The 72,089-nt window shown below is 37.3% G+C and overlaps 1 protein-coding gene and 1 long non-coding RNA gene across 2 annotated transcripts; both read left to right on the top strand.

The window, feature by feature from the left end:
• Positions 1 to 17,631: 17,631 nt before the first annotated feature.
• On the top strand, positions 17,632 to 36,962 carry LOC125278385. Its single transcript, XR_007187132.1, has 3 exons — positions 17,632 to 17,752; positions 26,711 to 26,792; positions 33,967 to 36,962. It is a non-coding gene; the product is annotated as an uncharacterized LOC125278385 (long non-coding RNA).
• A 7,478-nt stretch (positions 36,963 to 44,440) lies between these two features.
• Positions 44,441 to 70,675, top strand: rnf217 (ring finger protein 217). The gene is made up of 6 exons (XM_048207510.1): positions 44,441 to 45,424; positions 62,921 to 63,151; positions 63,295 to 63,459; positions 66,713 to 66,914; positions 67,944 to 68,015; positions 69,771 to 70,675. Exons 1-6 carry the CDS (start codon positions 44,561 to 44,563, stop codon positions 69,848 to 69,850), a joined length of 1,614 nt encoding a protein of 537 aa, XP_048063467.1. The 5' UTR covers positions 44,441 to 44,560; the 3' UTR covers positions 69,851 to 70,675.
• The last annotated feature ends 1,414 nt before the right edge of the window (positions 70,676 to 72,089 follow it).

The raw sequence follows: 72,089 nt of genomic DNA, 5'->3' as shown, positions 1-72,089 counted from the left end.
AAAAAATTCATCTACCGACAGCCCTAATAGACTTAAGTGTTAGTTCACCCAAAAATGTAAATTGCAGCTCAGTATTGGCCAAGGCTTTGTTCACAGGAGCACCACGATGCATGCCTGTGATACTGACGCAGGAACCGGCCAATAATGAGTTGGTGTTAGGACATAAACACGGAAGCTCTGCAATGCGTTCACTGCACCAACTACGTAACAGACTGACCGGGAAGTGGGAAAATTGTTGAATAAAGTCATTATTTTTGTTTTGTTTTTGTCACATCGACTGTTTTAACAATGTACCTTTCTGGACCGTTGTTATATTGTTGTCTATTGAGTCATATACCTCTCGGATTTCATAAAAAATATCTTAATTTGTGTTCTGAAGATAAACGAATGTCTTACAGGTGTGGAACAAGTGAGTAATTAATGACAGAATTTTCATTTTTTGGGTGAACTAACCCTTTATTACACAACAAGGGTCGGGTTTACCTTTTTGTGGGCCCTAAGCAAAGTCAAAACCTTGTGGCCCCATTTACTTGGGGGTGGGGATGGAGGGGGCGGGTCCTCCCTCGGTTGAAATTGCATTCCGCAATGGTCTTGTGTGACCATTTAACAAAATTACAGCCTTCTTTTAAGGTTAGTATATTGCTTCAGAAGGTAGACAGTAAGTCAGCTCACTAGGAGCTGCAATGAGAATCTCACGCGATTGCTTTTTATTCATCTTGCATGCTGTTTTAAATATTAAATGCCATCTCTATTACAGAGACTTTACAGTAATGATAGTGAGCAGCTAGTTTCAGGCACCTAAAGCGTGTGGACTATGAAAATTTCGCATCATGATAATCTCTTCTATGTGGGCACTGGGTGCATTCTCATCCCTGGTGGTTACCTCCACATCAGCTGTCATGACTGTGAGGCGTGACATATGCTAACAGAAATCTCAGCTAGCCCTGTTTGTGTCAAACCCCAGTCTTTGTTCCCATGCAGAGGACTATAACAGGCCTATACTAAGATGACTGGGTCATGCCGGGTTTATAGGACTTATGCTGCCGTCTGACAGCTGGTGATTTTGAGTCACATCCTTTTCGTTATTATACTTGTCCCAAACCTGCGCCGTTCTCAACAGGCAGCCAGTGAATCCAGTCAGATAAGTTAATGAAAGCCTCTATTAGCAGCTATACTGATGAGCTTCTGAGAACATGTTCAATGACACTCATAATCAATCAAGCCTTGTTTAATTACAGTGCATCATCTTATTGGTGCTAGGGTTATCATTATGCTCTGCAAGACTCTAAGATGCAAGACTAAAATCTCTTTATTATTTAGCCTTTTAACAATATATTCAATATATCTTGATGTCAGTTTGCTGAAGAATGGTTTTTGTTTTATTTATTTTTCATTTAATTGTTTATGTTTTTTAACTAATTAATTTATTTAAATTAAAAATATGTATTTTTAAAATATTTATTTGACCAAACTTCTGGCATCTGCATTTATTTTATTTAATTTTTAATTTGAACCAAATAGTTACCAAGTAGATTCAAGAAGTGTTTAATGCAAGAAATATTCATTATATTTTATTATATTCATCAAACTGCAACATTACTTGTGTTTGTTTTTACTAAAACATTTCAGTACGTGAGAAATGCCACACAGACCCTGCTGTAAATATAAGTGATGCAACTGAATCAGACATTAAATAGTCCGTTTGAACTCATTTGAAAATGATTCAATGTTGTTTTTGCAACTTCTAAAGTTTAAATTACACATAAGCAAGGATGGCAAAACTAATATAAGTAACTTAATGGCTAAATAAAAAGCAAATAATGTTGCTTAATTTTGCAAAAAGATCTTCACAAATATATAGTGAATATATAGCTCTAATAATTGTTTCCCAGGGTCCATTAGTGGCAACATTAAATGAATGAGCTTACTTGATATGAGATTTCTTTAGATTCTTATATTCCTCTTAAAGCTGTTTGCATCATATTTGCCTTATTAATAGTCACACTTTTCTGGGTTTTATGTACCTTTTTTTGAATTAAGCCTGTTGATTGAGCGGTATAATTTGCATAACCCCCTGTGTGCTAACAATTCTCCCTGTGCGCCGTCTCTTAAGATGCATGGAGGCAGATGCTTGCTCAATTTCCTCAGTGTAGCTGGTTTAAAACTGCTTGCTTTCTGCATTCTCAGGATGATCCCAGGCTCACACATTAATTTTAACAGCTGAACCTAGACGTGTCTCTCCTTCCACTGTTTATTTTGATGCCTATTGTTCTGAGCTATTTTTGATAATGATAAGAAAATGAAAGAAAGGTATGTGCCATGTTTGTGATGAAAATATGTGTCCCATCAAATGGGAAAAGACAAACATTGAATTAAAATTGGATGCAATCATTGCAGAAAGGCTAAAAGGATTATCTGCTCAAAGGCAATTTTTAAAACATGGCTGGATGTTAACCATGGTATTTTGTCCTGAAATAAAGCGAGTTGGGTCCAGTGTGAGGATGTGCAAAGTACATATTTTCAAAATCAACTACTCTGGGTTAAGACACCGATCAGACATATTTTGTTAGTGATGTTCTTGTGTTTAAAAACAGCTGGATGAATGGAAGTTGTCTTGAGATGTGTTTTTTAACTTAAAAATGCAACACTCATGGAGCATGATGATAGACCAAAAATTAAAAAAATATTTGGAGCCCTACAGTAATTGACCTGAAATTTGTTGAGGGTTTATTTATCTGCTTTGAGTGCAGCAGAGGTGCTTTAAAGAGGATGAAAGGTGCTGCTTCAAAGCGGACGCAAAGAGGGTTGTGTGTAGCATGCCGACAGTAAAAGCCTTTCGGAGAAGTTTTTCCTCTAAATTCACCCACTTCAAAGCACAGCAGCCACATAATAATAGCTAAAAAATCGACATAAACTAGTCAAACTCACTAATTGAGTACTCAGTTATTGGGTGACTACTAAACCATCCTGATCTATTCATTCCAAGTCCTGTGGTAGAATGTTTTGCTTGATTGATTGATTGATTGATTGATTGATTGATTGATTTGAAATACATGTACTTATTTTCATATTTATATTTAATTATATTTATTTATTTATTTATAATGTACTTTATAATGGGGACTTTTTTCAACATGGAAAAAGGTTCAACTAATCTCACTATAGTGAGCCGGATAACTCATTTTGACCCTTCTTTCAAGTTAAAACTCCTTAAAAAGGCATTTAAAAACGGATGAATCCATCTCCCATTAGCCATTATGCAGATGTGACCATTCCTTTGCATTTATATTGAAACAACAACAATAACCTTTCTTAAGCTGTCAGTCCATGAACGATTTATGGAGCGCCTAAAGAAGAATAGGTAACTGTTTTGACAAAACATAACACCCAAAGGAAAAGAAAATCAATCGACCTCATTACATGCCAATCCCTCAAGACCTCTGTGGAAACCTATTGCCATAGCCAATTTCGATTCAAGACTTAATTTGGTGGCGAGGATGAGTTGCGCTCGGCAAATCATCAGCTTGGCAGATGCCAGTGCAGCAGGCGATTGCCATCAGCTCTCGTAAATGTCAACACTAGGCCGAACTCCCTGGTGATCTTATTCAAAGTCTATTTTGGTTTCTTTTTATCCATTTGTTGACCCCTTTCATTCTCTTTCTTGTCTTGCTATTTTCTCCGTCACTCTGCCGGAGTGAGTAACGATGCAGGCTGCGGTTGAGTGACAGGAGGTCTGATATCGCTGGCGCGGCTGACGTGGCCGAGCATCTCATCTGATAAGTCAGAGAAATCGGCAACCAATGCTGAATGGCGGAGCCCTATTACTCAAACACCACACACCACATGAGTAAGAGGTTGACAAGAATCAGCTGAGCAGAGCTAGTTGTATACAGTCCTGGTCAGAATTATTGGCACCCTTGGTAAATATAATCAAAGAAGGCCGTGAAAATAAGTGGATGGGGAGGATCACATTATGAAATAAATGTTTTTTTCTAATACACGTTGGCCACAATTATTGTTAAAGTATCTCTGTAGTATTCTCATTCATATTTACAATTTTCATCACACCAGGGTGACTAGGTGCATGAAATTGTCCAGCCATGACTGGAGAATAAATATGGAGAAACACAAAGGCAAATTCCTGTAATCATCCATCACAATGGGTAAAACCAAAGAATATAGTTCTGGTGTGCAGCAAAAGATTGAAAATGCCCATTTCCACCATCAGGGAAATAATTAAGAAGTTCCAATCAACAGGAAACATTACAAATCTGCCTGGACGAGAATGTGTATATGTAAGCAATAAGGTACGAGAGGCTGTGCTGAATCGTGAATAAGTCACGGCTGAAGGGCGTTGTTAGGCACGATACAGCACATTCACGATACAGCACATTATGTATTATAGATAATACATTGGACTTTTTTTTTTAAGTTATATTTATGGGCTTTTTGTGCCTTTATTCAGATAGGACAGTAGAGAGCAGACAGGAAAGCATTGGGCAGAGAGAGGGGGCAGGATCAGCAAAGGACCTCGAGACGGGAAGCGAACTAGGGTTGCCGTGAACGCATTTGTGCCATGTGTCACACACTAATCACTAGGCTATCGCCGCCGACATACATCGGACATTTAAACAGATTTTAATTATAAACATAGGACTGACCTGAAGCAAAATGCTAAATCTGAATGCAGGTAATACACTCGCTCATTCAAAGTCTTTCTCATAATACTCTTCTACATAATACAATAAGCTTCAATAAACAATATCAATTGAGAACAAACAGTTTACGCTGCTAAGAGTGGTTGCTAAGGGTGTTGTGTAGTGATACACAGAACCGTTGGGTGAAGCGGTCATAGCCGTGTTTTATCGTGAATAAAACACAGCTATTGACCAATCAGAATCAAGGACAGGAACTAACCGTTTTATAAATTATCTTAATGCACTGCGAGGAGGAGAGTTTGAGTGGCCAAAGACTCTCCAAGGATCACAGCTGGAGAATTGCAGAAATTAGTTGAGACATGGGGTCAGAAAGCCTAAAAAAAAAAAAAAAGATCAAACAGCGCCTACATCACCACAAGTTGTTTGGGAGGGTTTTAAGAAAAATCCTCTGCTCTCATCCTAAAACAAACTCCAGCATGTCAGACACAGCTGGAACTTCAAACGGAACGGGTTCTATGGTCAGAAACTGAAAAATTAGCTTTTTGGCTGCAAACAGTCAAGATGGGTTTGGTGCACACAGGGATATAAAACGTTCCACATGTGTACGATTAAATAGACTGCTGGATCTTTAATGTTGTGGGCCTATTTTAGCTGGAGGTCCTGGACATCTTGTTCAGATACATGACATCATGGTTTCTATCAAATATGAACAGATAAAAAATCAAAACCTGACAGCCTGTGCTAAAAATCTCTTAATGGGCTTTGTTTGGATCTTCCAAAAAATGAAGGTTCTGTCATGGCCATCCCAGTCCCCTGATCTGAACCCTATAGAAACATGGACTTGGGAAACTGAAGGATCTGGAGAGATATGGCGGAATGGTCTCTTATCTCTTGTCAGGTGTTCTCCAAACTCATCAAGCATTATAGGAAAAGAATCAGAGCTTGGCAAAAGGACATTGTAAAAAGTATGGAATAAAAGGGAAACATTTATTTCATAATGAGATCCCCATCCCCATCCATCCATTTTTAATTATTTTACTTCAATGAAAGGTTAGATTTTTTTAGATTTTACAAAAGGAATGCAAAATGCATATTTATTTTCACAGGCTTCATATTTACCAAGGGTGCCAATAATTCTGACCAGGACTGTATATATTCACACAGAATGACTGCGAGCATTACGTTGTCTTTATATAACAGTACATATTGATTAATATTGAGTAGCTTATTCAGCAAGTTAACATAGAGTAACTTATATTTTAGATATTTTAGTTTTTCAACATTGATAAGAAATATTTCTTAAGCACCAAATCAGCATATTAGAATGAATTCTGAAGGATCATGTGACACTGAAAACTGTAAATGAAGCTGAAAATTCAGCAGATATATATATACTGTATATACACATATATGATTTGTTTTAAGCTGATCTTTTGAGCACTGAGAGAGAAAGCCAGCAAGAAAGAGAATTGGTAAAATACTTGGAAGCTTATCTCATCCGAATATTCTGACAGATTAATGACTTGTATGATGAAGAACCATAAGATCCCTGCCTATCATTCACACCTCAGCGCCTGGACGAGATCAACACGTATAATGTATGGTATTAGCAGCTGGACTCAGACCAAGCCAGAGTGAAACCAAATAACTGTCTGTCATTGTTATTGTAGGCAGAGATGTTTTTCTATATTATGTCTGTTATGACATAGAGAGATTATTCCAAAGCTCTGTCAAAACAAACATGCATTTTATTTACTGGAATCAATTGCAAGTTGTCTGTTGTTGTTGTTGTTGTTTTTGATGTGTTGGAGGCCATCTGACTATTTGATCCAAGCAATCACATCTCTGTACCTTCTAGTAGCCTCGCCATCCAATATCAACCAACCCACCACCTGCGGGCCTCAGCTTTAAATCCTTTTGTCTGTTTCTCTGTTTGTCAGGATAGAACCTTTCACTTACCCAGTTATACTCAGCAGGAAAGGAAATATCTCTGGTGTGTTATAAAATTGCCATTACTGATGGAGGGCTTCAGGAGGTCACTGAAGCAATTATCCAAGAGTCGTTGTGGCTTTGCTCCAAGCGAAGCCTGACCTCTCGATCTCCGCTGGACACCTGCCCACCACCCATCTTTTCCTTCTAAAATATGAGCGCTAACACATCCGGAGGCCGTGAGGTCTGCCAAGCGTTATGTCATGTGTCTTATTCAGTGTGCAAATTCTTCCTCCTGCTTCCTTCAGCTGTCTGAACAAGCTCATAAGGCTGCCTTTATGATTTGTGTGTTTTATGCCATTCTGTATTGAGTCACAACTCAATAGCATCACTCCTGGCGACGCTTTTGTCACTTTGCAGAGTGTAAGACCGGAAATGCGAAGCAAGCGTGCGCTATCGCGCTCCAGGCCTTTGGCACTCTCTGCAGCCGGTATGCAGAGCAGGTATTCAAACATTATTTTGTCAAGATCAATGAGATGTCTGAATTCATTACTGTAAACAAAGAGCAATTATGCTCTTTACTTGGAGAGTAGGCTTTTACAGCAGACAATCAATCCAGGCACAATGGAGCTGGGAGCTCAGGGCCACGATATGAATTAGCATCAAGTGAAGGAAAAGCAGCTCTGCAGAAGCCAGTAAAAATGAAAGAAACCAGAGCTGAAATGCATAAATCCCTCATAGAAGGAATGAAGCATGTTACCTACTTGTAAAGGTTAGATATTATTTTATATTATATTTTATAATTTTTTTTTAATGTGTCAATTTCATGAATCATATTTCACCCCAAATTCAATGAAAAGAAATCATTTTAATTAAAAATGAGGCCTATGTCTGGACCAAAGGTTGTTGTTTTTTGTTTTGCTTTGCTTTGTTGCTTTTCGTTTCATTTTTGCATTGTGACCATTTACATTATAAATATTTTACCACCAAATTCTCATCCTGATTTTTTTGCTTGTGTTGTTTTTCTTCTTTTTCATTTGTTTCGAATTCTAATTTTTCTCACTGATGATTCTCATTACTGTAATATAAAGCATTAAAAGTGAAGTGTGTAATTTTCTTTAATCACATTTCTACATTATTTTCTTTTAATAACATTTAATTAAACATGCCCTTCTCCAGTTATTGTAATGTAAAAAATCCTGATATATATTTTACATTTTGAATTATTTATATAGCATTGTTACTGTTTGTTTGTACTGCCATTTAAAGCTAAAGTATGTAATTTTTTTAATTGTTGAAAAATTATTTCTTTTTCCAGCTTAATGTGAATGGACAGTTATATAAAACAGGTTTATTGACATATTATATGTATTAATTATTATTTAATTTGTTTGGTCCTCTTGGTTTTTATCTTTAATTTAATTAATGATTCTTTTGTTAATTAAAAAAAAAATTACAAATAAGTTTTTTTTTTTAAATGCAGAATTTATCATTTCTTTCTCATAAAATAGACTTTTATGATTCATCATAAAAGAAACCCATGGCTATTGTGAATCATATTTATTAGAAAGAAAATTCAGTAGCACTTTATTTGAGGGTCTTTTAACTAGTTGCTTATTGGCATGCATATTACTAGAATATTGGTTATTTATTAGTACTTATTAAGCACATATTAATGCCTTATTCTGCGTGACCTTATTCTACATTCTTAATCCTACCCAATACCTGAACTTAACAACTACCTTACTAACTATTAATTAGCAGTAAATTAGGAGTTTATTAAGGGAAAAGTCATAGTTAATAGTTTATATGTGTTCCTTATACTAATGTGTGTCTGAAAATTCTATATAGTAAAGAGTAAAATGGAGAAAGCTGCTCTGTATCCTGCTGTCAGACTCTTTACATACAGTATAATATCCATCTCAAGAAAGAGGCCTTTACAGTGGATGGAATGAAATTGCTTTCTTTCCAGTCTCCATTCTTTACATTGGAGAGTTCATAGGCAACACAGAGGTGTGATTTCTTCATTCGCTCCTCTCCTGCCATGGCAGGTTCGGTGCGGCAGATCACCAATATGCTTTCTGGAGCACTGTAGTCTGTGGAGGACTGTGTTGTGTGTTTCTTCTCGAGAAGCACAGCAAAAGAGCTTCCTCTATGAGCATTGGGTGCAACTGTGTCATAGAGAAGCTTATCCCCTCTGGCTAAGTGCCTGCTCAATTGTGAAAGTGGAAAATTGGGTGTGATGTGTTGTTTGGGAATCAAAGCAGTTGTGATGAAAGTGTCGGCTTTACTCACTTTTTTGTGTTCCTTCCCCACTAACACTGCCAAATTCTGCCAATTGTCAACAAAGCGAAAACTCTTGGCGTAGAGCACTGACTCACGGACTGTTGCCCTTTAGAAAAACATTGGCAGCTATAGATACAGAGTGAAAGTCTATTATCTGTGATTTTTGAAGAAGAAATTACTAAAACATTTGGAAGAGGGTCGAATGCATTTTTGATTTTGATATTGCTAAAGCGGTGTCAGGTGCTCATTTCAGGTGCTCTTTGTCCAGTAAAGACTTTGTCTATAAGTTTAGCTTTTATTTGAAGTGGCAATATAAAAAAGGTACTGTGGTGTTTAATGCACCTTGGAGTACCATATAAATACCATGAATATGATACTCATGAATATGATTTTTTTGGAGAAGCATTCTGCTATTGTAGACAATTTTACTAACATCATTTGATTTACAATAGTAGCACAGCAAATCATGTCATATTTTTTCTCCATTGTTTTACAAACCTCAGTTGCCTCTTTGCATGCCTTGTTCTTATAAAATGGCACTTTAGGAGCTGAGAACTCAAGGCAGTGAATGAAGGGAGTTCTTAGCCGTGATTAAAAAGCTAAAAAGGTTCATTTAGCACCACTAACAAGACTTCCTTTTGCTAGCTCTGAGCTATAGCGTGGCCTTAGCTGCACTAATGTACTGCGTCTAATTCAGATTAACAGCCAGGTGGACGAGGCCCAAGGAGGTCAACACTGAAATTGGTTTCTTCCAAGGACTAAAAGGCAGCGAGGGGATATTCCATATAGGTCAAAAAGTGTCTTTCTGAAACCACAAGGACTAAATAATTTGTAATGTTTTAACAAAGTATTAGTGTTTGTGCCTCAGATTGAAAATACTCTGACATTTATTGTAGATGATCTGAACTGTAAATGAGGCTTGAAATGTTTCATTCTTTTAGTCCTTTGGCACTTTTTGTTCTAAGACTGGTGGAGGTACAGTAAGAAGGTCAAAGATTGCATGTCTGGTATTGCTGTAGCCTACAGCAAAAGACCCAATTAAAACATACTTACAAGTGAAATGCACTATAAACTGTGATAAAATAGTGTATTTTCTAATGGATTATCTATAGATAAATACTACATTTTTATATTTGCTATTTAAAATTTTCTAGTGTTTGCCCATGCAAAACTCAAAGCTAGGGCATTCTGGGTGGTTGCTAGGTGGTTGTTAAAGTGATCTGAGTGGTTGTTAGGGTGTTCTGAGTGGTTCGCAGTGTGTTTTGGGTAGTTGTTAGGTGGTTGCTAGGGTCTTCTTGGTAGTTGCTAGGCTGTTGTTAGGGTGATTGCAAGGTGGCTGTTAGGATGGACCGTAGATGGTTTTTTAGAGTGTCTTAGTGGTTGATAGGATGTTCTAGGTGGTTTCTAGGGAGTTCTGGGTGGTTGCTAGGGTGTTTTGGGGTATTTCCTAGGGTGTTCCGGGTAGTTGCAAGTTGTAGTTAAGGTGGTCTGAGTGGTTGCTTGGGACCTCTTGGTGGTTGCTAGGTGGTTGTTAAGGTGTTCTGAGTGGTTCGCAGTGTGTTTTGGGTAGTTGTTAGGTGGTTGCTAGGGTCTTCTTGGTAGTTGCTAGGCTGTTGTTAGGGTGATTGCAAGGTGGCTGTTAGGATGGACCGTAGATGGTTTTTTAGAGTGTCTTAGTGGTTGATAGGATGTTCTAGGTGGTTTCTAGGGAGTTCTGGGTGGTTGCTAGGGTGTTTGGGGGTATTTCCTAGGGTGTTCCGGGTAGTTGCAAGTTGTAGTTAAGGTGGTCTGAGTGGTTGTTTGGGACCTCTTGGTGGTTGCTAGGTGGTTGTTAAGGTGTTCTGAGTGGTTCGCAGTGTGTTTTGGATAGTTGTTAGGTGGTTGTTAGGGTCTTCTTGGTAGTTGCTGGCTATTGTTAGGGTGGTTGCAAGGTGGCTGTTAGGATGGACTGTAGATGGTTTTTAGGGTGCTTTGTGGTTGCTAGGGTATTTTGGGGTATTTTCTAGGGTGTTCTGGGTAGTTGCTATGTGTAGTTAAGGTGGTCTTAATGGTTCGTGGTGTGTTTTGCATAGTTTCTAGGTGGCTGCTAGGTTATTCTTTGAAGTTGCTAGGCTGTTGTTAGGGTAGTTGCAAGGTGGCTGTTAGAATGGTCCATAGATGGTTTTTAGGGTGTCTTAGTGGTTGCTAGTGTGTTCTAGGTGGTTTCTAGGGATTTCTGGTGGTTCCTAGGGTGTTCTGGGTAGTTGCTAGGTATAGTTATGGTGGTCTGAGTGGTTGCTGGGGAGTTCTGGTTGCTAGGGTGTTTTGGGTATTTTCGGATGGGATGTTTCGGGTGGTTGCTTACTGGCCCAAGTAAGAGTCTCTTTTTTTGTCTCTGTTAGATGATTTATGCAGGGAAGTTTAATACTTGGGGATTTGAACAAACCCTTAACCCTAATTTTGAGCAGCAGTAATTATTATGTGTTTGTTGATTGTTGTCATTATAATTTCAGTGAACTCATTGTATTTCATTCTAACAGTCTTTTTTATTTTGTCAGTTTAGGCAGACTAGCTTCTGAAAAGTCATTTTTAGCATCTGTGTCCTTGAGCTTGCAACAAATAAAAGGCATTAGCCGTATTTGTGATGTTCTGTCTGCTTTGTGCCAAGCAACAATCAGTCCATTTTAAAACAGGACCGTTTTACTGAAAAAACAGTTTGACTTTACCACGATGAGTCATAAAAAAACACATCACTTCTCCTCTCACCCTATAAACGACCCCAACGCCAATATAATCAGCATTTCTTCATGTCAGCTGTCCACATTTTACAAGAACACAGCCGTTCTAACCGGTTGTCTATTTAAATCATTTCATAAAGAGTGTATAAACCATTCACCCTTGATTTGTGCTGAGAGTGCGGTGTTTAAAAAAAAAAAAAAAACACAATGCCGACTGCCCCCGAATAAGTGTTTGCACTTGGAAGATTGCAGAAGACGTTTGGTGTGTCAGAACATGGGTGGCTGTTGGCATGTTAAGTAGCTCACTAGCGCAGTCTATAAAAGCCAGGAGTGAGCAGCCCACCTGGAGAGAGGCCCAGTGGCCGAGGAGGAAGTCAAGGACATGTGAATTAGTCCAAGCCAGCAAGAGCGAGAGCGCTGTTTGAAGCAGGCATCCACATTGGCACAGAAACGGGTTGACTGATGCTGTGTCAACATACCTAATTGATTAAGTCAGGTGATTCTGCACAGAAAAAAAACAAGAAAGTGAAAGAGAAAGTAGGTTATGTAAGAACAGATCTTAGTGAAAGTGAAGAAACACATGAGAACAGCAGTCATACAAAGTTTTTTGTTTTTTTGTTAGGTAAGATTTTAAGTTATGTTTATGCTCAAAAATACAGTAATATTGTAAAAAGTTATTACAGTGTAAATTAACTTTTCTATTTGAATAGATAGTAAAATGTAATTTATTTCTGTGATGGCAAAGCTAAATTTTCAGAATCATTACTCCAGTCTTCAGTGTCACATGATCTTTCAGAAATCATTCTAATATACTGATATGGTTGTTTTGATGAACATACCCTAGTGGAAAAAAATATATACTATAATAAATGTATACTTTAATATACTAAAAATGTATTTGAAATACATTTATTTTGTGCTAAGCATACTACATATACATTTACATATTTATGTGCTAAATAAAAATAACCTGCAATTGTAATTTTGTTATACTAAACTGGTATACTTAAAGTCTGCCATATAACAACTAATTTTGTACTAAATGCACTTGAATTGTGCTTAAGTGCTGAGGTCCAACTAAAGATATATTTGTAATATTTAATTGCACTAAAGTGGAACTATTGCATATACTTTAAGTACACTTCAAATTAAAAAAAAAAAGTATCTTGCATTTAAAGACTGATATTATACAAAGATTGTACAATAGGGATATTAAACACTTTTTAGGCAGCTTTTTAGAAATTTGCTTTCTGCAGTAAAGAAATACTCCAAATAAAGTTTAATTATATTACTGATATATAATACTGATATATAATTTTATTTTAGTAAGTCTTAAATGATATGTCAATAAATATGTAGTAATAAATGTATTTTAAATAGATTTTGGTATAGTTTTTTTTACTAGAGGAAAGTTCAAAATTTATTTATTTGCAGATTTTTGTAACAATGCAAAAGTTTTGACTTTTACTTTTGATCAGTTTTAGGATTAATTTAATTTAAAAAATTCTTACTCACTCCAAACCTTTGAACTGTAGTGTATAATATTGTATCTATAGGGAATAGGGAGCAATTTTGGATAGTTTACATTTAGGCACAGCAGCAAAAAAAAAAAATAAATAACAGACCTTTTCATTGTCAGGGTCAGAGAGGATTGAAGAATAACTTCTTCATAAAATTGCTGAAATTTAATAATAGTGACAATGGCTTGTTGAAGTGCACTGCACTTCTTTTATTATTACAGATATCCTTCAGGAGAAACTAGTTCAATGTTAGTGGTTAAATTGTAGCTTTGTAAAACTACTACCCAAAATATTTCAAGCTTGAGTTGTTGTACAAGGCTGATCAAAGATGACCTTGTGCAGGAAGTGACAATCAATTTCCTGTCAAGTCAGAATTCACTCCTATGTTTTATTTCAAATAATGCCGTTCATTTTACTTGCTATTTGCTTTTATATTGTTTTCATAAATGATTTATGTTTTATTCAGAGGTACTTATATTGGAGTTAAATTCTTTATTCTGACTGTTATAGGATGTAAATCAGTACTAAAAAGGGCACACAAGTTTGCTGTTCTGTGTCATGTAAGACATATAGCCTGTCTCTGTGTAAGTCTTTGTAGCGGATGTAGCTTCAATAACATTTGCATTCTTAACGTGCTAAAACCTTTTTGCATTGTGAAGTGAATCGAGTTGCCCCGTGCTTTGAAGATAAACATATTAAACATTAAAACTCATTCATCAAAACTGCAGGCGATGAAGAATGAGCAAGCTTGTGCGTGAGGTTCAACTTTAAGACACTTGCATCGAGATCAATCCTTGCTCCCAGACGCATCCTCAATTATTTAGCACCTCTTTAGAAACCCTGCATGCATTATTCACATGTATAGAATCTAAATTTAGTCTTGTCTATTGGGAATGACATGGCAGAGGAAGAGGGTACACAATACAACAACATATGTGTGTGTGTGTGTGTGTGTGTGTGTGTGTGTGTGTGTGTGTGTGTGTGTGTGTGTGTGCCATTCTGAGCTGTTCAGAGTAGCGCACTACAATTCCACTCTTATTCTCATTTCTTATTATTACATTCCCACAGTCCTTAAATTTTCTGCATGCATTGAATAACCAGATGACAGTTGAGCACACGGTGTGGAATATGTATCCCACAATGCAGTGTGCTTTACTTGACCTTCCATTTACACTGTATTTTTGTGTAGTATTTTGTGTGTGTGTTGTAATGTGTACATTGTATAGTATTTTTCTTGACTGTTTTTAATCAGACAAGAGTTAAAGTTGAAATGTATCATTTTTAATCTACAATACCTATATACATTTAGCAGCATGTTTTGCCATTTTGAGGTTCTACATTATTTGTTCTACATTACATTTTATTTGTGTATTTCATTTAGCCATGCTTTTTTTTTTAGCATGTATGATTAGTATTACTATATTAATATAATATGTTTTTTTTTTTTTTTTTTTTTTTTTGCCATATTGTGGTAAACAATTTTCTCCATTCCATTGCAAGTCTTTTTCACTGCTCTTTATCACACAGCTAGTACAGACTATATTTACTGCCCACTAGTTTGGTTTACATCTTTTGCAAACACAATGGGCAGATGATAGCATCAGGTAATCAAAAGAGCGGTCTGTTTTGTTTATGTTGAATCCGCCCCTTTTTCCCCACACAAACACACAGATGCTGGCTGCTATCCATCTCCATTGTCTAATTATCCATGCTGGTAGTGTTATCCAAGGAACTGGGAACCAGAATACTGTCTGGCCCAATACATGCTGAGCCGAGGTGACACCACATTGGGCCCTTGTCCTTCACATAGCTGTGCGGTATTATGTAAATGACCCTGTCTGGATACAGATTGCATGTGTGTGAGCGCGGCCCCATGCTCTCCACCACCGCTGGGAAGGAGGAGGGAGTGGTACATTATTCCGTGTAAATGAGAGCAAGACCTTGAGGTATTCTCGGAATCCTAAATCCTCCCATTTACCGGCGCACTGTGATTATCCGGAGGGATTGGACCGGGAATGCAGTCCTGGACAGTTTGTTCTGTGAGTTTAGTTAAATGAACTGCTCAAATGATAAGAAATGGCGATACATAAACACTCTTGTAAACACGGCTGCATTCTAGAGCATCCCCTGAGGGGACACGAGTTTGTATCTCATAGAAAAGCAAATGGCGCCCAGACTCTTAATTATAATCTCAAGTCTGGGTGGCCTTTTTTGGAGTATGTGAAAGTACATTTGCTCTCAGCACAACTGTGGCACAGTGTTGAGGAACATTGCTTTTAAAAATAACATGTTATAGTATTGGGTTACTCATAAAAGGTTATTTTGTGTTTTTTTATTTTCAAAACTTTTTTTTTATTTTTTTGCTAGTAGAAGTGTTAATCCACACAGCATACATTACCGTTCAAACGTTTGGGGTCAGTAAGATTTAATACTTAAGAAATTAATCCTTTTATTCAGCAAGGGTGCATTACATGTATAAAAAGTGAGAGTAAAGACTTCTGCATTGTTACCAAAAAAAAAAAACATTTCAAATAAATGGTGTTCTTTTGAACTTTCTATTCATCAAAGAATCCTGTAAAACGGTATCACAGTTTCCACAAAAATATTAAGCAGCACAACTATTTTCAAAACTATTTTCAAATATTATAAAGAATGATTTCTGAAGGATCATGTGACTGAAGACTGGAGTAATGATGCTGAAAATTCAGCTTTGTCATCACAGGAATAAATAATTTTTTACGATATATTAAAATAGAAAACAGTTATTTTAAACTGTAATAATATTTCACAGTATTAATGTTTTACTGTATTTTTGATCAAATAAATGCAGCCTTGGTGAGCATAAGAGAATTAATCTAAAAAGGAACAAAATTATAAATTATATAATTATATTTTAATATAATTGCATTTTTTTATTTTAATATAAACTTAAAATTAATTATAATACTTATAAAATAGTTATATATGACATCAATTAATTGTATTATATAAAAGGTTTATTATATAATATTAATTAATATAACATATTTGAAATCATCACTATAAATAATGAATTCAAATGGATTTTACTGAAGCATAAGATTTATTTATTTGTTAGTGTATTTAAATGTTTTTAAAACATAATTCTGAGGTCAGCTGAATGAAAGACTATATGGTAAAAATATATCTTTTTAGAACTACACTAGCACAAAATAACTCCTACAACTTTTTTACACCTTTATTTATACCTTTTTCTTCCCACATTTTGTGTGTATTTGTTATTATATAATTTGAAAAGTAACATATAAGTGTAGGTAAAATTTAACAAGCAACTGTGGTCCCCTTGTTATATGAAATAAACTCAAGTAAAGTGAAGTAAACTTTGTGTTTGTGCAGCCCTCGTAGACCTTATTTTTGCAGTGCAGACGTATGGACTTCAAGCTGTCCCACTCTATCATTTCTCTTGATTTGATCAGAGACTTCCAATCAGTCCAGTTCTATAAAATCACGGGTTTAACACACAACAACAGGGCTCTCTGATGAAGAGGGTTTATAAAAAGCACAGCTGTGCTCCCTGAGCTTTTTAAAGAGTCTGCTCCGAGAGATCCAAGTCTTTTGTTTGTCCAGTAAATGTGTTTACAGTACTCAATATTCTTGTATGATCTTTTCATCATCGTTGTACATTTATCCCTCTTAATCACTGTTGAAGTCCCAAGACCGTCTTTTTCAATAAACGCGGTTGCTGATGAGTGATTCAGAGCCAGGAAAATAGGAGCTTTGTGCATCCGTGTGCTTGTAGGATTCAGAAGTGCTGTGTTTTGGAGAGACAGAGAGGATGAGGCTCCAACATTTCTGCTTCGCTCCGTCCTCATTGCTCTAAAGACCCATTTCCTGTGGCGGTGTCTCAGTTTGATGTAAAGCTCTCGTCGCTACAACACCTGTTTCCTCAATGAAAACGAGCCTACCTCCCTCTATTTTTGATCTCTTTATTCTCTCCTGTTTTTATTACAGATTCTCTCTCATTTGACCAAAACACATGAGCGTGATTTCTTTTATCTAATTAACCGAATGAACCACTAATGGTCTTCCATGATGGTTTGTTTTCTTATTCTGGTATAATTACCACATGAAATGGTTTGACAAACAGTTTTCCTTGCTTTTATCAACTTGCTTTTATTTTCTGTTGAAAGAGTTTCAGGGACACTGTCATTCTAAAGAGCATTTTATTGGATTCCTCAATAATTTTGGTTAGTTTCTTGAGAGAATTTTTTTTTACATTTTAAATGTGTGTATATGATAAAAGTTTATTTTTGGCATAGGGAAATATTTTCTTGAGGCACTTACACTTGAAAAAAGCCACTGTGCCCCATAGTTTCTTCCATTTTTAGTTTTATTTTTTGATTTTTTTTCAACTTCTGGTTCAACCAAACCAGACAGTCTGTCTGAACAATGTAAAAGGAGTGCTGGGAATGTTTTTGAAACCTGTTTGTGAAACATTATTATTCCAGTTCCATTTGGTGTACTACTCTTAACCTTAATATAGGCAAATTGATCAGTACAGTTGATTATTCTAATCAGTGTTGTTTTCTGTTCTCTTCACAGCTTGCTGGGTTCATCTATGCCTGTTATGTTGTGAAGCTCATTTCTGAAGAGGAGGACAGCTGTGAGTATATCTTCATAACTGAGTCATGAATGTGTTATTGTTCATCTTTTAATAAGGGATTGCCTATACTCAAATAGATAATGCATGCTTCTAATAGAAGTATGAGATCTAAAATTACATTAAATTACATACAGAATTACATTCTGGCATGTTATATGTTTGGGAACAGTTCTTCTAACCCTAATTGATGGAGTGTGTAGCTTCTCATTTCTTAAACAACCATGTAGGAAGACACATCATGGCCATATTCCAGGATGACAATGTCAAGATTCATCAGGCTCACATTGTGAAAGAATGGTTTTTCACTCATGAATTGGCATCTCTGAGTCCAGATGAAAGACTTTGAGATGTGCTTGAGGAGATTTTACTAAGTGCTTGACTCTTGCAGTCAATACAAGATCTTGACCAAAATTTGATGCACCTCTTAAGGAAAATAAATGTTGTGATGTAATTTACAGCAATTTTGGTCAAGATCTTGTATTGACTGCAAGAGTCAAGCACTCTGTAAAGTCTCCTCCAGCACATCCCAATGAATTTAAGGTCTGGACTCAGAGGCGCCAGTTCATGTCATCAATTATGGTTAGAAGAACCATTGCCAAACATATAACATGCCAGAAACATAATAATCACTGCAATAGTGATCTTATCATAGACTCTTCAGCATTTGCCTATTTAAATCCAAACAGAGACGTTTTTTTTTGGCTGGGTAGTGTATATTAAATGCAAAAATAAATATACTAAATAATTTAAATAAAAATATAAGTAAAACAACTTTATATCAAGAGAAAGAAAAAATAAACAAAATATGTAAATACATTTTATATATTTTAAAAAAAAATAGTAATTTGCTTTTGTATAATTGACACTTGAAAAAAGCAGTCTTAGTTTTAGTTTAAAACCTAAACTGCTGTAAAGATGCATGATTTTATTTAATATATATATTAACCAAACAGATCACACTATCAGATTTTTATGTTCACAGACATGGAGCGTGCTTTAGCATTGTGAGGGAATATTCGTTTCCTGCAGTAAATGAACTGACATAGACATAGCTCTTGGTGGCAGATCTTTAGCCTAGTTTGAATGCCCCAGTAAACACTGGAATTTAGATGTTGCCAAATCTAAAAGATTGCTTTTATTGATCCCAAACGACCAGCCTGTGGCCTAGTGTTTTAAAGCAAGGAGAAAATTCTTCCAGTTGTAATGCTCAAACGGCTACGCTGAGACACATGGATCATTCTCTTTAGTCGCCTTTCTGTCCTGACAAAAGATTAGAAAGCATAATAATCATGATGCACTGATTGATAATACTCATTATATAAGGCACAGTTCACCCAAAATGAAAAATCTGCTCATTTACTCACTCGCATGTATCTAAACATGTATGACTTTCTTTCTTCTGTGGAACGCAAAAAAGAGAATGCAAATCATGTACATTCATAAGACTTGGAATATGCACTGCTTTTTTTTCTTTTCACTTTTATTATTGAAAACAGTGGGCTCTGCGTTGTTCAGCATTTCCCCATTTGTGTTCCACAGAAGAAAGAAACTCATGCAGATCATGACAGGCTATTCATTTAATGTGTTTTGCCTTCAGATGCTTGTAACTTTTTCTTGGGAGAGCCTTTTGAGGAATATAGCTACAATAACAAAGGCTATGCAGCCTAACACTGGCATACAAGATCAATACTGTTGTTCTCTTGCAGAGTCAATCCTTATTTTCCCTGTTCTCATCATTCTCTCATCACCAAGCAACTAAAACAGAGAGAGATGCATGTAAAAGTGTGTGTGCGGCTGTTTATTTGTTAAGCATCCCCCTTCTTTGTCCTGTATTTTCAATGCATTTTATCATTTCATAATCAGAGTAATCAGAATCATTAAACTTCACTCTGTATGTAATTAAGCATGGCTGTATTTGGAGGGCCAGCCTCTCATTAAAGGAGTGCCTTCACTACACGTTAAGATCACGAAGAGGGAGCCCTGTGGCAGAATACATCCAGTGTAGCATGATGGTCTATTAGTGCAGGATGTTTGTGTGTATATGAGTTTTATGCATGAGTTCATTGGGATGTTGGTCCAAGCCAGAGCGTGATCCAATATATATACATTTTAATGCTTTTAAAAAAAAAAAAGTCTCATATGCTCACTAAGGCTGCAGTCATTTGATATATATATATATATATATATTTATTTATTTTTTTATTTATTTTTTTTTTCAAACCAAAATTTATTCAGACACCTTGAACATTACAGTTTAAAAAAATGGTCATAAAATATGACAAGATCTTAGAGTTAAACTGTGTCAGAAAAAATCATCTTAATTATGTCAGATAACACTTAAGCAAAACATGGTCAGGTCAAAAAATCTGAATAATTTTATCAATTTTACTGGTAGTCCACTGTATGAAGAATTTTTGGGTATAATATGTCATAGTTGTGACATATTATGACACATGAACATGAACAAACGTGAACTACGCTCTGTACAGTTGACGGGTCGGTGCTTCATCATCATGAAAGTTTCAGCCTTTCCAATGTAAATATTCAAGCGCTGGAACACGCGAAAGGGAATTTGTAACTCACGCGCAGATTAACATCTGAAGCACGCAACCTGAAAGCCGCGTCTCTCAGACAGCGCGTGAAGTTGAGCTCTCTTTCATGCCTTGGACAAATGGACCAATTCACTCAAAATTACGTCAAAAAACGCCTGTCTCAACGAGTATCCTAGTAAACATAGTCGGTTATGTCGTAAGTGAACGCAAACACAAAACACATGATCTGTGTGCGCATTCGGTCTTAAAGTGACGGCATCCTAATAATACTACTATTGTCTGTGTTTTTGATGTTAACCAAACAACAAGGCAATGTAAAATGTTGGTGTCATAATTGCCTGTTTTTGTGTCATGGCTGGTAAAAAATATTTTTGGCCGGTAAATTAGTTTTAGGCCCTGTATGTATATATGCAGGGCTGGGTAGGTTACTTTTAAAATGTATTTCACTACAGATTACAAAATACATGCTTTAAAAAGTAATTTGTAACGTATTTCGTCAGATCACCCAAGTTTTGTAACTTAATCTAAATACTTTAGAATACTAATAAATATGTAACATAAAAACAAGGCAATTGCAAGTTTTTATCTCACAATTCTGACTTTTTTCTCAGAATTGTGTGATATAAATTTGCAATCGCGAGTTGTAAAGTGAGAATTATGAGATATAAACTCGCAATATTGAGAAAATTTGTCAGAATTCTGATATATAAACTCAATTTTGAGGGGGAAAAAAGTCTGAATTGCAAGAAAAGTCATAATTGTGAGATATAGACGCAATTGTGAGAAAAAAGCAATTGTGAGTTTATTATTTCACAATTTTGACTTTATAAAGCGCAATTGTGAATTTAAATCTCACAATTTTGAGGGGAAAAAAAGTCAGAATTGTGAGATAAAAAGTCACAATTACCTTTTTTACAAATACAAGGGGCTCACAAACAACTATCGCAAAACATGAAATCAGTTGTGGATCATCCAGGTAATGACAGATCAGTTAAGATTCAAGGGTATGTAAATTTTTGAATGGGGCAATTTTTATGAATTCAGTTATTTCTTCTTGTGGAGTGTATGTAAACATCTGTTATGTGAAATAGCTTATTTAGGACAGTACTAAATAAAAAAATAACATGCCATTTTTATTATACCTCTTATTTTGTTAAAATTATTAAATGTTGCATATTCTACAAGGGGTATGAAACTTTTAAGCAGAACTGTAGCTTAGGATGCTTTTGCAGACAGAGAATCACCAGTTGCTGTTTACATTAATTGCCTGCCACAGTTTACATTAAAATAATCACTTTGGTAATCTAACACACCTGTCAGTCACATGTTCCAGTACTTTTGGCCTTTTTTGGCATGGGGCATGAATAACAAATAATGACTTTTGGTTTGTTTCTCACACAGATGACTTTGACAGAATTTTCATATTTGGGTGAACTACTTTATACTTTAGAGAAAAGCATCTTAAATCAGAAATGTGCAGATTATGTGCAGTAGCCTTATTCAGAGTACCTTATGAATAAAACTCTCCAATTAAGCAATGTGTGCAAAAACTAAATCATTTCATCCTCTCACAAAATCCAATTTATTGGCATTAGATTAGTCAAATGAGCTACAAGCTTTGCATCGCAAAAACTTCTGCCGTACTCTGATCGGTTACCTTCCTCAAACATAATTCAGCAGTGCTCCCGGTGTCCAATGAGGTTCCTGATTGCCTCAATCAGTGATCAGGAGAGATTCTAGAACATCTGTGTAATTGGAAATCCATTTGAAAGTCTCTCCCAATCAGTCTATAGGTAGCAGTTTGAGTGACTGCCGGAGTACTCGGCTGCATGGCAATGTTAGTGTCCATTGAGCGTTTATCAGCGGTGTTGATGTTTCAAGGGTGAGCACAGGAAAATTCTACAGAAGAATATAATTGTTGAAGCTCTGAATCCTCCAAGCAGGCGAACGATATTGATGGCTTGATCCCTGAGGCATTTAGAAACACTAATCGGGAAGCCATATTGGCCATTACGGCTTTAATTAATATAGTACATGAAGCACCTCCGCAAAGGTAATGAACAGCTCATACCAATCAACATGGTCCGCACGTAATTACAGCTACTATCAAGGGTAACGTCCCAGGGCCCATTTAAAGAAAGGACAGTATTTAAAGGAGTCTGCCTCTGTGAGAACGAAAAAACAAGTGAGAGCGAGAGAATTAGGAATCGTCGGTGTGCACAAGTTGAGGAAACACTTTTTGCATCTATAACAAGGAAATTAGGTTAAGGCTTTCCTTTGGGTATATGCAATCAGGCTTTGTGGTTGCAGGGAGGTGGGAACTCATGCTGATAGTCTTTGTGCGCCACGTGCGGTTTACAAATGCCTTTGTCGGAGGAAAAGCTTTTGGAAGGGTGACGCCAAAACAATAAAACTCATAAAGCTTTGCTATATGGAGTCTGTGAGGAGAAAACGTCCATCTCAGCCTAATTCCCTGCAGCGCTGGTGCCACTGAAATGGCTCCTTTCTGGGATGTGTCGCTTAAAGCAGAATAAATTGCTATTTGAGTCATTTTGTTGAGGTCGAGGAATGGTTGTTGTATGTCTTTGAATGTTAATGCTTTAGCTCAAGGCGGCCCATAGACCCTCGATCTGTCCACTTGCCCACAGTTGACAGTACTTGTATGTTGTTTTTTTGTTTGTTTGTTTTTTGTTTTTTTTACTTCATTACTGGATCAGTGATCCCAGCATTTCCCATTATCTTGGCAGGACTAGCTAGGAGGAATTTCAGCAGTAAAACAACTTGAAACATTTGTTCCATTGGGAAGGGGAAATGTTTAAGAGCACATATCTGCCTCAAGGCAATCTATTTTAACATTTACCCCCTGCAGACATATTTATGTAAAGCACATTAACATGCGAATGTTCTGAAGAGCAGCGTAGCTTAATTTTCTTTTTGATATGATCAGTGTTTTCCATTTTAAATATTATTTTGTATATTATATGCCCTAGCATTTAAAAGCTTGGGGTCAGTAAAATGGATTTTTTAAAATGGTTTCTTTGTACCATTAAAACATTCTGCAAGTTTCATAGCTTAAAACATCCTCGTCGTTATAAACAAAGCATTTATTTATTCAAACCACAAAAATGACGTCACACGGGCAAATACATTTGCATATGCCTGCCTCAAGAGCAAGACATTGACAAATAGTGTTACATCATCGCACAATAGGCCCCACCCACTGTAATACAGTCACTTAACCGCTGACACTTGTCTACACCAGATGTGCGCGTCTTGTCAAAAGCAAATATAACCCATTATAATCACTGACCCTGTCTACACTGGATACTGTATACAGATGTGCGTTCAGCTTCTAACATACCGACAACAGGACAAATGGAAAAGTAAATGGAAGCGTAAAGGAACATTCGCTTTGACGCGTCCTGTATCAACAGCTCATTTGCTCATTTTTTGTAGATATTTCAGAAGGATACCAGCATCAGGAACAAATGGATGGTTTATTTTTAATGGTGTCATGGATCACGTCGGAGGATTATATGTTTGTTCCGAGTATTTGACTTCAAATTGTTTTGTAAACAAGTCACAGTGTAAAACAGAGTTCGCTAAGAAACTTTTGTTGACAGTCAGTTGTATTGAATCTGACAGACCGTAAGTAAACAATTTCAAAAATGCTTTGTCTGTAAACGACGGTTTTATATGGATAATGTTTTCAAAACACTTACTTATGTACAATAGCGAGTGGGTGTTGATCTGGTTTCCTATGCAATGATGTTAGCCAATCATGGCCAACAAGCCTTAAAGGAGCCTTCTCTTAAAAACGAATAATTATAGAGCCCATCCATGCAGAGACACGTTTAGCTGTATATGTAAAATTTTTGTATCATATGAGCTTTTCGTCCAGATGGATCCAGCATTTTGGGAGCCTGAAATTGCTATTGCTAAATCTGAAAATGACACCCTTGCGTTGTCGTGTGTACACCCAATCCGTATATTTTGTGAAACGATGACATCATCACCCCACGTCTCGACCCCTCGTCTCGCATGCTCCAAGTCTTCGGCCCTGTCCCAAATGGCACACTCCGGACTTGTGGACTTCCTCAGAGTCCACACTTTGGTGACGTCATGTAGTGCAGACCTATAGGGCCCTTGGCGCGAGTCCACGAGGGCGCATTGAGAGGTATTTTTCGGACAGACTCGATCGTCACCCGGAAATAACGGTCTGGTTGTTTTTTGACAGGAGCTGCAGGTTCGGGGATAATATTTAGCATCAAGAACAGGTTTCTTTTCTTTTGCAAAATATTATCTCCATGTCAACTACACAGCCTGCTTTTGCTTTATGCCACCTGGGCATTAGACAATATATACATGCTTATTTAAATAATGTATACAGTTGTAATAAGATTACAATTTTAACACATAATAAACATGTGCGTGAGTTTCAGATGAATTTACAGGTTTAAATATAAATACTAGGTTTACATATGACTCAGTAAAGCCCTGACATTCGGTTCTATTTATTTAATGAATCATAATGCGATCGTATTATTCAACGCGCTGATATTATGTTTGAGATATCAACCACTGGTCGATGACCATAATGTTTGTATAAACTGGTAAAATGTACACCTAGGTCATAAAAACCGTAATGATACCTACACTTAAATATTTTCTTCTCAGCCATGTCATCAATTGCTCTTGAGCAAAATCTCCTCCCATCCGTTGTCTGATTGGCATTTCGCAAGGATTCCTGGGTAGTTAAAGTGTGCAGAGCCTGCATCTATGCGGGCTTCACGGAAGACCGCTTCAAGGGTACAAAGGGGGCGCTGCTGAGCACACTTCAGAACGTTAAAATGCTAAATGGGACGTCCTACGGACTCGTAGACTCGGCGAGCACGCGCAATTTAAGTCCACGAGACCGAAAGTCCACATGAAGTGCGCCATTTGGGACATGGCCTACTTCTCCGTTTTTAGTGAACCTCTGTGGCAGAATTACAGTGCCACATACTGGTCTGGCATGTATACTACATCGTTTGAGGTTTCATGTGTACGCAGATATTTCTTGAGACAATGCCGTGTTTATGGATTTTTTTTTTAGAACGAGGAAAAAAAAGATTGGATAGAGAAAGCTCTGGCTTCATGTGGATGTGGCCTTAGACAGAGGGTCAGAATGAGGATTGAAGGTAATTGTTTTTCCACATATAGCCTATAATTGTTTTTGCGTGCAAAAACCTTTATTAACCATATAAGTGGACCTCAAGGAACATATTAGAATAATAAAATCATGTCTTGACCTCTTTAAAATATATAAAATAGAAAACTGTACAATTGTAATATTATTTCACAATATTACTGTCTTTATTTTCATTTTCATCTGATAAATGCAGCCTTGGTGAGCATGAGAGACTTCTTTCATAAAAATATTACCAAACTTTTGAATGGTTTTAGTCCATAAAGGTTTCTAAGTAGCAGTTGGGACTGAACAGACAATTTAATGAGGAAATGTTGCCTGTGGTTTAATGTGAATGATGGTTCTAAAGGACTGTTTGACAAAAAATCCATCTGAGCTATTATTATTATGATTTGTTTTATTTTCTTTTACATTTATTTTTGCTATTAAATTAAAATATTTTTAGGACTGTCAATCAATCTAAAGAAATTGCAGAATTAATTACATTAAATGTTGATTAATCAAATGGAGCTCAGATAACACATATAACATATGTTGAAAGGGTAAAATGCGAGCAGTGTCTCGCTAGAAGAGAGCGCTCTGGTTTAAACTCCTGGCACAAGCTTTCAGACTGACCTCTGTGGGTCCCCAGATAACAGTGATCAGGACAAAGGTCTAATTCCACAATGAGACCAACATGGATTAGGGGATTTGTAGGTATATGCCCCCTAAAATCTATCATCAGAATGATAATCGTTCCAGTCTTCCCTTCTCCTTCTGTTTGGGATGCACGAGAGAAGACCTCTGCTAATTCCGCAGCTTATCTCCTGTGTTCGTTGGTCTAGGAAACAGCCTTGGATTTCCAAAGCCTGGATCTTTATCACACACTTTATTACCTTTGCGTCTTTGTGGAAATCCCAGATACTCGGGTCTTCCAGGGCCTGAAACAGCTGGTGGGCCCTCACAGAGGGGCCGGGGGGCTAATCCTGTCAGTTTGCTTTATGCTAGCCTATCATATTATCCTATCGGCAGCGCGCCACAAGCCGGCTTCCATAGATATCAGTCTCATAGAGGGTCCGGTTGCTGATCATCCACTACACATGATTATCACCCTGACACACATGGGATACATAACCAAAAGGTGCTTATTTGAATGAATGGCAACCTTAAAAAACATTCAGTAATCTTTTTTTTCTTCCCCCATTTTCCTCTTTCTCTCTCTCTCTCTCACCTCTTTAGTTGACTTTATAGGAGGGTTTGATTCATACGGTTACCAAGGGCCACAGAAGACATCACATTTGCAACTACAACCAATGTACATGTAAGTATCACATGTATCTGTTTAACTTTTACAGATTATAATATCACAGCAAAATGTAATGTATAAGGACACAACCATTTTGTGCAGCAGCCGTAGTCTGTAGACTCTCGTGCTCTCGTATAGTGAGTTCATGTGTTTGTGTTTGTGTCTGGGTGCACAACACTCTCTCTTGGACATGCTGGACATACTCTGAAGTGGTTTTATGAGAGGTGGTCCGTGACAGACCAGGAGCAAAACAAAACCCTTAAGAGTATCTCTAGCGGAAAATCTCTAAGAAATAATATCATTGTCAGTCTGGCTGGGATAATAGCTTAGGTCAATATTAGGGGAGGTGATCTGTTTGCTTAGTCTCTGTTGGCAGCTGAAATGTTTATGAGGAAGTAGTTGAATGCTCAGAGGTGGGACTGGGTGATCGTTGGGAGATTTAAGAGGATTTGGCTTATTGACACTGATCTATTGGTGATTGTGTTCTATAGAGTCAGCCTTTATGTCCACAATGCACTCCATTATGCCAGGAGGTGAGACAGCAATGCTATCAAAGCTTAGGCCCATGATCTTTATAGAGACAACTCTTTGATGGAAGACCAAACCGCTCTAAAGGAGGGATTGGAGGAGTCAATGACAATGAAAATGCAATAAAACTTTGCAGCAGATCTGTTTTGTATTTTAGTCTGCTGCCCATCCACAAAATTGACTCTTGAAGACAGTGTATGTCTTTAATGTGGATAGACAGCTATTAGTAAGCCGTTCGCAGGTTGATTTGCTCACACATATAATACAGGCACGATCAAAACATTAAACCAGCCAGCATAGCAACGCTGGCACAACCAATGACATGAGTTTGTGACTATCTGTGTCCAGCCAATGGAAGATTGGGGTGTATTTGGGATTTGAGATGATACATTTCACCTTTATCCAGGATTAATATAGTTGACAAAAAATAGGTCATGTTTACATGACAACTATGTACTAAAAAAGGAAGATTTTTTCCTTTGCTTTTTTTGTGTACAGACAATAACGGACAACAGTCTCCTTACGAGTCCGGACTTGAAGCTTGGCAAAAGTGTGCATGGAGGGCACATATCGACTGCAAGGGGGCACTCGCGAGCACCCTTCTGAAACCTAAAATTGACAAATGGGACACCCTGCGGTCTTATGGACTTAACAGACATGCGCACATGGCAGCCCTTGTAAGTCCACAAGATCCGAAAGGGCATATGAAGTGTGCCATTTGGGACAGGGCCAAAGTTGTCAAAATGATCCCCCGTTCATAAAGATCTGCGAAAATGACTAAACACGCTGTACTGTGCTGCCAGGCCAGTAGTTGGTGATGTCACTTTGTAAAGAAACACTACATGCCTATAAACTGAACATGTAATACGCATGCCCATGACGTCACCGTTTTCACAAATGTCGTGATAACAGTATTGTTTTCAAAAACTTGCACTTTGAAACCTGATTTCAAAAGCTTGCATTTTTTTAGGCCACCAAAATGAGCATCCAAAACATAAAATGTTTTCTGTTTTTAGTTGAGTAAACTGTCATGTAAATGGACCCTAAAACCATATATGTTACTGGAAATAAAATATAAAAATACTTCATAATTTTCATTTAGTTTAGTTTACTAAAATAAAAAAAAAGTTACTAAAAGTTTTTAAAAGACAAAATTATTTAACTAAAAATTATCAAAAATAAAAACTAATTTAAAATTATATACTGTAGTTAATATATAATTATATAATGAATTAAAATATATACTGTTTTAGTACCACAATGATATTAAAATAACACTGCTTTTAACTTTACATCTGAGTGAATCATAATAGGTAGATCTTATAAGAGTTTATTTTAAAGTTTATATATATATATATATATATATATATATATATATATATATATATATAAACTTTAATTCACCCTATGGCATCATCTAAAGTTGTCTTTGGCCTGTGGGTGAGATCAGCCCAACTGATGTGAAAACATATGGCGGGGGTCCAAATGTGCCTGTCACTTGTTTTGGCACACAAGTGACACTGACGGCAAAATACCAGCCGGAACATTCCCCGCCATCCTCCAGGGAAGGAAGGACACAGCTGAGCTGCCCAGCACCACAGTCCAGACACAGGAAAAAAAGCTGTCTGGAATCCTGCCAGTGACATGCGATCAGAAAGGAGACCCCATATGGATTTAAATAGCAAGGGACTGAGTTGATTTACCAATAATACAGACTTATAGTTTGTCCCTCGAGAATTCACATTAAGGCTTGTGGAAGCTTGTGAAGAAATAATTCAGAAAAGTCACATTACAGTAACATGTTAGGTATGTATACACTACCGTTCAAAAGAGATTTTTTTTTTTTTTGAAAGAAGATACCAAGGCTGCATTTACTGAAAAAAAAGTATTTGAAATAGATGCTTTTTGTAACAATGTAACAATGGTAACACTTTACAATAAGGTTTCATTCGTTAAAGGATTAGTTCACTTTAAAAAGAAAATTACCACAAGCTTTACTCACCCTCAAGCCACCCTAGGTGTATATGACTTTCTTCTTTCTGATGAACACAATCGGAGATATTTTAATAAACATCCTGACGCGTTTAAGCTTTATAATGGCAGTGAATGGGACCAACGAGTATGAAGCTCAAGACAGTACATCAATTCATCCCTCATAAGTGTACTTCATACGGCTCCCGGGGGTTAATAAAGGCCTTCTGAAGTGAAGCAATGCGTTTGTGTAAGAAATACATCAATATTACAAAGTTATAAAGTAAAATATCTAGATTCCACCAGACTGCCTTCCGTATTCAACTTACGAAGAAAGTGTTATGCCTCTCGCAGTTCAAAATGCTTCCGCTACATCCTACGGATTCCATATTCAACTTACGAAAAAAGTGTAACTCAGTCAGTTACGCTTTTGATCAATTTAATGCATCCTTGATGAATAAAAAAAATTCTTTAAAAAAATACTACTGTTCAAAAGTTAAACAGTAATTGATTTGTGGGATACATTTATTATTATTATTGTAATTAATTTAATTATTAAATATTTTTGGTGTTTTTTATATCTTTGTTATTCCATGCATTTCCACTTTCTGCGACCAATGTGTACAACAGAAAGGTGCAATTACATGGGCTTTTAGATCGTTGAAAAGTAACAATGCTTAATGCAACTCCATCCACGTCTTCTGGGAACAGATGCTGTAAAATTGGGATTAATGAGGATTACACAGAATCCAGAGAAAGGCTACAGAGAAAATTAGTTATTCTCTTAAAGAGCCGCACCCCCTCTGTACCCACGGGTGCTCCCCAGTCTTATTTAGTGAAAGTGTCTTGTTGAAGATGCACTGAATATTCACTGTCAGCCAGTGTTTTGTATTTATTACATGGCCGGCTGACTAAATCATTCTGTCACGTCATGAGTCTCTTGCCTTTGTAAATGTCAGACTCTCACTTTTCCATAATGCATTGGAGTGCTTTGAATGGCAGGTCCATCCATAAGCAGATGGCACATTTTGATATTTCAGGGAGGACTTTTCTACGCGTGCTTTTCTGAAAACGTGTGTGTGTTGTTTAGTGCGTTTTGAGATTCAGTGTGGAGAAAAATAGAATAATGAAAAGTGGAAAAGGTCACAGCTAATAATTAGTTAGAAGGGCAAGACAACATGAGAAAACTGAAATGAAATGAATAGAACTCAGAAGCCCTTTAACACAATGCAAAAAAACAAAAACAAAAAACAAATAGGCCTACAGTGGCTCTAAAAAGTACTTGCATACAGATCACATCACAGATCATTATTCTATTTTAAAGGTTCCTCGTTTTGTTTTGGAGGTCTCCTACAATAGTTTTAGATACATCCAAGGTTAAAAAAGTACAGCTTCACTTCTTTTCTCACAGTGTTGGAAACGGTTTGATAGAGGATTAATCTCTCTAAACTCTGTCTTCCCGAGACCTGCCTCTCCTCTGATTGGTCAGATGGACCAGTCTGTTGTGATTGGTCTACTGCTTACAGCATGTGTCGGAAATAAAACGGCCATTAGCATATCTGTATTTCAGATCCAGAGGCTTCCTCAGCCCTTGACACAGTGATACGAACAGTAACAATGGCGTTGGATTTACCGTATCATGAAAGGTATATAAAGCATAAAAGGGGCACTTTAGTGTATGAATTTCACTGCATTAGATTCAAAGTATCAAAATAACATCTGCTAACAAATATGCGTAAGGTCTCAGAATTAATTATAATATAGGCCACATTCACACAGTCATTTTTTGGTATTGACAACCGCATTTACTTAACAGGTGTGAGTCTCGAAATGTCTCGTTCACACAGCAACTTACAGTAGCGTTTGGAACACTGTCTGTATGAACGTGCAGCGAGTGTCAAGCCCGTATTCTCTTACTAGTAACCATGACGACAGTGATCAACGTAATATTAAAGATGGCGACGTCCATAAAACATAAAATCACTTTTTACATGACAAAAGACTAACTGAACCGCGAGTTCATCCATCAAAACTTCATTAACCAACAGCAGCATGTAAACATGCGCTAGCCAGAGTCTTTAACCGCTGCACACGCGTCACGTCCTTTGCGACATCTCGCGCATGACACGGCATTTGAAAAGAAACACAAAACTGACATGAGCCGCTCCGGTGGAGAACAATGACTGGATCTAACACCTTGAGATGACGCACAGTTCATATCTCTGTCCTAGTAAGTTACCAAAAGCGAAATCACACACAAAACACCTCAGAAGAGCGGCTCTGTCGCACTGTATGACGTGACAGACAACTAGTTGTCCGGTCCTGTTCCGTTCACACAGCGCGAATATTCCGAGAATGCTGTTGTGAGTCCTGAAAATTTACAGGTGTGAGTTTGGTTATAAAATGCGGTTGTCACTCCCGTAAATAACCGTACTGCGTGTGAACGTAACCGTATTAAGGACTCAAATACAGGACTGACAACCGTATTCTGCTGCTGTGTGAACGTGGCCTAGTGTAACCCCATGTGTACTACACAGTGATCTTACACTAACATTTGACAACCAGAATGTGTCCAGATACTTTTTGGCCACGTACACACTGTAAGTTTCAGGAGTGACAGCCGCATTTAAATGCGGGAGTGAATCCCCTAAATTATCGTTACGTGTGTGTACGGAACACGACTCACTCTCGAAACTGCGATGATTGACAGCTTGGAAACCATAGCGACGTTCTGGCGTCTCTCATGTTTGGTATCCGTTATCGTGACCAAAGTAATATTAAAGTTACAAAACACTCCTTATTTTCAGCAATTTAAACACTAACACTGTCGACGGAGGCGTCGTGTTTTATGCTTGGACAGCCTAGGCGTTTCTCAATGTCAAGGAAGGATCCTCGGAAGCCAGAATTTCGAGGATGCTACGTCATCGACATCCGTCGAAGGACTGTTCCAATGTCGAGGATCCTCGGAATTTCAAACAAGGACTGAGTCCTTCGTTCGAAAAATATCCCATATACAGGAAAGGATGCATATGTGTAGCCTTCGCGCTCTCAAATCACCCACAATCCTATGCGCGCAGCTTTGCGATCTTGTTCAAAACATTTTGAAAAAATGTCGGACATTAGCGGGCAATGCTTTCAAATGTAAGTATATTTACGTTACCAAACATTTGTTATAACTCTAGTAAATATGTCAGATAAATAAAGTTTAACGTTTAAATGCCAGTACAAATTACTACCGTATTGATATTATAAATTATACAAATACAAATTACATTATTGATGGCTAACTGAACCGGACCGTCATTTAACAGTTGTTAGCTTGGTTGCCGTCACCGGCATTTCTTTTATAAATAACTAGTTAAGTTGTCCAAAGTAATTTAACGTTAATATTATACCATTCACAGCGTTATTCATAGCTTTCTCGTCTTTTTTAACAGGGACCAAGGAACAAACGGAGGCGTTCATACGTCTCCGTGTAGAAAACAAGCAGCTGTTTACCGAAAGCAGACCTTTTCACTGACGTAATGACGCAATGACGTGCACTTGCTAGTCTGTTCCATTTACGTGTTCTCCGAATGCTAAAGAGGAGCCTCGCCTAGCTTCTGAAGGAAGTGACTTGGAAGGACCAGTCCTGCCAAGGAAGTATCCTTGACAATGAGAAACGCCTCCTGTTTCACACAGTGCGCGCTCTTTCTGTGTTGCCATGGTCACTCACTATAAGCGTTTTTGGGCTTGTTGTTTAAGCTCGTCTCATAAAGCAAACGAGTTTATGGAGTTATTAAAGTGAGCAAATATGAATCGCGATTTTCAGCATAAAGCATTTGGATAGGCTTTTGCTTTCCCTGTGATTCGCCGCGCATACACGAGAGACACACGTTACCGGTGCACGTAAACGTCATTAACAACTAGCTGTTCAGTTCGGTTCCGTACACACTGCATAGAATTTCTGTAAAATGCAGTTGTCACTACCTGTTATTTTTCGGGAGTTAATACGGTTGTAGAATGCGGTTGTCACTCTCATATTTTACTGAACTGTGTGTGTACAGAACGCGATTAAGCACTAAAAGGTGAACTGACAACCGAATTTAGCTGTAGTGTGTACGTGCCCTTTGTATTTATTTAATTCTGTATCTAGTGTATCATCATCAACTGAGGGGCACTTTTTTGAAATTTTCCAAAAAGTAATGTATTCCATGAAGTTGCACACATTTTGTGAGTAAAGAAGTGTTTGCCTAATACGCTCTGGCAGAAATCACCAATTCATGTTGAAATCTGGTAAGTCTAGTCGAGACCTGAAACTCATGCCACTCAAAATATGACTTTTCCCCTTAAAAAAATGTCAAAGATGGTCTTCTTCCAAAAAAATGAATGCAAAATGATCATTTTCTGTCAAATTCAGTTCTGTCAAATTCTCTTGGTTTAATTATTTTTCAAATATTATGATGGGACTTGAACCCGAGTCCATTTATTTGCGTGCTGTACGCTAAACACAAACTGTACAATGAAATTGCCACACAAAAGTGTGTGCTGTGTTTTGTTAATAGGAATCCCTATTGACAAAAAAATGCTTTGTTTCACCCAGCTGACCTTAATAAAGTAGTCAATCATATGTTTTATTACATGCACTGAATTTCATTCTTTTTTTATGCTGTTTAGAACATTCTTTAACACTTGTTTTCTTCTCTCACAGGTCAAAGTAAAAGGATAACTGCCTTATCAACCAATCAAAATGATGAACTGATGTTTGAACTTGTCTTTCTACGTAAATGTCTTAACATAATAGTGTCTTACGGACTGTCGGAGGAACACAGAACCGACGCTTTAACCTCAAAGACTCAAGCAAAAGAGTGGATTTTCTTTGTCTACGCCCAGCCCTTCCTCCTCCAGAGCCCTGCCGGCAGGCGCGAGAGAGCCCTCGTGTGGCCGAACCCCCTCAGCAGACTCTCGTCTCGTTGCAGCCATTAGCAGTGCAAATTGGAGGAGCAGATTGCGTCGATGTCTGCGGACAGATCTGCAATAAGAAAGACTTGGAATCGTGCAATGGACCGAATGGATATAGTGTCAGTGTGTCCAACTGACTTTCACGGAATCCATCCATACTTAAAGAATGTTCATTAACCAGTCAGTATAATATTAGTTATCTAGTCCTACAGTCCTTCAAATGGTGACTGGAGTGGAGAGTCGTTATTCCGGTTGTTTACAAAGGGTTATTCCAAGCATTGGGATTGCCTTCGGTGTTTAATTGCAACCCAAGTAGTTTTTCTTCTTTCTCCTGGATGTACTCGTCTTGAAAGTGCCAAGAACAGTTAAGAAAAAAAACAAAAACGAATAAAGAAATCAGTAGCTGCTAAGAGATTCATATTTTTTGGAGTTAAACGACAGTCCTAAAAAATACCTATGAGTTTATCCGTTCGATGTCACCATGGGATTCAGCCGTATTTGTTTGCATGAGGTGTCAAAATCTGTTGCGTATTTAATATCTTTCAGCTAGACATAGGCCGACCTTGGAAGGGGTAACAGTTGGCCTACAGCGACTGTCCTTGCTCCGAAAGGTTACTTGTGAATATTGTTGTTTTTTAAGACGGTGTTGAGTCTTGTTAACAAGATAACGATTAGAAAACCAATTGTAACTTCTTTCTATTTTAAGCCTTTTTTAACATGTGTGCCAGTGTTCACTCTTTTCTAGTAGACTAATAATTTGTTATGCCGTGTAAGTGGGCCTTTCTTTTTCGATATACCTGTACATATTGAGGGGGGATAGGGATAGAGATGCAGTATTTGTAGTGATGTGATGTGCGAGGAGGTGTGTGGAAGAGTCTACTTGGGTTAAAACGTTTTGTTTTGTGTAGTAACAGGTATAACCCAAGAATAACAGTTCTCTAAATCGTTAATAAGAGTCTCTAAATCGTTTCTTAACGCAATTGTTTCCCAACTTTTAAGCGAGAGGTTAGAATTGCGCAAAATGCTGAAGCTGTTCAGATGTTTCCCCTGGATTTAGCTGTGCTGTATGGCTTCTTTTGTAACCTGCTTCCTGAATGAATATCAAGAAGAGAGTTTCTTTTTATGCTGCACTTTCAATCGCCTAAAATACTGCGCCTATTGTAGCCCTTGGATGATACGCGAAAGCGTGAAATGTCTTCATTTCGGTCAAACTACCATGCCAAACACAGCTGAATAACGCATTTTCCCCTTCCTCAACAGATAATGGATGATGAAATATGTATTTCTCCACTGTATATTATCTTTTCCTTTAAACTGATTCTAGTAACTGTGTGGGGTTGACATATTTCTGCGGTTTGGTGTAGAGAAAGTGCCTAAAATGACATCCTGTTAACATTCCAATAAATGGCAATCTGCTCTCACCCAGAACGGCTGTACATAAACCGAGGGTCTGACTGAGCTGTGTTTAATCAAACCCCTTGTGAACTGCACTGGCAAAGCTAAGTGGCTTTGATAATTAATAAAGATATTTTAGCCGCACCACTCTCCAGAACTCACTGGCAAATAATTCCCTGCAGTCCTTCGCTGCAGTCTTTGTGCATCCGACTCAATGTGGAGTGACGTTTGAATGGGTAATGCGATTCAATAAGAATGATGACACTAGGAAAGGAAACCTGAATGGGTATATCTCACAATACCTTTCAAAAACATATTTATTTAGGTTATATTTCATCCCCAAAATCTAAATACAGAGAAAATATATTTTGCTGTATAAAAAAAAAAAAGATTTTATTTTATATTTATTTTTATTAACAAGGAATTAATTTATAATTTATCATAAATTCTAATATTTATTATATTACTGTAATGCATAAAGATCTCATTCTCATTGCTGTAATGCAAAAATTATTTTAAAAGTTCTATATATTACAGTAATGAGAATCTAATGAGAACCACCACTGACAATTTCGGGAACTAAAAAAAACATCCATCTATATGGTATTGTGGTAATGAGAAGGAAATGGATATATTGCAACATTGTTAGGATTGGGTTGTTTTGTTTTTCTTTTCAGATGCCTTTTTCTTCTAGTCAGAGTGCTGGGGTTGGGTCTTGCCTGAGTCTTGCTGTTATTTGGCCAGTGCTGCTTCGTAAGATGTCTCCTTAATGGAAAAAGTTGAAACGAGCGTAATGCCAATGGCAGCGAACACCATGAAGCCACCAAACACCAAAATTCCCAGAGTTTGAAGGTCGTACTCATCCATCTTTGCTCAGTCCTGTCCCTCTTAATCCTGATCCCGCGTTCAAACTCACAGTGATAATCGCCACTGACTTTGAGTTTTGCGAGAGGTCCAGGGTTTAGATCCCGGACGAGCCCCCATATGTCACACCTGGCTCAATGGTGCGGCATTAAGGGAAGGCGACACAGCGGAGTAAACTCAAATAAAAGAATTTATTACATCTAAATTAACACAACAAAATAATCAAAACATCAGTCATCAGTAATATCAGTCTGAAATGCAAGTGATTGGATGTAAAACTATGGAATGTTGTCAGGACAAGTGCATGGCTGCGAAACAAAAATAACTTTCTCAAAACTGAAGCGTAGATCTGGCAGACATTGTTGGGGAAAGTTACTTTTAAAAGTAATGCATTACAATATTGCGTTATTCCCTAAAAAAGTAACTAATTGTGTTAGTTACTTTTTATGAAAAGTAATGTGCTACATTACTTTTGCATTACTTTTTCTCACCTGGGCTGGGCTTGCTTGTTTATTTAATAACAACAACAAAAGTTCTATTTTTGGCAAATGTAAAGGCCCTTTCACACCAAAAGTGTAATGAATAAGCCTCAGGCTGAAAGAAAATGCATATTTATGCATGTACAGTAGAGGATGCAGCTCAAACAAACCTTTCAACAAAGCTTTCAGCTGTGCTGCCATTCTTGATCAAAGAAGAATAGGATACAGGAGAAGGAAGTTCAACGCTCTTATTTCTAAATCTAATCTAAAGTAATTTTTGCTTATTAGTGAGGTTTAATTAGATCACTGAAAGTCAGCAGCAAAGACATTGGTTAATAAAATTTGATGAAATAAATAAAGTATATTTGTGTAATTTAATTTAGTTAATTATTAGAGGTTAGCATAAAACTCTGAGATTGCATTTCACTGTTTTTATTCATTTTGAGGAATACTGAATGTTTTTGTGCAAGTGAGATGAGTAAATGCATGTTTACATTCAGTCTAGAACTACAATAATCATCATGTTTACACAGCGCACACGACACCTCTGCACTTTATTTCTCTCAACATGGGGACAGGAGAGCTGCCAGTCAATAAATGTGAAAAAGTAACTTAGATATTTTGTTGTAAACTGAAAAAAGTAATGCATTACTTTACTAGTTACTTGAAAAAGTAATCTGATTACGTAACTCACTTTACCCCCAACACTGCCCGCAGATGGTTTTATTAGTTCCCAAAATTGTCGGTGGTGATTCTCATTAAATTCTCAGTACTAATGATAAAAATGAAGCATTTTTAGGACCATTTTTTATTTTATTTTTGGGGATTTTGGGGTGAAATGTGACCTGGACATGTTTTCAAGAGATTCGTCTATATAACTCTTGTTGTTTGGAGGTGGTTGATTGCCTAAAGTACTCAAAGATCCGATTCCAGATGAGCGAGTCTTACATCAGTCTGGCTGCTGTACGAGTGACTTTTAAGACATTTGTAAATACATCCTGATTCAACATGGTGCTTGATTAGAATTTATTATAAAGAATAAACAGGGCAAAGTTAAAGCAAAAAAATAAATATTCTGGTTCTCGATATACTTGCAAGACACAGTCTAAGCTTATGTGAGATTTACTCTGCATCAAAACATGTAAAACAAGACTTGACAGTGTTAAATTTGACTATCATAATTATTGAGCTGAAAAGAAACCTGAATGAAAATGAATATCCTCCAAAAAATCTTGCATGATGCTTCTACCCAGGAGTGTACGTGATGTCACAATGACGATGCTCTAACCAAAACTGTAAATAAAAATATGGATTTAGAAACTAGTTAAAATTCTTTGTGAAGTGGTCCAGACGAATTCAAAATATAGCTTTTATTTGACAATATACTGTAACCATTCTCGTTAATTAAGTGGTCAATTATGATATTCGAAAACAAATGACACTCATGGTAGATGCTTTAAGCAGTTTTCCAGGTTGTTTTCATTGGATTCAGTGCTACGTTTTGATTAGATAGGCCTTTTCTATTTCTGTTTCTTTTAAAGAATGACTGTAAATAAAACCAGACTGTGTCACTGACTCTTTATTTTGCTTCTTTTCTATGTTACTTCACTTCTTTGCTTTATTATGTCATTTCTAAGTATAGTAACATGTCATACAGCACATAGCGACTGTGCCTAGCAACAGACTGTAGCCTTGACATTGTCAATGATGACTGTCTTCCACTTAAAAAGAAATCCGCTGTCAATCATAACCCGCAAGCCCTGAATTTTCTCTCATTGCAGCAGTGATGTGCTCCAACATCACATGTTCCTTCTGCACACAGCCTTTTGTTCTTTTGTAAATGCTTAAGGCATACAGGCTGCGTTTGTTTGTTTTACAGTCATGTGCTGTGTAATTGCCCAGTGGGAAGCAAGTGATTAAAGATCGCATATACACACCTAATCAGTGATGCAGTTACCTGAGCTACAGAAAATCTTTTCAAAGTGGCTTTTGAATGTAATTGAGAGTCTGCAAGCTGATGTTGGAATAAATGCATCTAGTTCAGACAGTGAAACCTTTTTTGGAATAAAAAAGGAAAATATGGCCTTGTGGAACACTTTATTCCCACTTCAGCAGATACCCAATGGGGAAATCTAAAGGAATAAGAGAGTGAAGAAGGCGGTGGAAATCAATCTCAACTACTGAGATACTGTATGTGTACTGCGCTTTGAGCTGCACGTGGAGGTCACGCCGTAATCTGCAAAGCCCCACAACGTTTAGAGCTATTGATGATGTGCGGAAAACCCACCGTGCAAAACGGGAATCAATTTTGCTTCAATATTTTAGAGGAATAAAACTAGCATCCTATCTCCACATTCCATTCTTTACAAAGACTGTATGGTGTTTTAAGGAGAAGAGAAAGGTTGTGCTGTGGAAGGAGGTGATATATGGGGATGAAAGATCAGTTTTGCTGCTGACACTGAAGCTGCACTTTTTGATGGCATAAGCTTTCCCTCCCATTACCTTATCCTTTTATTCCTGTCCATCAAACACAGAGTCTGGGCTCTGTGCCACAGACCCCATAAGTAGTTGAATCATTATTATGATGCATAATATTTTATCTAATGGGAGCACTGTACAAAATGTAATGACTTACTTTATGAATGAATCATCTAATTGCTAATTGCTTCTCAGTGCAAAGTTTCTTAAGTTTTCCTTATAATTTGATTATCAAAGCTATACTATGTAACTTTTGGCCCTCTAGCGTTTAAAAAAAAATTGCTGAATAACATTGGGTCTCATTCACTAATTGATTATTTCGTGTTTGTACGCACAGGAAAACTTTTCACAAAAAAAATCTCTGCTTAATTCACAACGTGCAGTGGAAGTGTCATAGCTGGGTAAAATTCCACAGCGGTGAATGAGAGAATACATTAAATATATCTTTTGTGTTAACATTTTCTCAAATATCAAAAGCAACTCTCAACAACAGTGTTTCACAACTTTCAAAAAGAGAAAAAAAATAGAGATTGATAACGGCAGTCAGAAGAGAGAAAGATGTCAACTTTACCATAACTCCCATAGCCGCTGTATTAGAAACACCCTCACAGCAGCGTTATCTAGTTTTTGTAATTTGATGCAAAGGTAATATAATACTAAGTATAATGTAATAAATGTACATACATTTTCATTTTTTTTAATGAAAATATAAAAAACGTTGCAAGATTTACGATGCTGATGACCGTTAAAACGCATCATCATGGTCTGTGAAAAGGGTCTTGAAGAGTACCTCAGAGATGACGTGTTTTTGTAGACTAACCCAGAAGTTAGCTGTGCACGGGTTTCCTCGATCGAAAGCCTATGCATTTTTCCTATAGACTTTTGGAAAATCGCAAAAAATAAGCTCTGTGTTTAACAAAGGGTTATGACACTTACAGGTTTTGTCTATCAAGATAATCTTTACAAGTTAACACAACATTTATACATTTTGAAGCCTAAATAAAGTCGTCAGATATAAAAAGCTAACAGTAGGCTATAAACGGACTACAGCATACCGGATCAAAGCAAAGACTATAGGGCGCAATAAGTCCCGCCTTCTAAAGCCAAGAGCCAATCGCCGACTGATAAAGTCATCGCGTCACTTCAGCGGCCCTTAGAATCACCGGTTTCTATAGAAACAGTCAGACGCGCGCCTCCGAAGAGACGCGCATTTAGGTCTGCGCATGCGCATTAGCTTGATCCAGCCTGAAAAATACATTTTTTTTTGTCATGATTCGAGCGTTTAGAAACTAAATTTTTGAGTCGGTTGTTGTTAGATTTCAAGTATGAAATTTAATTTTAAGGTTGGCGAACAGTTTTGGAGAATCTGATGTTTCCCCATTCAAAGAGATAGGAGCTGCAGGATGCCCAGGATGCCCGAGAGGCGTTTCAAAGATGGCCGCCGAGTGAAATGACTTGTCTTAAAGGGACTTTGATCAAAGTCACCACCACCAAGCTTCCTCAAACTTTATTTAAAAAACAACTTTATTTAAAAACATGCTCGCTGATTATGATCTGCGCTGTGTATGAATACTTATCCACTTTTTCATGAGAAATGCTGTCCAAATGTCCTGTTTTTCATGATGACATCTAAAGTCCCCGCCAAAGAAAGTAGTCCCTTTTAGCAACTTGTTAGCAACCACCGTTTTTAAGACACAATTCGCCTTATTCAGCTCGAACGTTCTAAGGAGCTTGAGGGGTACACCTACCACTTCCGGGAATTCTCACGTCGCGAGGCAATGGCGCCGCACTGCTGTGTTCCCCAGCGCACTTCGTCACACAGGAAAAAATCCAACAGAGGACAAACCTTTCACCGTCCTCCAGAGGATAAGGGACTACGTCGAGAGTGGATAAAAAATATCAGAAGGGATCCTTTTCACTGGCATAAAGTTGGTTTGACGTTAGACGTTTGATATTTGCAAATTTAGGGACTGTCTCTAAAGTTACAAACGACATTGGTATGCACGATTCTAACTTAAATAACATTTGAAGGGAATAATTAACAGCAATAAAACCAGCTGTAAGGTGTTCATCCAGGTGTCAGCTATGATGCACACCTTTTATATTTTTTATATTTATTAAAATAAATTGTCAAATCATGTGTAAAAATGGCAAGATTCGTAGTCCACAAAGTTTCCATTGCTGCTACTGATTGATAGTACCGTATCGGAGTCCGACTTCCGGGTTTGTGTACCCCTCAATGGCGTTCGAGTTTTCAAAATGGCCGCCAGGTGAATAAGGCGAATAAAGGTTTAAAAAAATCACAAGCGGGTTATAACTGTTGTGTTTTCATAAATCAAAATGTGAAAATATTTAGAGGCTTTGTTAACCACAGACCTTTTTTTAGGCCATAGACTTGAGAGCGATGGAACCGGAAGTCCTAAAATGCTAACTAGCTTCCGGGTTTTGCCTACAAAAACACGTCATCTCTGAGGTACACTATTTGGAGAATTCTAAATGAGAGTCATTTGCATAAAACGTCCAAACCATCTCCATATAAGGGCTTTCCGCACATTCTTTTCTTTACAGCCTTTCGTCACTCCTTAAACATATGCCGCTCTCTGAAAACGCGCTTTTGCCAGATCCCCGAGCAATGCCAAGTGTGTCATTCTCAAAACCAGTTCAAAATTTAAAATATAATTATAGAGTCGTGTTCAGATGAAATATAACTTCTTAACACGATTATAAGGCCTCACAGAGAAAGTGCTTTTTGTGGTTTATCTAGTTCCCAGACATTTTAGTAGCTTAATTTTAGAATGAATTTTTGTTCAAAAGTTTTTGGTGAATCATGATTTGTTCGTGAAAAAGTTCGTACAAAGATTTCACGCACAAATTTGCGCATATGGTTAATGAATGAGACCCATTGTTTTGGCTGTGCTTCATCTCAAAGCGTATAGACACAGAAATAACTTTTTCTTTGTTTCACACCTGAATGATCCATCCATTTTCAGTTTTTCTCGGTCGTTTTGACAACAAACTTTCAGCTTCATGGTATTCGACGCACCACGTGACACGCACGGCGAATGAGGTATGTATGCAATATCCTGCGTGAAATCCGTCCCGACAGTTCCAAAATATAAATTGTAGCTATGTCAAAGTGTAATTTTTTATTTATTTACTTATTTATTGGCACTTTCTTATTAATAACATTTTGGTTCGTTTTTTTTTTTTTTTTTTTTTCAAAAACAGTTAGCTTACATACAGTAGGCTAGTTTTAATTATTATAATAACAATTAGTGATGCTTGCTAATAATTAGGCAAGAATCACTATTTGGCCTATTACTTCTCATATTGCTTGAGAGTTGTTCCTAAACTTTAAAGCAGCACATCTAAAGTATCTACAGACATGAATGAAACCTAAAATTGTGTTATTGTTTTTGTAATCTAAGTGTAAAGTTTTTGCCCGCAGATGATAAAATGAGCACCAAAAAAAAAAAAAAATGAAGAGGGGACCTAAGCCAAATCTGGAGGCCAGGATATCATAGAGACATAGGACAGCAAGCAACACCCTAGCAACTACAAAGCATCATGCTAAAAACAGTCAGAACACCTTAGCAACTGCATAGCAACACCCTGGCAACCGCCCAGAAGCACCTGGCATTGTGATAGTGAGTATTTCACAGGCAATCTTTGTATCCAACCTTTTATATCCAGTGAAATGGCTGTAAATATGAATATAGATGACTCAGGGAAGAGGCGGGGAGGGACTCAGTGCTTCAACAACTGAAACAAGCCTCCGTGTAGAGCAGGATTCGGTTGCTTTGAATGTGTGACATGTGCTCGAATGCGTTCTGTGACACTGTGACCCCTCTTTGATTCATCACAGATAATAACAGATGGTCATTCCTTAGAATTTTTAAAATAAGCCTCCTAACAGATGGACGTTTAAGCATGACTAATACCCTTGATTTTGATTTGTTAATTAATGACGGGTTTGTGTCACGCTTTTATAAACTGCCACACAACAGTGACTAGGATTTGTCTAACATGCTCAGTGTAAAAAGCCATCTCGGGAAGCAGAGCACTTTCTGAAAGAAGAGCCATCTTGTGTTTTGATGTGCTTGCATAATGTAAAACAAAATAGGCATTGGTTACTAATGCATATCAATAAATAAAATTCAGAACATGCTGCATAAGTTACGCTTCACATAATATATTGTATTATTAACATTATTAGCAATGGCAACTATTTTTATTTCCTTTTTGCTTATAGATGAAGATGTCTGACCTTGCAAGGCTTAAAGATGCTGTGAATGTGCAAATATCATCAGGGACCCTGGGGCCTCTTTATCCTAAAAGAGACCAACAAGGTGGGGCAGAATGATGGTTCAGCATGTACAACATGCCCACTGTGACCTATTACTGGGTTAATTTACCTTTTACTCTTCCAAAGAAACATCACACTCAGCATTTGCTTATGTCGTTCTTTTCCTGACACTCTTATCATGTGAAGCACCAAAGCAGAACCAGCTTGCAAAGTGAGATTCGTTTACTTACGCTCTACCTCCCTCTAGTGTGTAAATGAATCAAAATAAGATTGACAGGATGGGAAAGGGTAGGATTACTACAGATAGAGCTAATAATAACTATAGATGACGCTAATCAAAATATCAAAAGTACACTAGGACGTGGAGTAAAACATTCACAGTGGTAATAATTCAAAGAGAAGGTTCAAAAGTTTTCTTCAGTCTTGATGTGACGCATTTAATAGGTTATAAACAGTAATAGTTTTCACATAGTCGAGCCTAAACAAAAGTAGCATAAGAAAACCCCGGCTGTGACTGTATTAATCCTACTATGCTAAAGGATTCTATTAATATTCATAAACAAAGTGTTTGCCATTGGAAGGCAACGACACAACGTCAAAGCCGCCTAATTCATATTCATAAGACAAACGTGTGTCATTGGGACGTTACCAAGCAACGTCACCGTGGCTTAATTAATATTCATAAGCCGAGGCTTCGCCGTAGTAGGATTCGTGATTTCGGACCCGGAAGTGGTATAATAGTTACTGGCTCTGTTTTTAGTTTGTGAGTTTGAAACCGGACTGTGTGTGTTTGGCACAAATGGAAAGTTGACCGCTCGGGAATGGAAGATGACTCTTCCGTGCGTGTGAATGTCACCGCGCAAAATATGCCCGGTTATACCGGACGCGACGGGGAATCTGTCCATGTATCCAGCGGGATACGGAGCACTGATTTCGGCCAGGATGTCCGCAGCAGCGAGACGAAGGTGCCATCATCATCATCATTATCCTCGAAGGATGTTTTGGAATTTCATAAACACAAACATGAGCCGGGAAGCAATAATAAAGAAAATAACGAGAGGGAAAACATAAGAGCCGTGGATATTTTAAGAAGGAATTTTGGTTCTATCAAAGATCCAGAAGATCCCAAAGATCTGGAGAAAGTAGGATTTGGCATCAAACTGAACGATTTGGATCATGAAACGGATGATGAATGTAGCACAAAAAGTCTCCAACAAGACATGGAGAGCAACTCAAGATTGGGAAATACTGATGGGAATCATCATATTGATTATAATATTGATTTGAAGAGTGGTGAAGAATATCCCAGCCAATCAAAAGAGCATGTTTACTGCACTGTATACTGTATTGCCAATGATAATTATAGGATACCTGTTGAGAAAACAACAAATGATCATGAGACTACATCTTCTTCTTCTTCATCATCATCATCATCATCATCAGATGAGCTGGTTTTACCTCCCACTGACTTGCCAAATTCAGAACTGGACCATGATCCCTATCCAGAGCCCTATACAGTCTCCGACCTGATGGTGTCTGGAATAAACAACTCTTATAATGCTGACAACAGTTTATCTGTTGTGTTAACATGTCGCATTTGTCTTGATGACAAACAAATCATGCCGCTACACTGTTGCAAAAAGGCCGTTTGTGAAGAATGTCTGAAAAGATACATCATCTCGCAGGTATCCACATCCACCCCATCTCATTGCAAATTTGTCCTTTCTTTTCAGCATTGAATAAAAAGTCTTGTTTTTAGGGATGCCCCATTGTTTGTGTCTGCACCTCTGAAGTGGATTGATGCAAAGCTAATATGCCTCTACATGCCAGCAATGAGAATCACAGCTTTCTAATACTGTGATATATACCGTGGTACTGAATGATTACCATACTGTGGTCTTTATATGGTACACCAGGGTGCTTCAACAAGAATAGTGTTGGAAGATCACCTGTCAGTCATCCTCTTCCTAATTGTTTGTGTTCTAATTATAGCATGTTTCTGTTTGTTAATGGAGAGGTTCTCTGTTGTGCTTGTGAAAACATGCTCAGCCTGTCCTGTTCTGCTTTAGAGAAGTGATGAATTTCGTGTGTTCTGCTAAGACTGGCCCATGTGGTCATCACTGACTTTGTCATCTTAGTATTCCCTTTGCTGCTGAGCAGACGCTCTTATTGTGTGACACTGTGGGATATAAAAAAGAATGACTATCTTTCTGAGTTCCTCAAAGATGCTTGACGCACCAGCATGTGTTTAAAGTCTTATGAGGGCTTTGTGAGGGTCACAATGGTCAATTGGTCATCCAGACCAAAATGTTAATGGTGGTGCTTTAATTTGCATGTGGTACTTTAGGTTTAGCCTTTAGGTTTTTCATTGTAAAAACCTCTTGGAAAAGTTGCGTCTTGCCATTTAAAGCATCACTGCCAATTGTTTTGTGGTCCCAGGTGAAAAAAAGTACACTTCTGTAATGTACTTAAAGTGCTCTATTTTCGCACACTAATTTTGAAAAAAATCTTCTTTAGTACTTCTTAAGATAATCTTAAAAACATCTAAGTGTACTCAACTGTGCTATTTTGAGACACCATGAAATATGAACTAAAATGTGCTTTTAATATACTATCTCTGTATTTAAAAAATTTAGTTACCACTTGTAGTACACTATTGGTTCAAATGTACTATAAGTGATACATAAATGCATTTTTTAAATACAGAGATAGTATATTAAAAGCACATTTTACTTCATATTTCATGTTGTCTCAAAATAGCACAGTTGTGTACACAGATGTTCTTAAGATTATCTTAAGAAGTACTAAAAAATAATTTTTAGTATATTAAGTATAAAAATAGTGTGTGAAAATAGAGCACTTTAAGTACATTATAGAAGTGTACTTTTTTTCACCTGGGGTTTTGAGACAGCATGTCAAGTTGAAAATAGTTCATCTTATAAAAGCACCACAAGAACCATTCGACTGCACTCCGTCTAACTGTTTTTGAACAGAAGAACATGCCTCATGTAAACAACGCCTTAAAGGCTCCGATATAATTAAAGCAAAATTAAAGAACAAATTGGTATGATGAAATTTCAAACACAATCAGGCCAAAACGAATTTTGTTTGGTGTTCATTTCAAGAGTTCGAAACAATTTGCCAAACCAAATTTACCAAAAAAACGTTTGCTCTGATCGGTAAACCCCTTCGAACTGCCATTGGTCTGTGATGATTATGCAATAGGTAGGTGTGGCTCCGAGGCTCCGCCTTCTTTGACGTGGAAGTCTTCTCCAGTTCATTTTTTCTGTTCAGTCCATCAAGGTCAGACTTACGTCCACGAGTAAAAACAGGTTGTAATTCTAATTGAAAGAGACACTGACACTGTTTTTTAATGTTTAATACAGTAAAGCTGCTTGCTTTTAAACAATGAATTGTATAAAGTGCTGTATTAATAAATGTGAGTGCCGAATTGCAGAGCTGGTGCAAACATATTTATGTCACAGGCAAGATGCTTTCTTAAAGGGATAGTTCACCCAAAAATGAAAATTATTCCATGATTTACTCACCCTCAAGCCATCCTAGGTGTAGACGAACTTTCAGACGAACACAATCAGAGATTTATTTAAAAATATCCTGGCTCTTTCAAGCTTTATAATGGTAGTGAACAGGGGGCAAAAAATGCATCCATCCATCATAAATTTAATCCATACGGCTTCAGGGGGTTAATAAAGGCCTTCTGAAACAAAATGATTGGTTTTTATAAGAAAAATAACCATATTTAAAATTTATAAAGTAAAATAACTAGGTTTTGGCTGTATGTATCGATTTGCGGTGGAAGGGTAACCCCTGACCCAAGCGCAGAGGATAGAGCAAAACAAAACACCGGTCACGAGTCAAAAATGAGAAATTTTAAAGAGAAATGTCATCAGATTTCGATATAAGAGAAGAGGAAGTTTGTTGCACAGCCATATTTGTTTAAATCGCGAGAGGCATCTAAGCTTATGCTACTCCTACATCCTACGTCATACATCACGTCAGGTCAGGGGCTTGTTATTTTACTTCTTAATGTTTTAAATATGAATATTTTTCTTACAAAATCCCATCGCTTCACTTCAGAAGGCCTTTATTAACCCCATGGAGCCGTATGGATTATATTTTATGATGGATGGATACATTTATTTTCAGCTTCAAAACACGCCCCCCGTTCACCACTATTATAATGTTTAAAGAGCCAGGATATTTTTAAATAGATCTCTGATTGTGTTCGTCTGAAAGAAGGTAGTCATATACACATAGGATGGCTTGAGGGCAAGTAAATCATGGGATAGTTTTCATTTTTGGGTGAACTATCCCTTTAACTGCTGTCATTTTAGATGTCTGTTTATTTTGTTAGTGAGAGGAAAGTGCGCAGCACATATTAGTGTGCAGTGTGGTCTGCGTTGGATGTTCACTAACAGTATATCGCTGGTCACGTATTTTGAACTTCTTTTTATTCCTAAGCAAAAACGAAAAAGAACTTTGCCATGACTATATTGGGACCTTAAGCCATCTTTTCACTGCTTAAACTTTTTAGAATTGCGACAATTGTATCTGAAGATTGCAGGCGGCTTCAGGTGAACCCCAAAACAACCCAAGTTTTAAAGGTATAGTTCACCCAAAAATGAAAATTCAGTCATCATTTACTCACCCTTATGTCGTTTCAAACCTGTATGACTTTTTCTTCTGTGGAACACAAAAGAAGATATTTTGTAGAATGTTGTGGTCCAAACAACATTGAAAAAAAAATTGGTGTAGGATTTTCTTTGAAGGTTTTTACTTAGAAATTGCTTGTAAATTTCACAAACTGTTGCAAAGAAGCGGCAAATTAAATTCAACATGAATTGAAATGATATTTTGTAAAACACAACCCAATAATCTTTGTTTTATTTACAACTTACAATGATATTTTTTTACAATGTTTACTTTCATTGTAAAGTAAAAAAAAAAAAAAAAAAACATTTTTCATCTGTGTTCCACAGAAGAAAGAAAGTCATACAGGTTTAACATGACTTAAGGGTGAGTAAATGAATAAAGTGCTCATTTTTTGTGTGAACTATCTCTTTAAGACCTTCATGTCACCCTAAACCAAAAATATGTAGTTCTTCATATCCCTTGTGTTGACACAATTCTGTAATATCAGGTTCTTAGAAAGAGGAAGAGGATCTAGAGAAGGTTTTTTCTACCCAGTGGCAGTGAGTCATGTCTCTGGTAAGGGGAGGAAGAACTTGTGCTGTAATTGATTGCTTAATCACTGAGCTCAGCCTCTCTGTGCCCTAATTACATTACATGACTGTTGGCTGAAGGTCTGTGTGCGGTTTGCAGGCAACATAGAAACAATTTGCCCTTCTGGAGGGATCTTGTGGACATAATCGAGTAATGCTGGCTTGCCTGTTGCTGCTCTTCTCTCAAATCAGATTTATTGCCCCTGTGAATGATCTCGGGGGGTCAGACAGAGGTTGATGTGATAATGATAGCCTTCTTTTGTGGCTGAAGGTATTGGTCTAGTTTTGTCTTACTCATGCCCGAGCATAACTTGCTTTTGGTGATCTCACTTGGCCTGTTTAGCTGCACGCCTAGATCGTTTTTCTCGACTGTGTTTGGGAGTGCACAATTATGACGATGATGCTGCCAAAAAGAATTTTGTTTATATAGCCGCTTGCAGATATATCGCCACTCCTCCCATTGTTGCAGCATGTGTTTTGCTTTTCAGGGACTTACTGCAAAAGTCTGATTACCTGTAAAACCTGTCTGTTTGAATCGTATCAAATGACAGCTTTACAGCTGTGTAGAGCATCATAGAGAGGTGGTGTAATGCAGTTTCTGGTTCCAGCTACTTTTTTGTTCCAAACCTGTATTGAACACAAAAGAAGATATTTTGAAGAATGTTGCTAACCAGACAGTTGATGGTAGCCAATAGTATTTTTTTTCCTACTGTGGAAGTCAATGGCTACCGTCAACTGTTTGATTACCAACATTATTTAAAATGTCTTCTTTTGTGTTGAGCAGAAGAAAGAAACTCATACAGGTTTGGAACAACTTGAGGGTGAACTATCCCTTTAAAAAGGTCTTAAATCAGAGTAGAAAGGCATAAATTCATGAAGTCATGGCATTAAAGGGATAGTTCACCCAAAAATGAAAATTTGATGTTTATCTGCTTACCCCCAGCGCATCCAAGATGTAGGTGACTTTGTTTCTTCAGTAGAACACAAATGATGATTTTTAACTCCAACCGTTGCCGTCTGTCAGTCAAATAATGCTAGTGGATGGGAACTTCTACTATAAGAGTAAATAAAACTTGCATAGACAAATCCAAATTAAACCCTGCGGCTCGTGACGACACATTGATGTCCTAAGACACGAAACGATCGGTTTGTGCGAGAAACCGAACAGTATTTATATCATTTTTTATCTCTAATACACCACTATGTCCAACTGCATTCATCACTCGATTCGTTTGGTCTGATCGCGCTCTGACAGCGGCAGTGATGTCTCGCGCATATACTTCAATGAGAGCGAGACATCACTGCCGCTGTCAGAGCGCGATCAGACCTTACTAACGAGTGATGCACACGGTTGGACATAGTGGTGTTTTAGAGGTAAAAAATGATATAAATACTGTTCGGTTTATCGCACAAACCGATCGTTTCGTGTCTTAGGACATCAATGTGTCGTCACGAGCCGCAGGATTTAATTTGGACTTGTCTATTCAAGTTTTATTTACTCTTATAGTAGAAGTTCCCATCCACTAGCATTATTTGACTGACAGACGGCAACGGTTGGGGTTAAAAATCATCATTTGTGTTATACTGAGGAAACAAAGTCACCTACATCTTGGATGCGCTGGGGGTAAGCAGATAAACATCAAATTTTCATTTTTGGGTGAACTATCCCTTTAAATGTTGCAAATTAATGAATATCTTCCTCACTATTTTTGTCTTGTTTTCTGGTACAAATATCTTAACATCCTTAAATCAAGATACATTTACTTGAGAAGAAAAATAAAGACATAAAGTCTTGTTTTCTGAGAAATTAAGACAAAATTAATTGAGTTTACGCTTAAAGCAAAAACCAATACAGTATATGTCAATGATTTTGAATTAAGCTTTGAATTAAGTTGATTTTTCTGAGCCCATTGGCAGATATTTGTTCTTTTTTTAATTATAAACTCACTATATTTTGATCAGTTTCACAGAAAACAAGACTTCTTATCTTATACCACTTTTCTTCTCTAGTAAATAGGGGTGTAACAATACCCTCATGTCACGATTTGATACATATCACAATACTGAACTCATGTTACGATATTGTTGCGATACTTCAAGACATATGATAAGGTTAACAGAAAATTAACTGTTGATTAAAATGCTAAATTTGGTATTTCATTAGGGTGGAAATGAATAGGCTTGGACCTGGTGCTGGTAACCCAGTTCACAGCACAATGGTGACACCAGAATAAGAATATTCATGATTCTAACGCTGAAAAATATGAACATGCTTGCACTCTGTCATTGACTAGATATATTTATAAACAAAAAAAAAAAAAGTAGGCCACCTTTTACTGGTAACACAAGACATTTGGGACCCACAAATATTCCCCCATTGCATTATTACACATTATATTCAACATTATAAATGGTAGTTTAATGTAGAACTGACACTAAAACTCTGTAAACTTGAATTTTTTCTCAAACAGTAATTTTCATTTTTGGTAAACTAAACACAACACAATACATATTGTCACTATCCACGATGCATATTGTTGCATTTTTGTATTGCGATATATTATGACACGATATATTGTTACACCCCTACAAGTAAATGTATCTTGATTTAAGAATCTTTAGATATTTTCACTGGAAATCAAGACAAAAATACTGAGAACACCAAGAACACTTTTTGTGTGTGTGTGCAGCATGTTCATATTCTAGTGGTTGTGAGCAGGTATTCAAACCTTAAGCTAATTTTTGTAACATGAATTAAAAAGTAATGGTGATCGGTAGGAAGTTGTATTTTGAAACTTTGAAGTGTTGTTAATACAACTCATTGTGTTTTCCCTGGACATTTACATTTAGAGAACATACTGACATGTTGTGTTCCCTTCACTTTTTCCTTATTTTTTTTTTTACTTGGTCTTAAAAAGGTCTTTAAAAAGTCTTAAATCTGCCTTTATAAAACCTGCAGAAACACTGTGAAACATCTTTCTCTTCGCTTAAACTATCGCTTTAACATCTGAGTTTGAGTTAAGTTTCCACTTTTGTTATATGATTTGAATGATCATTTGTGCACTTTTTCTACTTTTTGAAAATGACATTTGCCAGTATCTTTTCGCAATCCTGCTTTTATTGCAATAATTTTTAGGCCTGTGGGTGCACGATTTCAAAAGCAATTTAGATAATAAGAATATATGAGCTCAAATGAATGCTATGAATATTGTTTGTTACCAGATGAAAGGAATGGGTGAACGGTTAATGTGCACTTTTACTGGAGAGAAATGGCGAGAGGTCTGCACTACAAAAGACTCATTTAAATAGCTAATATTTAACTTCACAGAGCCACTGTTTCTCATTTCAGCCCTTTGTGTTGGGCTTGGCAAATGGGGCGACCAGTCTAAATGTCAGGTGCCTATGGCAAGGGCGTTTGGTTCATTCTTAGGAGTAATATTTCAGAATACTGGCTTTTACTGAGTGCACTAGCGGCTTACTTTTTATGTTTAAAGACACATGGATTGTCACAATATATAGTATAATATAATGCCAATACAAGTTTCACAAAGATAATTATGGTAACATCCGTCTCATAATTTTAAAAAGAAGAGGTGCATTAGTGTTGTGTGCCTTGTGTGCAGAATTGACTTTTAAATTCCTAAATATGAATTGAATTTGAATTAAAGTTTTAGTTCACCCAAAAATGAAATTTCTGTCATTTATTACTCACCCTCATGTGGTTCCACACACGTAAGACCTTCATTCATCTTTGGAACACAAATTAAGATATTCTTGATAAAATCTGATGGCTCAGTGAGGCCTGCATTGACAGAAATTTAATTTACACTTTCAAACACCCAGAAAGCTACATATTTAAAACAGTTCATGTGACTCTACAGTGGTTCAACCTTAATGTTATGAAGCGACGAGAATACTTTTTGTGTGAATCTTTTGTTTCGAATCAGTGGTTCGGAGCACGTATCAAACTGCCAAAGTCATGTGAACCATTCAAATTTCAAAACACTTATGATGTAAAGAAGCCTCGTTTTCTGAAATCACATGACTTTCATGCTCCGAAGCACTGATTGGAAACAAAAGATTCGTAAAGCTTCGAAGCTTCATGAAGCAGTGTTTTGAAATCACCCATCACTAGATATTGTGGAATAAAGTCGTTATTTAGTTTTTTTGGCGCACAAAAAGTATTCTAGTCGCTTCATAACATTAAGGTTGAACCACTGTAGTCACATGATCTGTTTTAAATATGTCTTTAGTAGCTTTAGTTCTGGGCGTTTGAAAGTGTTAATTATCTTGCTGGCAATGCAGGCCTCACTGAGCCATCGGATTTCATCAAAAATATCTTAATTTGTGTTCCGAAGATGAATGAAGGTCTTATGGGAGTGGAACCACATGAGGGTGAGTAATTAATGACAGAATTTTCATTTTTGGGTGAACTAACCCTTTAAGCTCAAAAACAGGATCCAGAACTGTAATTTTATATTATATAATATGAATTTATGCAATAAAAAATACATATTCATGTTATGGGTATGATAACATGTTTTATGGGTTGTGTAAAGTATAAATTGCCGTTAAACATGTAACTATAGCCACAAACAACATGTGGGGTATTTCATCCAACATGTCATTTAGGAGTCTGAGATCTACATATTTATTTATATTCTTGTAGTTAATATTTTTAGCAGCATTGTTTCAAAGGGGATGAATAAAGAGAAACTTCTCAGAGGTGTCTAGTGTGCTGACAGCGCTTGGCATGGTAAACTATTTCTGTTTGTGTCTTCCCTGTAAAGCAGCACTGCCACAACCATCAAAACACTGCTTTTCTACATAGCCTTCAGTGAATTACAATTACTGTGATTGGCTGCTCTAAGTGATGTGTTCAATATTATGCATAAACTGTGACTTCTTAGATTCAGTCTGCACTATTTTCTGATTGTTGCTCTATGTACAAAAGCATTCAGCATCATGAATGTATCAAGTTAAAAATAGTTCAGCTGTTTTTTAATTGTGTCTCAAGATCCCTGCATTCTCTTTCATTCTGTTGTTCTCCATCTAGCTGTTTTTGAACCCCGTGTCTGTTGGACCTTATAATCAACTTAATTATTTAGCTTTCCTCAAGATCGACTTAAAATGAACTAGTTGATTATGAAAATATGCATAATATGCCAGTAATGCCACTAATACTAATAATTGGTAATATATGGCCCTTGTGCTGCTCTACATTGTTGTGGAAACAGTGATGCTTTTTTTCAGGATTCTTTGATGAACAGAAAGCTCAGTGAACAGCATTTATAACATTTATTAAAGCATTTATTAAATAGAATTTTTGTAACATTATAAATGTCTTCACTGTCACTTTTGATCAATTTAATGTATCCTTGATTATTAAAAGTTTTAATTTCTCTCTTTTTTTAATCTTATCACAAATGTTTGAATGGTATCATTGTTTCCACAAAAATGTTAAACAGCAAAAACTATTTTCAACATTGATAATAATAAGAAATGCTTTTTGAGCAGCAAAGCTGAAAATTCAGCTTTACATCACAGGAATAAATTACATTTTTATATTTATTAAAAGACTGTAAAAAAAATGGTATGTTTCCAAACTTTTGACAGGTAGGCTATATTTTGTGTGTGTATGTGTGTGTGCATACGTGTGTACGTGTGTGTACAGGTTTAGAGTACATTGTGGGGACCAGCCAGCGGTCCAATGGATTAATAAAAATGATGTTTTTTTTGAAAATGTAAAAATGCAGAAAGTTTTCTGTGATGGGTAGGTTTAGGGGTAGGGTTAGGGGATAGAATATACAGTTTGTACAGTATAAAAACCATTACGTCTATGGAGAGTCCCTATAGTGAACCACACGTGTGTGTGTGTATTCATTGTTTGTAATAGAATAAATACTTTTAATTTTTAAGTTTTAATTTAAAGTTATCTAAAAAAAAATTAATGAATTTAATTGAGTATGATTTAGTCAAAATTAAATATTTGTTTAATTTAAAGGTGCAATATGTAAGATTTATGTCCGTTAGAGGCCTATTCAAAACAAAGGCGTAGCTTGATGACAGCAAGTTTGAGCATGGAATCTTGGGACATGTGGTCTTCACATCACAGCCGGTAGAAACAATCAGGATAGGAATCAGGAAGAAATCATGTTCATGGATGCGATTATTAACGTTACTGTAGTATGAAGCAGAGCAGGACCGAGTGTTGTGGGAGCTGAACGAGGCCGCTGGAGCGATTGCGCAACACACGCCTCACGACTTATGATACAGTTGCCGCTTCCGCTTTTCTGGTAATGAGTATGAGGTAACACAGCTCTGTTTATCAAATTAGATACATTTGAGTGTGTTGAAAATGATGTTATAACGTTACTCTGTGCGTTCACTCGGCGGCTGCTGTGAGACACTGTTGCACACTGCAGTAAGATAGATCGATTTTAGAACATCATATTAAATGCTGGATGGCTTGTGTTGATAAATGGCATGCAGTTCATTTTAAAACATATTGTATGATGGAGAAAATGCTGTATTACTGTTACTAAAAATAAAGCTGCATCTGATTATGCTATGTTAGCTACTTCACAAAATAGTGTTTTTCTCTGAGGCATGGTAAAGCATGGTACTCGCAAAAAATCAAGAAAATTAGATTTAAACAATAAGACTAAACGTGTTGAGCTATATAACAATGATTAGTTTTCTGTCTATAAACGTAACCAAACAGTTGTTCCCTTGCCTATTAAACAGGGTTCCCGCGGGGTCTTAAAAAGTTTAAAATTCGGAACTTTAAATTTAAGGCCTTAAAAAGTCGTAAAAACGGCCAGATTTTCATCCAAGGTCTTAAATTTCATTTAGTCAGGTCTACATTTTTTTTACCCATTTCCAGAAACGTTACCTGCTGAAAGTTATTACAAAGTAGCAAAAAAGTAGCGAGTCGTAGTTCTTTCTGGGGTATATTGGTGTTGGTATACGCGGTGATAAAACTACAAATCCCGTGATAAATGCAATACCTGCCCGCGAAATACGTCTGCGTCTCCTCAGAGTTACTTTCAACGAGACATGGCTAATCACAACGATTTCTGCTGTTGGTTACAAGCGGTACCCAGCTCCATGTACGAGGCTCATTGCAAACTTTGCAAAAAAAAAAAAATAATTAAAAAAAATCAATCAGGGACTCTGGTGTGAAGGCGCTGAGAAACACAAGCTAGCCGCAAAATGCCTTCAGCAGACTCCGCCAATTAGCCTCACCACTGCCGTCGTCCTCCTCAATGCCTGGTCCCTCCAGTCTCCAGCGCAATATCATCGCAGCTCCGTCGAACAACTTTTGGGGTACTTTTGGATCGACTGACACATCGAAAGCCGAGGTGCTTTGGATACTACACACGGTGACTAAACACCACTCCATTTAATAGCAACAGCGAGATTAGCGATCTCTTCCAAGTGATGTTCCCTGATTTAGTAATCGCGAAGACGTTCTCCTGCGGGCCCAACAAGATCACTTATGTGGCGATATTTGGACTGGGGGAGTTTATAAAGGGGGAATTTATTTGTGCTCTTACCAGGCCGTATGTCGTAATGTTCAATGAAATCCAAAATCAGACCACCAGGACCAAGCAGCTTGACGTCCACGTTCGTTTCTGGAACAATGGAATTAAGTCGAGGTACCTGGGCTCAGTTCATGGGACAGTGGGACACACACATCAAATAATGATAGATAGATAGATAGATAGATAGATAGATAGATAGATAGATAGATAGATAGATAGATACTCTAATTATCCCGAGGTAAGTATCTATCTATCTAACATGGATTATCTGGTGTGTGTGTGTGTGCTACATTGGTTGTTACCTGGGTTGGAGTAGCCTGTTCAATCTCTATTAGGCTATTAATATGCTATTTTGTAATGTAAATAAATATGAGATTAAATCTATTCTATTTGAGGGCAAGTTTGTTTTAGCCTATTTTCATTTTGGGCCTAAGGTTTTGGGCATTTGGCACATTGTGGTGTGTGGAAGGTTACTAATGTGATTGCTTTATCTGTACGGTAAATGAAATAAATGCTTTTTCAATGACTGAATTCATTGAAATAAAATGATTTTTTCAGAATTTCTTTGATTTGAATATTTTTTGGTAATGCGTCGTGTAGGTCTTAAATTTCAATCTTTATGGTCTTAAAATGTCTTAAAAAGGTCTTAAATTTGACTTACTGAAACCTGCATGAACCCTGATTAAAACATGTAAATATTAAAGTGTCTTTGGTGTTTCCATGGTTTTTACAAAATAAAACCTGAAACCGAGGGTAACGCAGGTATGACACAATTGACAGTCGACTCCTCACACGTCCCGGAGCCTTGGTTAAAATTGCAATTTTCTCACGATTTACAAATAGTTGCAAACATTTGGAATATTGTAAGTGCTCAAGTGAACAAAATATATAACACTGGTTTTTGGATATTTTACTGCAAAAATCTTACATATTGCACCTTTAAGTATATTGTTAAGTAGTTTGATTTACTCTGTTGAAAAGAACACACATTTATCTCTACTTTTGCACTGTAAGAGTAGCATTTAAAAGCCTAAACATGATGCCTAAACATTTTGGAAATGTCTGTCTACCTTTAACTTTTTGCCTTGCTGTGTTGTATATGCCTCATTAGATTTGATCTTTTACATGGAATCAAAGCGTGTGATGTTTTTTAGGAGTACTGTATAGTTGGTTTCACTGACCTTTCGTAGGTGTGGAGAATAACCGATCTGTTTAAATGTATGAATGTATAAACTTTCTGCTAGACTGAATATTACCTACAACCTACTGTAATTGAGATTCATGAGGCCTTAGATTAAAAAATGTGATGCAGTGCTGAAATGAGGTGATGCAAGAAATCTGCTGAGGAAATGAAAAATGTTTGATTACTTTTTTATGGATGCTATACTGAAAGTGTTTGGAAACACAATTTACACCCTGAGGTGTTCATCCTCTCACCGATAAGCATGGTTTCTCATGCTGTTTGTGTGTTGCGTATGCACCATAGTTTTCTTAAAAGTCATTTAAGGTTAGGAATGCTCCTCTAAATTAGTAGATGTGAAAGATAAATGTCACTCACTAGTTAAATTTCATGTCTGCTCTGCACTTTTCCCACAGCAATTTGGTTTCTTTCATACTGTTGACTGTTTACCGTAAAAAAAAAAAAAAAAAAATGATTTATCTGCACTCGATTTTACATCCATCAAAAAGATATCTCCTCGAGAAGATAGCCCACCTCAAGAGGAGGTGCTGGTCAATCAGAAAACATGTCAAAGTTGATACAGCATGCCAGCGTGTGACATGACAGGCAGAAAATCAGACTCTCTATCCATACTGAGAGGATTGTTCACGCCTGCGGTGGCTGCTGAGCACCGTTATTGTGCTAGCTATATATACGGTCGGCCCATTAGCAGCAGGCTGACAGGTGTAAAAAGGACCGGTGGGTGGCCCTGGGGAAGTGCTAGCACTGCTGTCACCAGTTGGTGCCACGTACTCAGGTAAGGGCTCTCATGGGAGTGCCAGATCTCATTAGGATCCCAAAGTAAACTCCAGGCACACTCGGCTTGCAGAATCTCACCTGCTGCAAGCACAAGACGCCACAATCAGCCAGAAGAGCCCTTCTCTCAACATGAGCATTGTTAGTGCTGTTTACCAAGACCATCTTTTGCATTAGTCAAGTGCGTCATTTATAGGTAAACTGAAGTTGTGTCCCAAATGACGTACTATGCACTATGCACTTATACAATGCAATATGTATTCAGCCATCTAGTGTATGAGGTTTAGATGGGTATTTTGTCATCCAACATTGGAGTCTGATAGATCGTCCCCCTTTGCTTCATAAGGAAAGCTGCGACAGTTGAGTACATGGTATCCAACATTATAGTTTTTTATAAGTGCATCAAAAAATGTCAAGGCCCTTGAAAGTACTTGAATTTATTTTGTGCAAGAAGTTTTCTGGAAAAAATTCCATATTATTCCCTTCAGTCCGCTAATGTGTTATTTCGCCAACACTTCGTGGCCTATGCATACTAGCTTGCTTGATTTACGTTAGTTACGTGCATTTATGTGTTACATTAAGTGTTTCCCGCGTTAACACTAGACTTTGAACGTGGGAAATTTATTTGGATGCTGTAACGGTCGTGATATGATGTCACGGTCTACAACGTCTTTTTTATAAACATGAATTCAACACATAACTTAAAGTAATACATTCAAAATGTAAAAATATAGAACCTACTCGAATTTACTGCAAAAAATCTAATTCTTTTAATTCAGCCAAGAGCTCATGCAGTGACGAATCGATCTTCTACATGGCGTCACGTCTTCACGTGATGCAAATTCGCAGGTCAGAGTTCACCAAACTTGAACTTTGGAACGCAGTGAAATGCGAAATTTTTAGCACGAGCTTGCGTTTCCGGGCTGACGCATTCGCATGCGTTTGAATGGAAGTCAATGGAACGAAAAGTGCAGTGTGACCGTCCCTTTAGGTACTTTGTATTGTACGTTTCCATGACGTTCACGCATGCACGAAACTACTACGATGGCACCCCAACATTTCACAGATGTAAACCCATGAGGCATATTCATATATCTTAAAACTTCTGTTTACATGAGCCTAAGCTCATGTATAAACGGGCCTAAGTCCTTGAATTTGAGGGTATTGGGCCTGGAAAGTCCTTGAAAGGTCCTTGAATTTGAAGTTAACCAAGGTGTGGGAACTCTGAGTTTAGTACTGCTTCAAAGTGGGTGGGATTATAGACTGATCATTATAGTTGCACCACCACCTCATCTACTGACCCTGATACAGCCATTTCTTTGTTCAAATTGCGTGCGATGTGTCATTTAAAACATTTAAAAAAGTTGTGCAAACAAATAATCCTGCAGTGGCTGTTGCGGACGTATTTCAATCTAGCAGGTTTGGTGTCTTGTGTCGCAAATCCAATGACATTGGTAGTGACCAATCAGTGATCTGCATTGTTTATACAGTACGTCACATTTTAGTATCGGTATGGCTCACTTTGAACCTCAACTGAGGTGGTACTAAAAAAAGTACTAGGTACTGTACACAGTGGAAAACCCCCCAAAAGTGAGCTGTACCAAGCTGTGCCATGCAGTGGAAAAGCGCCACTTGTAAGAGACAGAAAGGTAAATTTCCATTTCTTGCTGACTTTAAGGAAATGCTGTACAATTAGGCTGATTTTAGGTTCAATTTGTCCCAATTGGTTGCTTATCATAGATTTTTAAATATGCATTTATGTACTCAAAAGCAGCTTGACAAAGTGCAGCAGAAACGGTCTAAACACAACTCAGGTGGCAAAACGCTTATAAAACAAAGCAGCCAAATATGTCCATCTGAATGATTCTAGTGGCTGAGTTTTACCACCCCTAAAAATAATTTTAAAAAATCCAGCCTACTAAATGACTAGTCAGTTGCTGTATGATTTTGTGATTCATCAGTAAAAGATGAATCGATTATCTAGCATAGTCAAATTTCAGGGAAGAACATTGTGGTAGTAGTAGTAAACTGTGGGTGGTAACTGTTATCAACCTTTCCTGGTGTTTTTCGGGTGAGTAAGTGCATCGTTTGGGAATTGAAAGTGCACTTTTTCTTGTTGAAATTTTCAGTGTGTGAACACACTACTCACACTATTATTCATGCTACAAAATTACACAAATTGGGACACACCTTGTTCTCACTGAGGTGATTTTGATGTACTTCTCAACAAATCTCAAAACAAATCTCAAAGTGTTTCTTCTTGTATGTAAATGTATCCTTGTAGCCCAACTAGAAAGGTGAATTTCCATTTCTTGCCAACTTTAAGAAAACACTGTACAATTAGGCTGATTTGAGACGAAGTGTCGCAGAAATGTTTTTAACACAACGTTTGTAGCAAAACGCTCAAAAAACAAAGTGGCCAAAAATGTCCATCTGAATGTGTATGACTCTAGCGGCTGAGTTTTACCACCACTTTAAAATAATTTAAAAAAATCTAGCCTACTAAATGACTAGTCAGCTACTATATGATTTTGTGACTCATCGCTAAAAGTAACACTTGTTCTGTGAAACTCTTACACGATTAACCATAACCAAGAGTTTCCACAGAACAAGGGCATTTATCTAGCATAGCCATATTTTAGGGATGAACATTGTGGTAGCAGTAGTAAACGGTGGGTGGTAACTGTTTCTGGTGCTCACATCATGCAGTGAAAGACGGAAACCAGTCTTGTCTAATTTGGTCCAGAATGCATTGCTTGCAGATATCATGGCAGATTTTATTCCAGCTGATTCATAACTACCCAAAACTTGCCAGATATCTCTTGACATGTCATTTCTTGTCACCTCAGATAATGTCCACTAAATGCTGTTGCTTGATATCCCAACATAAAAATAGGAGGGCTGAGAGTAGATTAGTTCTTGCGATGGAAGTGCTTTGTAATCCTGTCGTCCCAAAGGGGGGCCGGAAGAAGATGGGTGGGGGACGTAATCCTCTCGCAGGGGCGGTGCCGATAGTCACAGTCCTGCAGCTGTAGGGCTGCACCAAATCCCTGCTGTGGTATGAACAATGAGAATGAAATGGATCTCACTGATCCATGAGATCCCTTAACTCCCTCCAGGAGACTGGGAAAGGTCATTCAACACAGATCCATTTATCAACAAAACATACAGCATTCAACCTGTGTACTAGTAGGAACGAGCCCCTAGGGTATACCTTTCTACCTGAGCCATCTTCAGTCACAATTTACCGTAGCTCAGTGATTGTTTGAGAAGGTGACGTTGATCATTGACTTAGAAGCACCCCAGGTACGGCGTTGCTTGTACAGTGGCTATTTGAGTTGCTTGTGTACACAGATTGGTTGGACTTCCTGCTGCTTGTGTCCTAGCTTGTAATCACTGATTAAAACCCATGATTTCCAAGAACGCTAAATCATTCTCCACACGTCACTGTACAGTTAACCATTTTCAAACAGGGTGGATTACATATTTAACTGCGCATGGAGTCATCTGAAGGCTTAACGTTGGATTAAAAGAATAGTTCACCCAAAAATGAAAATGATCCCATGATTTACTCACCCTCAAGCCATCTAGGTGTATATGACTTTCTTCTTTCAGCCGAACACAGTCAAAGTTATTTTAAGCAATATTCTGGCTCTTCTCAGCTTTGTAATGGCATTGAATAGTAATCCATATGACTCCAGTGGGTTAATAAATGCCTTTTGGAGCAAAGTGTTGTTTGTTTGTTTTTTAAGAAAAATATCCATATTTAAAACTTTATGAACTATAATCACTGGCTTCCGCCAGCTGCCATACACGCGTTCATGAGGGAGTCGAGTTCCAGCGAGATGGTGACCTTTCACCTTAGGCAGGATGTAGCTCCTCTTCTCTAATATCGAAATCCTCCAACATTTTTCTTTAAAACTTCTCGTCTTAGACTTCTAATTTGCACTTCTGTGTTTGTCAGTTCTCACCTAAGCTTACGCTACGTCATACGTCAGGTCAGAGGTCACCCTTTCACCGGAACTCAATTCTCGTGAACGTGCATACGGCTGCTGCCGGAAGCCACTGATTGTAGTTTATAAAGTTTTAAATATGGATATTTTCCTCACAAAAACCCATCACTTCACTTCAGGAGGCATTTATTAACCCACTGGTGTCGTATGGATTACTTTTATGATGGATGGATGCGCTTTTTCGAGCTTCAAAAACTATTCAATGCCATTACAAAGCTGGGAAGAACCAGGATATTATTTAATATAACTCTGATTGTGTTTGGCTGAAAGAAGAAAGTCATATACACTTTGGATGGCTTGAGGTTGAGTAAATCATGGAATCATTTTCATTTTTGGGTGAACTATTAATGCTGCAGATGGTTGTTTGCATGTTAGTCATGTGCAAATTTGGGTTTCTTTTAAGGTTCATGTGGGTCGGGCACACTTGGTGTGTCCCATCACAGAGTGCAGTGGTTACTTGGAGGAGAGCTTGGTGATTTCATACCTGACCAGTGAGGAGCTTGCAAAATACAAGTACTTCTTGGAGCTGAGCAGACTGGACTCCAGCACAAAACCGTGTCCCCAGTGCAGCCTGTTTACTTCCCTGAAGGGTCGTAGCCAACAGACATCCATCAAGAGTGAACATAAGTACAAGGTCAGATTTTTGTTCATTCTGCAGTTAATAACCTTACATTAATTATTGTAAATGTGGAATTATTTGCCTAAATTATTTGACTTTCTTTGGTAAAAGACATTTTTGAGTAAGAAAACTGTCCGTGTTCATTATGTCCCCCACAGATTCAGTGCACAAATTGCCAGTTTGTCTGGTGTTTTAAATGCCATGCGCCCTGGCATGAAGGCCTGAAGTGTCGAGACTACAGGAAAGGAGACAAACTGTTGCGTCACTGGGCCAGTGTCATCGAACATGGCCAGAGGAATGCTCAGAAGTGCCCACGCTGCAAGGTATGGAAAAAGGATTTTCCTTCCTTCTTTTAAATAAAGAGTTCAGTGTACTGTGTAGATGTATTCCAACGTTCACAATGTCACAGCTGACGATTTGCAATGGTATTGATGTCACCATGAGTACATTATCATATGCCCATCCACATTTAGTGCCATTAGTGCCTGTTCATTATTCAGCAACTTGTTGGGGTCATTGGTTGGGTCTCGTTTCACATGCAGATATTAGCCAATCACAATGTACACTCCTGTTTGAGGTTGGTAAGAAGTAATTTATGGGCTGCATTTATTTGATAAAAAATACTGTAAAAAACAGTAATATTGTGAAATATTTTTTATATATAATATATAGATTTTTTTTTTCTTATGTAATTTATTCCTGTGATGGCTGGATTTTCAGCAGCCATTACTCCAGTCTTCAGTGTCACATGATCATTCAGAAATCATTCTAATATGCTGATGTTCAAGAAAAAGATCTTACTGACAAAAACCCAAACTTTTGAATGGTAGTGTATAGGTCATATGCATATACAGTGGGTACGGAAAGTATGCAGACCCCCTTAAATTTTTCACTCTTTGTTATATTGCAGCCATTTGCTAAAATCATCAAGTTCATTTTTTTCCTCATTAATGTACACACAGAACCCCATATTGACAGAAAAACACAGAATTGTTGACATTTTTGCAGATTTATTAAAAAAGAAAAACTGAAATATCACATGTTCCTAAGTATTCAGACCCTTTGCTCAGTATTTAGTAGAAGCACCCTTTTGATCTAATACAGCCATGAGTCTTTTTGGGAAAGATGCAACAAGTTTTTCACACCTGGATTTGGGGATCCTCTGCCATTCCTCCTTGCAGATCCTCTCCAGTTCTGTCAGGTTGGATGGTAAACGTTGGTGGACAGCCATTTTTAGGTCTCTCCAGAGATGCTCAATTGGGTTTAAGTCAGGGCTCTGGCTGGGCCATTCAAGAACAGTCACGGAGTTGTTGTGAAGCCACTCCTTCGTTATTTTAGCTGTGTGCTTAGGGTCATTGACTTGTTGGAAGGTAAACCTTCAGCCCAGTCTGAGGTCCTAAGCACTCTGGAGAAGGTTTTTGTCCAGGATATCCCTGTACTTGGCTGCATTCATCTTTCCCTCGATTGCAACCAGTCGTCCTGTCCCTGCAGCTGAAAAACACCCCCACAGCATGATGCTGCCACCACCTTGCTTCACTGTTGGGACTGTATTGGACAGGTGATGAGCAGTGCCTGGTTTTCTCCACACATACCGCTTAGAATTAAGGCCAAAAAGTTCTATCATGGTCTCATCAGACCAGAGAATCTTATTTCTCACCATCTCGGGGTCCTTCAGGTGTTTTTTAGCAAACTCCATGCGGGCTTTCATGTGTCTTGCACTGAGGAGAGGCTTCCGTCGGGCCACTCTTCCATAAAGCCCCGACTGGTGGAGGGCTGCAGTGATGGTTGACTTTCTACAACTTTCTCCCATCTCCCGACTGCATCTCTGGAGCTCAGCCACAGTGATCTTTGGGTTCTTCTTTACCTCTCTCACCAAGGCTCTTCTTCCCCGATAGCTCAGTTTGGCCGGACGGCCAGATCTAGGAAGGGTTCTGGTCATCCCAAACGTCTTACATTTAAGGATTATGGAGGCCACTGTGCTCTTAGGAACCTTAAGTGCAGCAGACATTTTTTTGTAACCTTGGCCAGATCTGTACCTTGACACAATTCTGTCTCTGAGCTCTTCAGGCAGTTCCTTTTGACCTCATGATTCTCATTTGCTCTGACATGCACTGTGAGCTGTAAGGTCTTATATAGACAGGTGTGTGGCTTTCCTAATCAAGTCCAATCAGTATAATCAAACACAGCTGGACTCAAATTAAGGTGTAGAACCATCTTAAGAATAATCAGAAGAAATGGACAGCACCTGAGTTAAATATATGAGTGTCACAGCAAAGGGTCTGAATACTTAGGACCATGTGATATTTCAGTTTCTCTTTTTGAATAAATCTGCAAAAATGTCAACAATTCTGTGTTTTTCTGTCATGGGGTGCTGTGTACATTAATGAGGAAAAAAATGAACTTAAATGTTTTTAGCAAATGGATGCAATATAACAAAGAGTGAAAAATTTAAGGCGGTCTGAATACTTTCCGTACCCACTGTATTTTTAGTAATACTTTACAATGAGGTTAAATTTGTTAACATTAATGTATTGGGTATCATGGACTAGCAATGGACAACAGCCATTTTTACAATTATCAATCTAGATTAATATTATTTACTAAATATACTATCTTTCATTAATTAAAGTTCAGTTGATTCATTAATGTTCATTTATAAAGCTTAAAATGTAAAATAAAAGTAAAAGTAAATAAAAGGTTTTAGAATATGTAGATATCAGCATTAGCATTAATAAATGCTGTAAAAGGATTGTTTATCATTTATGTTAGCTATGTTACTAGAACCTAAAGTCTTCCTGAAGTCTTAAAGGTACAGTAACAAAAATGTTACACTTTTAGTGCCAGAAACTTGACTAACATTGCAAGTAGACCTGCTACAGAAATATAAAACATGGCTCATTTAAAACAAATAGGAGTTCAGATAAACAGAGACAGTCAGTGTAAAAACTGAATGTTCCCATCCGAGATAGTGCAGAAGGATTGTGTTTATTGTGTGTTTCTCTTTTCCTTTCCTCCTGTCTAATTCTAATTACGGTCTTGGTAAACATGGCATTGCAGGAAGTCACAAGACTGGGGTATGGGCAAAGTGATCCTGAATTAAAGTTCATTTAAGACCATTTTCTTTCCACTGACACATTTTCAAGAGATCAACAAGCTCTACAAGGCGTTGCTGTTTTCCATCCAGACATTTGCATTCTTAGTGTTATGGAGGACATATCGTAACATGAGTGTTTGGCATACCTTGCACATACCTGAGCCAGATACCTGAGGGCTTAGCTAAGATCTTCCCATTGAGAACCTTCCCTTTGTGAGCAAGTTTCTCAACCTTTAATTCTGAGAAGTGCATTGTTTGATGGAATAATCACAGTGTAATCATTCTAAATTATCATTTTGTGAGCTTTAGGGTTTCACTAATTGAACATTTCAGTCACTGTCCCAGATTCAGGAAAATCTGCCCCACTAGCTCTTAGATCTGGCTAAAAATGTAACCAATATGTGAAAAAATAGATGGTTAAATTGTGCATCTTTGTGAATAGATTACTCATTTCCAGGATTATTTCTTCTCTATACCAACAGATCCACATTCAGAGAACGGAGGGCTGTGATCACATGACCTGCACCCAGTGCAACACAAACTTTTGTTATCGATGTGGGGAGAAGTACAGGCATCTACGCTTCTTTGGTGACCACACCTCCAACCTGAGTGTGTTTGGATGCAAGTACCGCTACCTGCCTGAGAAACCCCATCTGCGCCGGCTGGTCCGAGGCTCTGTTTGTAGTAAGTTGGATGCAAATTAATTATTTAAGTTACTAGAGGTTACCTTGGCAATATATCTTGAGCTAGATGCTCTGAGAACCTGCTTGTTTTTCTGTATTTATACCAGTGTTTTCGACAGGATTTTGTTTTTGCATTGGGGAAATGACCTCTTTGAACCCAATCACATTTGGGAATGCTAATTCTTTAACTGTATGTTAGAAACAACTAGCCAACAATTGCATTTTGAGTCAGGCATGGCCAAACATAGTGATTTTCAGTGCAACAATTCATTAATTATCTGACCCATTCATTAAGTGAGAAAATGCATCTCGTCCTGATAATTCATACGTTTAATACTGATCCATGAAGTGCTTCGCTCTATTCAATAGAAGTAACCAGCAATTCATCAAGTTCATTTGCAAACAGTTGTGCCATAAGGTCAACTCAATATAAAGTTGCATTATTTATGTATCATCTGCATATTATCTTAACTCATTCAAGCTCACCACTAAACATTATAATTGTATATAACTGTAAAGTTATATATACATATTTTTATATTTGTATACAACTGCACAAAGCCTACACTTCCTTTTCCAGGGATGAAATACAAGTTCACTTCTATGTTAAGGTTTTGTCAAAAAAAAAAAAAGTCCTGACACAACTAGCGAACCTGAAAGAACAGTTTACACAAATCCAGACCATGCTAGTTTAGACCCTCCTGATAACGGCAGTTAGTAATAACACAGAGATATGCCCGGCTCTATGATCTGCTTTTAGTTTGCATGTCTCTGTGTGTATACTTTACATGAGTCAGTGTTTGTGTGGTGTCCTCAGGCTAGTGCAGTGAACCGTTGTATGATACCCAACCATCCATACATCACAGACACAAGTGTTTGGTCCACGGGTCACAGGGTTCACTTTAATCAAGTGACTTGCTCAGAAAGACAAATGCACTCCATCCATTTCTCTTTAGCTCAGATGTAGATAAGAATTCTAAATGTGTTTGTTTTTGTGAGCCTGAATGCTTTTCTGTTGCTCGTTCCACAGTGAGTAAAGTGCTGGTGGCTCCAGTGGTCATTGTCCTCGTGGTGGTCGTCGGAGCTCTGGCTTTGGTCATAGGTAGGATTGTGTAACACTTCCTAAGTGAACCTCACAAAGCCTGTCAGGAACATGTCTGGGTTATATTGCATCATAAAATTAAAAGAAAACAAAATAAGATTAAAGGTGCCATCGAATGGAAAATTGAATTTACCTCGGCATAGTTGAATAACAAGAGTTCAATACATGGAAATGACATACAGTGAGTCTCAAACTCCATTGTTTTCTCCTTCTTATGTAAATCTCATTTGTTTAAAAGACCTCAGAAGAACAGGCGAATCTCAACATAACACAGACTGTTACGTAACAGTCTGGATCATTAATATGTACGCCCCCAATATTTGCATATGCCAGCCCATGTTCAAGGTATTAGACAAGGGCAGCCAGTATTAACGTCTGGATCTGTGCACAGCTGAATCATCAGACTAGGTAAGCAAGCAAGGACAATAGTGAAAAATGGCAGATGGAGCAATAATAACTGACATGATCCATGATATCATGTTATTTTTAGTGATATTTGTAAATTGTCTTTCTAAATGTTTCGTTAGCATGTTGCTAATGTACTGTTAAATGTGATTAAAGTTACCATCGTTTCTTACTGTATTCACGGAGACAAGAGCCGTCGCTATTTTCATTTTTAAACACTTGCAGTCTGTATAATTCATAAACAACTTCATTCATTCTAAATCTCTCCAACAGTATGTAATGTTAGCTTTAGCCACGGAGCACTATCAGACTCATTCAGAATCAAATGTACACATCCAAATAAATACTATACTCACATGATCTGATGTATGCATGCAGCATGCATGACGAACACTTTGTAAAGATCTAATTTTGAGGGTTATATTAGCTGTGTGAACCTTGTTTATGCTGTTTAAGGCAAGCGCGGGCAGCGTGAGGAATTAAAGGGGCCGCAGCCTGAATCGGTGCACAGTTAATGATGCCCCAAAATAGGCAGTTAAAAAAATTAATAAAAAAAATCTATTGGGTATTTTGAGCTGAAACTTCACAGACACATTCAGGGGACACCTTAGACTTATATTACATCTTGTAAAAAAACGTTCGATGGCACCTTTAAATAAATACAAAGTTCTGTCATGAAACTCTAGATGGCACAGACTAATAGGTCCTTAAAGGATTAGTTCACCCAAAAAAGGATCCCATGATTTACTCACCCTCAAGCCATCCTAGGTGTATATGACTATCTTCTTTCAGACAAACACAATCAGAGATATATTTAAAAAATATCCTGGCTCTTCCAAGCCTTATAATAGTAGTGAAGAGGGGGCGTGTTTTCAAGCCCAAAAAAATGCATCCATCCATCATAAAAATAATCCACACGGCCCCAGGGGGTTAATAAAGGTCTTGTGAAGCAAAGCGATGGATTTTTAGAAGAAAAAAACTGATTTAATGATTCTTTTTATTATATAATGTTAATGAGATTGACCTAATCTCAAATTAGAAAAGGGACTAATGAAAATTAAATGAAATAAATCAGTTTTCAAACAAATAATTTGAGGACAAGTGCACAATCCTAAATCGGTTATGGTCCTGAAAATAGACTTAATATGCAAAATATTTGTATGTGTATATAAGTTTCATTTATGCAAATAATGAAAACTATAATATAAATATACAGTATATTCTTATATTTCAATTTTTCTGTAAAGCACTTATTGGTACACATTACTTCAGATTATGATTGTATGACTAGATTAGTGGATGATTGCAGTGTGACCGAGCTGTCCTGTGTTGTGACTGATCTCTCCGCAGGCTTGTTTGCTCTGCCTATCTACTACATCTGTAAGCGGAGGAGGAAGCGCTCACAGGGGTCGGGCCGCTGGCTGTGCTGATTCAGCTTCGGTCATCCTGCTCAGGACCTGGACACACAAACACACACCCCAAAAATAGCCCTGGGTGCCAAGTGACCAAACACTGGCCACTTAGATACAACAATCACAACGTGCAGTTTTCCTGTTCGTTGCATCTCGTGAATATCTTCAATTGCACAGTGACCCTCTCCTCCACATGACGTCTTTGGCATCGTGATCAAAGTCTATTTGAGGAGATTTTGTTTTAGGATGTTTTATTTATAAGCCCCAAACTCATTTGAATTCAGTTCATTTTTAGAAATTGAACTATAGACTTGTAATAATTTCCTGCAGGATGTGTTATGCAGTGGAGCCACACAGTGTGAATGATATTGTTCTTTAATCTATTTATGACGTGCATCAGATGTTATAATCTGTAAGCGTTTAGAGCTTGATGATGGTGAGTTGATGAATTAATGTCTGTCCCTCTTTATCCCCTCTCGATCCCTCCCTCCCCTTCATGCTGTGCCAACATCCGCTGGAATTTGCATGATCAACAAAACACGTTTCTGTCTACTACACTGTGGAAAACAAAAGGTCCAGAATTACACGGGACCCAGAGCTCCACGCCAAGACATATAGGTCATCTAGGTCATGCAAATCAGTTCTGTGTCATGCAAAAGTGTTCAAGCTCTGTGTTTGCACAAATCTAAAGCTGTTAACCAAACACAAAATACAGCTGTGGGGTCCAAAAGTCTGATACCTTATTTTCTAATTTAGTATTTATATTTAAATGAGTTCACGCTAATTGTTATGCTGATAATATAATTTGAAATATTAAAAACATTTGTTTCTAACTTATTTTTTTTAAATACATTTTTAAATGCATGTACAGTATATATAGTATACTATAGTATATGTGTATGTATATACATTTATATAATAATTTAAAAAAAAAATATATATATATATAATTAAATGTTTATATATATGTATATACATACAAATATAGAATTTAATGATATATTTTACTTTTAATACATTTCAAAAATTATATGTATGTGTGTGTGTGTGTATATATATATATATATATATATATATATATATATATATATATATAAACATTTAAGAATTTTTATTAAAAAATAATTTAGCAAACAAATGTTTTGTATATATATATATATATATATATTACAAATGAAGTTAGAAAAATCCAAATTATTTATTACAAATTTTATCAGCGTAACAATTACAGTGAAAAGCTGAACTGAAAAATGTGCATGAATTTAAGAATATTTTAGTATTTGGTTTTATTTTAGTTAGTCTATTTTCCTAGTCCCATTTTATCATCAAATCAACATTAAATTAAAATTCACTCTAGTTACTTTCTTAATGCACATTCAACGTCTTAATGCGAGCGATTTATCTTTGCATGTTATTCCAAAGGAAAAAGCTGTTCTGATGATCATATTACCCAGCATGATTTAAAGAGCATCTTTTGCTGCAACGGCATCAAGAACATCTGACCATCCATACGGGTTCACATAATTAATATCAGAAATTTGACCTAAAAATGGTGAAAAATTGAAATAATGTTGAATTTGAATGTCAGATTTTAAGTGTGGTCTCAGACTTTCAACCCCTACATGGAAGCATAGTGCATGCCTTGAACAAACTGTTAGATGCATTACATTTTCTACTTGAGTGTATATGTTCATTCAAATTTAAAGTCCATAACATGGACACTTTGACATTCGTTTGTAGTATATTTTAGCTTTGCACACTGAGCGACACAATGCTCAAGACTATCAGCCCAATAGGCAACCCTGCTGTATATTGCACAGTGTTATAGATTCACATCCACTGTAATCCATTGCCATGTGTTGGGTTTGTTTCAATCCCATGCTGTTACAAAAACCAAATACTGTAGCATGCCAACAAATATATAACCTTGACCATTAGACATACTACATTCACTCCACTACATGCAATGAAATTTACACAAAAGGCAACCCATAAAGCTTCAAGTCCGACGTCTGTCCCATGTTGATTTGATTTGAGCTAGCCATTTAATACTCAAACAAAGGCTGGTCTGGAGGAAAGCCAGAAAGTGCAGGGAAAAGCATTGCAGGAAAGGTTTTAACCATAGCAACATGGTCTGGCTGGAGTATAAGGATTAAGGCAAATGTCTGGTCTAATACTCATTTGGGAAATGCCCTATACAAAATCAGTGTAATGCCATCTTCGGTTATAAGTGGTTTCGGAGACAATCAATTATGAA

The sequence above is a fragment of the Megalobrama amblycephala genome, linkage group LG11 (assembly GCF_018812025.1).
Source record: "Megalobrama amblycephala isolate DHTTF-2021 linkage group LG11, ASM1881202v1, whole genome shotgun sequence".
Lineage (NCBI taxonomy): Eukaryota > Metazoa > Chordata > Actinopteri > Cypriniformes > Xenocyprididae > Megalobrama > Megalobrama amblycephala.
This window is presented reverse-complemented; position numbering and strand designations above follow the sequence as displayed.

What these genes read in the sequence shown, in the direction of transcription:
- rnf217 (XM_048207510.1), top strand. Translation starts at nt 44,561, where the DNA reads ATGGAAGATGACTCTTCCGTGCGTGTGAATGTCACCGCGCAAAATATG. An exon ending in AGAGTGAACATAAGTACAAG is followed by an intron (nt 63,152 to 63,294) that starts GTCAGATTTTTG and finishes TGTCCCCCACAG; the next exon opens with ATTCAGTGCACAAATTGCCA. An exon ending in AGCTCTGGCTTTGGTCATAG is followed by an intron (nt 68,016 to 69,770) that starts GTAGGATTGTGT and finishes ATCTCTCCGCAG; the next exon opens with GCTTGTTTGCTCTGCCTATC.